We start from the raw sequence: 71,834 nt of genomic DNA, 5'->3' as shown, positions 1-71,834 counted from the left end.
TTTAGCCTGGCTGAGGATCTGAAGAGTGTAACTTGTGAAACTCAGGTCAGTAAGGATCACTAAAGACAGTTCAAAGACACCCCCCTGCTCTAATAGTCTGCAGGAGGCAATACAGATAATGGTTTATAAACAATAGTCAGGGGTTTATTTTGAGCAGCCAATGAACCTAAACACAGTACATGTTCAAGACTGCACAAATACACTCACAGAAATGAATGGGTGTTTATTGAAGGATCTGCCTCTTCACTCTTCCTCTTGACATGTGAACTTCCTGCTCCTCTTCACATCACCACCGTCTGTGTTAAGCAGCAGCTTTACCAAAAGCCAAAAATCAAACAAGGGAAGGTATCAGATTAGAGATATTTGATCAGTTTCCATGGTAAACTTACAAACAGAGTCCCTGTAGAGTGAAATACTCTACTGACTGCAGTTACTGGCAGGTTCTCAGGAAACACCAATAAAAGCCATTTTCCAATTACAGTAAGTCTTGTCACCACTCTTCTCGAGTACCCATGTGGCACTGGTTACAAGTCACCGCTGCTTCTTGGATCGAAGTCAACTACAGAAAGACAGAAGGGAGTTTTGGGCCTTTCTTGTTATTTGAGGATACAGTTATTTATATAGACAAAGCTGTGACAGTGTCTCACTGAAAACTTAAAGTGACCATACTATGCTCATTTTCTGGTTCATAATTTTGTTTTGGGTTTGTACCAGAATAGGTTTACATAGTTTAATTTTCAAAAAACACCATATTTTTCTCAGACTGCACATTGCGGCGGCACCTCTTTTCACCCTGTGTCTTGAACACTGTTTTAGCTACTGAGTGAGGCATCTCACTTCGATTTGATCTTTGTTGGGAGTTGCACATGGCAGTACCTAGGTAAGGACTACTAGCCAATCAGAAGCAGAATAGGGCGGGTCCTGACAAACAAGGTAGTGTGATCTGAAACAAAGTTGCTTCAGCCAGTAACTATGGCTTCGGTCCAGCTGTACATGTTGGAGCCTGAGTCTGATAACTAAACACATGCAGAACAACCCGAACCAGCTTCACAACCGAGACTGGAGAAAGATGTTTCAGAATGGTAAGTTATTCATTTGTAACAAATTTATCTCTCATAGGTAATGTTTTAACTGTGCACTGTCTCTGCATTACAGTAACAACTTTATGCCCATTGACTGCCTGGAAGGTATCCAACGTTATTTTACTTTCATATTTAGGTGTACTTGTGGAAACTGCTCAATTTGTAGATTATGACGTGTGTTACATAGTGATGTAGATATGTTACGGAAGTAAAGGCTGGACTACAATCAAGATGTTTTTAGGCAGTTCAGGAGCAGTGCTTTCTGTGGGAGAAGGTAACTCCCTTTGGGGTGATATATAACACAGTAAAGGAAAGGGAAAAAGCCAAAAAGCATAATATGACCACTTTAATGGAATAAAATTCAGTGAGAGCTATGGCATAGAGATATTTTTTTCTGTTTGTACACACCTCAGAAAACCAAGACTGGGACACAACACTTGGACACATTTTTGTCCTGATGATGGCACTAAGCCACCAAAGTTATTACAATTCATCCTATGGGGTACATAAATGCCTGTACCAAATTTCATCACAATCCATCCAATAGTTATATATAATATAATATTTCACTCTGGACAACCAAAAATGCCAACCTGCTGTTGGCAAAGATCAAAAGTCATCAGATCACCTAAGTCAGTATTATTTCTCTGGGGTCCATGAATGTATGTACCAAATGTCATGCCAATCCACTGAATAGACATTTAAGTCTGTTCCAAAGTGGTAGACAGCATTACCATCTATGCCATTAGCTTTGCTTAAAAAAATAAATAAATAAAAAGAATGACAGTCAAATGGGTTGCTACAACATATGGGGTGAACCTTTCTTATTGGGAATAAGATAAAGTGAATATGGAAATAGATTTTGTAACACTCACCTGAAACATCACATACATTTAGCACAAACAGTTGCTAAAATTTCCTGATGTTGGTGTGTGGACCCACGAGTATGTGGTCCAGTTTTACTCAGTTACCACAGGTCCAAGAATAATCATACTACTCTGTGAAGACAGTCCATTTTTCCATTTTGGACTGTATTTTCCACAGGCAAACTGCCCAACTGTCTCTGTGTGGGCTTTTTCGTACCTTTATTCATCCAGGGAAGTTAACTGATACATGCTCTTTTTCGCCAATCTAGCTCCATGTTCGTGTTACTCAGTTTTAGTGGGCAGCAACTTTGAGTGAACAACTCTTTCTGCAGAAATGATTCAAACTTCTTGTTCAAGTACAGCTCGCCAGTAGTTTTTGAGAAAGAGTGTTTCTTATTAAATTCTCCCTGACCAGCATTGCCAAACTTGTCTGGGGATTTGAAATAAATTCTGTAAGAAGCCTGCAACATTCAAGGTTTGATTCCTCATTTTTTTATCCTGTCTTTCAGAATAAACGTCATTTAATTCATTCCCTGGTCAAGAAGTGAAAATTGATTTTGTGGTCACTAGGGGGCAGCACAACAAGCTGTAAACACAACTTTGACATACTGTATTGTCACCTTATGAAGCTGATAACGTCTTAGCAAACAGTTATGTAGTTATACATCCAGCAGGTACAGAGCAACAGGTAGAGCACATTCATTTTTCACAGAGATTTTTTGCTAAAGATTGTCTGCTGTGGCTGAAAAGGAAGCTGATGACAGCTGTGAGAGTGAACCAAAACAGTTAAGTTGCCAGCCGTAAAAATCAAAACAATGAACTGAAAGAAAATGCTCCATAGAACTGATTGGAACTGCAGAGCTGGGTAATAATTATTTGTGGCTTAGACCCTTTTCAGATACACATAGTTGTTTGATTCCGCGTAAACATAAAAATATGATTATAGCAGCTTTAAAGGATAATCTTCGGGATTTTGGCCATCATTCTAATGTTTTTATCCCCTTCTAAATAAGTTTACATGAAACTTTGGCTTTGTTTAAAGCTTCCCCCTTGGAGTTTTTGACCTCTAGACTGCTACTGAGCTGTTTTTCTATGAGTGAGTGCCTGTTTTGTTTATCTTGTGCACGGGTGACGCAAAACACAGTCCTACCAATGGTGTCACACTATTCCTTTGATCAGAAGCTTGAAGTTACTGGTGACCGGAGCTCAATAGAGCTCTACGTAACTGTGTTACAGTCTTCCCTTCTATGTGCAATAGTGTAAAACAAGAGGCCTTGTTGTACACTCACACTTAAAGACATGACAGGCCCTCACAATCAGAAAATGAGCGACCTCCGCCTGCCACCAAGTGAGGGGGAGTAGGAGCGAGAGACAGAGGGAGGAGGAGAGGAATGTTAGATGGAGTGGAGCAGTTCAGTAGTCATGCTTACTTTACTCTGTAGGTTAATTACCATACTGACAGATTGATTACTGAGAGTGACAGAGGAGGGGGGTCTGGTCCCAGCTGTACTCCTTAACCTTCAAACAGTGTGTGTGTGTGTGTGTGAGTGTGAGTTGGTGTTTGTGAGAGAAAGTGAAACTGCAAATGGGAATTGGAGAGTGTATGAAGTTGTTATATGTAATAATAGATTGGGCGAGAGTATTTCCAGACCTCAGTGGATGTACATCATTGCCTGGTTGACTGCAAAATTTGTCTCTCTCTTTGTGTTTGCGTGTGTGTGTGTGTGTGTGTTGGACACCTGGAGCTTGAATAGAGTGTTTAGGGTGTCTGTATCCGTATACTTTTCAGTTCAAGGGTCGCTGCAAAGGTCCTTCATGTCACTGCAGTTGGAAAACAAACACAGCACAACAGACACACACACGCAATCATTTTCTTGTCAGCAGGATCTGGCACCGGTCATATGATTGTGTTAATTATCATTACCGCAGATACAACATACAAACTTCTTAAATGGTTACATAGACTCTGCCTAACCGACATAGGAAACACAAATTAGTACAAGAATACACAGCAATAAGCACAGTAATTACACACTTGGATTCAAACTGTGTTTTCAGATATTTACAGCTAACATGGTTGAATGAACAAGTCGCCTGACCTCACGCACTGAACCCAACACAGATGTGTGTGTTGACACTAGTTTCAACACAGCTGTTTCTTATTTAGTTTTAAACTTCATTTGGTTCCATGAAAGACACAAACACATCAAGTGAGTGACTACTGCAGGCGGTCCAAAACAGTCTGTGGTATGTCTATGTGTTTTGTATATGTATTAATGTGTACCTTAATGTATAAGAAATTAATAAATAAGATAAAACTGTCCGCACCCTAATTTAGAGCACAAGTGTGTTAAATCAAACTTTCACTTCTGCAGCATGCTGCCGTGCACAACCTCATTGACCTCATCCTCTGACACTACAGAAGGGCAGCGAGGCGAGGGATGAGCCAAGAGACGAAGAAGAAAGTGAAAAAAAAGGAGGCTGTCTATGTAGCTTAAGCGTTTTTTTTGGCTTCGTCTGTTAGGGATCAAAGCTGGCTCCTGCTATAAGAGCTCTCTCTCTCATAAGGAGGATTAGTACACAACAAATGCAGCTCCGACTCGGCCCTCGCTGTCTCCCCCCGCTGAAGGGAGGAGGAGGAGCACGTTCCCATGCCAGCAAAGGTGGGTACATTACAAGCATAAAGGAGGCCAAAAAGACACCTCATTTGGAAAAATATCCTGTAAAGTATTTTGGAAAGCGCTGCGTATAAGATCATGATATCCCCACACACAATCTCACACACACACAAACCATCCTTTTGATGCTGTGGTGGGTGAATATGTTGGGGGAAGACCTTGTTCAGCCAAGCTCAACTCCCGTCTGTCTGGCAGATAACCCAGCAGGTACGAGATGAAACACTGGAGAGTTCAACAAGTACGCTGTGACCACCCACTGTAGAGTTTGTGTGTTTCTTTGTGCTTGTGCTGTATGTGAGTTAATAATTGCTTTAGCCAGAAGTTAATTTGAAACTGCCAACACTTGAACTCCTTTATTTGACCGATGGTGAGAAATATCTACAGATATGTAATCTCCATTTGTTAAAATCGGACGATAAATAAAACTAATTCTTCAACATGATGCAGGCAGAGAAACAGTAGCAGTGGCAAACCCTGTCTTCATGCCTATATTAGGTCGTCCTATTTGATATCAAACTAAAATAGTCCTGCAGCTGTCTGCCCCACCTGGTGAGCACCCTCACCACACAGGTGACTCTGCCATCAACACCAGAACACACACTGTAACTGAGGTCGGCTTCTGTACAGTATTTGTAACTCTGTACAGTGTGTGTGTGTGTATGCACGGTGTGTACCCGTGAAGCACGCGGGACAGGAATGGCTGATGAATGCCACAAGTAGTTTTCATTAATAGTGCTGTTCAAGTGTTTTGACATTTCCATGCCCTGTGCCTCTCGACACGGTGTATCTGCCAAAACCTGCCTGGTCACACAGTCCTAACCTTGTCGGACCATGACAAGCACGCCATCACACTGACAGTCATCATAATAAACACAGGATGTGTGGTCAAAAGATGAGTCATGGGACCGATACTGCAGGGTGACAGTGTGATTCCCGCTGGTGCCAAGAAAACTAAATGTTATTGCATTCATGGCACCATGAGGGTGCTGGGACAGAAGATGTCTGGTACAGTACGTGGCAGAACACAATACAGAAAAATTATACACACTGACTTCAAATTTATGTATCATAATCGCTGTGATTTTCTCCTGTTGTTGTATTGCTCCAATTAGCAAATTATAAAGGTAAACATAAAGGAATAGTTAGACAGTTTGGGAAATGTATTTATTTGCTTTCTTGCCAAGAGTTAGATGAGAAGATCAATTCCTCTCTCATGTCTCTCCTTTAAATACGAAGTGGGAGCCAGGAGACAGTTAGCTTAGCTTAGCATAAAGACTGATAGTGGGTGGAAACAGCTAGTCTGGCTCTGTCCAAATGTAACAAAACCTAAGCACTCTAAAGCTCACTAATTAACATGTTATATCGCATTAGTTTAATCCGCACAAAAACCAAAGTGTAAAAATGGCAAGTTGTGGTTTTTACACTTTATGCTAAGCTAAGCTAACCGGCTTCTTGCTGGAGCTTCATATTAAGCGTACAGATATGAGAGTGGAATAGATCTTCTCAGTTAACTCTCTGCAAGAAAGCAAATAAGCGTATTTCCCAAAATGTTGAACTATTCTTTAAACAGACAATTATGTTGTCTGTTAAAAGAATGTTATACAATAAAATAACACAAAATTGCAACAATAACGATATAAACAATAAAACAACAAGTAGAAATACAGAAAATTAAATAGAGGCAAAAAAGTAAGTGATACTATGTAATAAAGCAAGAACAGTATAACAACATTAAGATGATAGAAAATCATTTTTATAAATATAGGGGCTCATATAGGCTTATAGTTTTAATTTAAATACTGCATGTGTTGAATCTAACTATGCAAAATGAAAATAAACAAACTTAAGCACGCAAACACCAGACTGAAGGCAGCAAACCAACTTTGTGTGTTCACAAACCTCAGCACACTATAACAGTGCTGTTTGGGGGTTACCAGGTTTGTAGTTGTGCCGGGTCAACACACATTTATTTCTAAAGTGACAAGCAGAGGGGCTGACATGTTCAGAGCTGTTTCACTTTGTTTCCTTTTTATACACAAACAACATCCTACTGTCATCACTCCATCCTTCAAATACCAAAGGGCCCCCTTAAGAGTACGGTCTCAGCGTTGGCCTCTAGTCAGGCCCCATGATTTCTCCTGGAAAGCATGTTCCCAAGGAGGGAACTTTTACTCAATGCAAGCTCAGAGATTTTCTCCATTTTTTTCTGTAGGCAGCCTCACATACAGAATAACAGAACATACCCAAATAGACTCTGCTGATCTTGCTGTCATTACCACATTCTCAAACTGAAAGTTTTCCTTCATTGAAAGGTGCCTTCAGAAGGACAATGCCCCCCCCCCCAATGTCTTGTGACATTAGGATTGCATTACACTCTGACTGACATCGCAACACACCCTGCCTGATTTTATTTTACAGCTGGTAGTTAATCTCTCACCCTGTAAACCTGCCGGTCTGTGTCAGTGTGTGTTAGTGGGAGTTTTCTCACAGGTTATCACTCTCACAGCTGTTTTTTCTTGTTCTCTGGCTGTAATTTAAGCTACTCTGCGATGATAATGGATTTAACAGGTTCCTTTTAACAGCACTCTGACCAGATGTGCTCAGCAGCCTCGGGATAGACTGCTAATTATCACGTTGTCTTCATTTCGTTTAAGGTGGCCCTCCATTTTTTAACCAGGTAAGGCTCACCTGGAGGCCCTTGCCACACCTCTTTGTTACCCTTAACTTTCCTGTCATATACAGTACCTCACCTGACAGTTCTTATCCTTCCCTCATGTATTGTATGGTAGCATAGCCTCACGCCTCCTCTGATCCTCTCCGAACTCTTTTCTTCACAACTCATCCGCCCTGAAAACTCCAACCTTAAGACTCCACCCAACAGCACACCGATGTGCTGATAATCTTGTTTTCAAATACCTTAGATTCCTCATTCCTTTTACAAAAAAGCCTTCTGTACTAAAATCAATTACTTCAAGCCTCCAGTTACAGTACAGCATCAGTTATCTAGTTTAGTTGTAGCAACACTCTCTTGTAGTCAAGTATTTATATTCCACCTGAGGAACTTACAATCAAAGTGTAAAAAAAATCAAGTTGTGTTTTTAGGGGGGGTTATGTGCCGGACTATTTCTTGGATGGGTGCAGTGACTTCAGGTCTCATCCTTACGAACAAGGGTGAGAATAGAGTTCTTGCATTCACTTTATGAAGCATCTCAACCTATATGGCCACAAAGCCAGCATTTCTACGCTCTTAACCTTTCCCAGATGTGCGAGTCAACAAGGAGAAGAGGGTGTGGACGAAGAAGGTGCAGCAGTAAGATGGGAAAATAGTGCTGGGAAAAAAAAGAAAGTGGAGCAGTGGGAGAAGGAGCATATAGCGGGGTGAGTAAGGAGGGGAAAGAGGCTGTCACTGCCTCCAGGGGTGAGGCAGGGGGCCAGACGTAAGAGAGATGGGGGTCTCTACTGTCTGGGTGGTGGGACCACAGGGAATGACAGGGAATTATTAGGACGAGCATCTGACAGGAAATAAATACAGCGTGGGCAGAATCGCCGAGAGGCAGCCAGCCAGACATTGTTGAAAACTACAATAAACTGTGTAGTATGGGTTAAGAAAACTTTTCATAGTGTACTACACCGGAGAATTCATGACCTTTGCTACTCAGACTGAAAGTAAATAATTTGTTTCTTCCAGAGGACATCATACAAATACTCTCATTTGAGATGTTCCTGTTGGTTTCTTCATTTTAGTCATGAACTGCACTCTTGACTTTACCCAATTTAATAAAAACTGGTAATTAGAGATCATTCTTGTAGCAAAAAACCTAAATTAAATTAGTGCCAGGACAAACAAATTGCTTCATTAATCTTGTTTGTTGAGGTTGTTGGGATGTCACTGTGTGGGTTATGTTACTTCATGTTGTGTCTGGATTTGTTGTGATGTGTTGATTAACAGATGGAGCAGCATGGACAACTGGATACCTCAGTAGCTCCACTGGTCAAGGGTCATCCATCCTCTCTGTCATTTGTATGAGGATATTTGAGAGGAAAAGAATGAAAGGCATGGAGAGTACAAAGTCAGAAGAGAGCGGTGACTTTGAAGAATCCTCTTTGTATATGTCATTGTCAAGAGTTTTCAGCCAAAGTGGACTCGGGACCCCTAAGCAACACAAACAGCTGGAACACTCCACAGCACTGCTTCTGACACAGTCACGGAACAACATGAAAGAACATTTTTCTCATTCTGCTTAAGACATGACTTATGTGGCATCCTTTTCAGTTTGCGGCTTATTTTTCAGACACAAAGTTGGCTTGGTTCCCAGCAATTCTCAGTGTAACAATTAGTAAGGATAACGGCAAGAAAATGTGACCAACAATCACAGAAAAATGGTAGTTTCAAACAGGGCAACTGAAACATTATCCGGTTGTGTTCACAATTTAACTGGCTTGAATGTCTGGACATAAAAATTTAAATCTCTTTGTAGCTTCGGGATAACTAGATGTGTTGCCTTGATGTGGTTTTGACATCCCCGAATGACTCCACAATAATGAAAGCAAATGACTGTAGTAATGCTTGCTGGCCAGGAGATCAGGATATCGCTCATTCAATTTGTAATACTTCCTGACCACTAAACACACAGACAGCAGAGGCCTTCTAAGAGCTGTGTGTGAAAAGTAAATCAAAAGAAATGGATGTTCGAGAGAATTCTTTAAAGTTAAGACAAGGTATGAGTTAATTTAAGACAAATGCAACTTAGTTGTGTTGGATCAAATATTTATTGAACTAGAATCTTCTGCCTCCAATGTTTTGTTTTAGAAGCTACTTTCCTAGGAGGTGCTTGGATGTCTAAAGAAAGTTGAATCCAAGTCACTGGACTGTTGTTTTGATTGAAGAGTTTTCACTGTTTATCCTAAGACTAGCCTGGTTCCAGACCTCTAAATTGCTGCTAAGATCTCCAATTTCATCAGTGATTCAAATAGGTCAGTTGTTGTGCTTATTGACTGCTGTTTCACTAGCTGGAGAAGCAACCGCCAATCAAAGCTTTGTAAGCAAGATTAAAAATGAGAACGTCATGTTTCTGTGCCAGAGCCACAAAAATGGTTACAGAGAAACTGACAAAAAATGGTGACAAGCCTGAATGTGATTGATGCAGCGATGCAAGTTGTTACAAGTGACTTACAGAAATAACAATTCTTAACAGTGGTGGAATGTAACTAAGAACATTTACTCAAGTACTGTACTTAAGTACAAATTTGAGGTACTAGTACTTTACTTGAGTACTTCCATTTTATGCAGCGTTATACTTCTACTACATCTCAGAGGGAAATATTGTACTTTCTACTCCACTACATTTGTCTGACAGCTTTAGTTACTTTTCAAATTGCATACCCTTCCTGTCCAATGAAAACCATGTATTTCCAAGTTTGGTGATTCTGAATTTGAATTCTCCTACTTCTTAAGCTAAATAAACTATTAACCTTGGATCATCTGGAAAATGCATCGTCACAAAGCTGAAAACAGGGCTGTTTTTCTGAGCTCATGAAAAGTTGACTTTTTAAAGATACATGGTTCTCACAGGACAGCAATGTTACAAACATGATGATTTTATAGAATATGATGCATTGCTGTAGATTAACATACTAAACAGTATATAAAGTAGTAGTAGTTGTATATAATAGTAAAACACTAACAGCGACCATTTTTCTGCAGAATGAGTACTTTTACTTTTGATACATTTCTTTTCTGGACCAAAGTGGTGGCCATCCCTAGAGCCATGCTGCTAGTGTGGCTAAAAACATGGTAACCATTAAAAAATGATGCTACATCAAAGATTTCCCCTAGCAACAAAGCAATACTTTGGTTCCTCAAAAACCACCAATATAATAATAAACAAATCCAAAATCAGTTTTGACAATGTCATTAAGATGCAGAATACAAACTTGACGCATGACTGCACATTTATTATACTGTACATGTGTTTTGGGAAAAGAACAGAGTTCTTCAATTTAAGGGGGTCATGCAGTCACTGCTGTGCAACAGGCATGAAGTTAGAGCAACATCCGTGAAAAGTAGATTTTCCGATCTATGCCATACAGACAAAATGAGTGAGCATGTAATGCAAACTAGTATTTGCAAGAGCTAAAGGGAGCGTGTGTCTATTCATCAACATTATCTTTAGCTATCTAAAAAGTAATATTATTCTGTATGTTTTTTTTAAGTGTGACCACCATGCTCCTATGAAAAATAGGTAATTTAATTTCCAGCAGGGCCCCAATCCACATACTCTGCTTGGAGCGTATCCACCAGGATCCCCTGCCAGGATGTAAAGATCACAGACCAACCCATGCTCTCTGTTGGGAACACCGCACAGCTCTTGCTCTGGATACATGTCTTTAATAATGCCATTTATGTATTTATTGTACCTGTAGAGGATGACAAAGATAATTTTATATTCATGTTTAAAGGCTGGTTCTGAAGGCTGAACCCCTGGACATAAGCCCTGAGGTCCCTCTAAACCTTTACTGCGTCCCAAACCTTTTTAATGTGGTTACAACATAAACATTGTTCTGTATGTCTTAATAAGTCAGTGGGGATATACGTTATTGTGATTTTCATAATCCTTCAGTTCACTGCTGGGATCCAGCCATATCACAAGAATGAGGTAAGAAAATTATACCCCTGTGTGGGTCGAAATATAACTGTGGTTGTAGTGCATCCAATAGGCCGTTGTATGAGCTATATAAACATATTACAAGGATTTTGGCTATTGTAAAACTTCAAACTGATAAAGTAAGCTGTTCTGTGTCAGTGTGTCTGAAGGAAATGTATTTGAAGATAACACAAACATTGCTAACAAACACTCCTTTCAAAAGGTAAACCCCTGGGTTCTCTGGTTTGATTGGCAGTCACTGTGATTGCAATCTGGCAGAAGTCCCGGAGAAATGTTCAGAGACCAGTTTCATATACTGTATATGGTCGGGTTCGAGGTTGTCTGTGTCTTGTTCAACAGAATTAGCGCCTGGACAGACAGCTTTCCTTTGAATTCTCTGCAGAATTGTGTAGCAACATATTAAAAGAAAATTCTGGTTTATTTCAACTTGGTATATTTCCCATAAATGTGGCTATTGTGGCTCTATGGGTCGTGCTAACCTTGCACTTGTCAGCTCCGTGCAAAACAAGCACGAGCCTCCTACAGCTTTCCAAGTAAACATGATTTTTGTTCTTGCCGGGCAACCTTACCACCATACATATTTATCTGTGCACGCCGATTTGTTTACATGTGTGAGGCTGACTTTCACTGCGGTTGTACTGTCTTCTAAGAAAACTCAAAAAGATAAATGCAATGGAGGATTATTGCGTGGGTTATTATGAGGACAATCGTGAGTCATTTCACTTTGATGGTCAACAGGCGAGGAGCTAAATCAAAAAGAAGAGGAGACATGAAGAATGGAGGCAGAGGCAGAATGGCAACAGGAGGAAAAATTTAGCAGAGAGTGATGCCAGACTTGGAAAATAGATGTGTCCATGGATGGGAGCAATCCCAGCTGCATAACTACAACAAATGAATTTGCAGCACTTATCAACATTTTCATCCTGCAGTTTCACCCCCCCAAAATCAACAGGAAGAAAAGGCCGAGGCCAGCTGGACCAAACGCTCAGCTCTCCGTACGGTAAGAAAAAGCCATTACAACACGTGAGAGATTACAAAATGTGTGACCCACCAGCAATAAACACTAGCATCTGGTTATACATTTTCCCGGACCCACAATGATGTGAAATTACAACTGTAGCTGACATTTAGTTACAATTGTGTTGAATAATTAGCCCCAGGTAAAAAAAATAAATATAAAAAAAAGAGTGTGACATCTCAGAGTAGCATTTCGGTCAACTTGCAGTTACCCACAACTGGAGTATCTATCATCCAGATCGGGAACTTCTTCTTCTCTAGCATGAACACACGTAAATGGAAAGCTATCCATAGCCTCACACGTAAATAAACTGATGTGTAAGTTGCTCCGGATGTAGATCCATATGCAGTTAGCTGTTCCAGGCGACTACATTCTGTTTTTACTTTTGGTCAGACTCAGAGAAAAGATTGAAAAAGAAAACATGTTTATTTGTAAAGCTGTAGGAGGATGTTTCACCCATGTGTCTACAATGGAAATGGCGAGTGCAAAGGTAGCACAAGCCATAGAGCCACAATAGCCACATTTATGGGGAATATACCAGATTGAAATGAACCATCATTATCCTTTAAGACATTGAATATAGCCTGTCAAATATTATAGTGGTTCAGAATGTGGCCAAAGGCAGATGTTTTACATCTGGGCTCTTATTCATTAACACTAGGAGGACAAATCACTGGTGAAGTAAGGTCAGTTAAAGTATTTTTAATTTATAGACCAATGTGATTGTGACAATGCCTGCCTCAAAGGGCTTCATAAAATAAAAAGATAAAAGAGGTCATGGTCATGTTTGTCTGAATACAAACAAAAACAATAAAAGCCACAATCAACTATATATCATATATAGACTTGCAAATTAAAATATTAAATACAAGTTTGAGGAGTTACAATCCCACCAGATCAGTTTTCAAATGATAGAATACAAGTTCAAAATGATACCAGTTATTGATATGCAAAATGAAGAAAATGTCATATGTACCACCTGAGACCTGTTAGAATAGTAAAACAACTTTTCATATAAGATATGGTGCTGTTGGGAAATGAAAATGCCCAGATATTTGCAATTAAAAACAGTAAAGGCCACCAAAGATACTGTAGAGCCTTCACTTACTTATAATAGTTAGAAATATTTTGACAGTGCATGAGTTTAATGGACTATCCTATTACTAGTGGCATGCAAACTCTATACCTCCTGTCAGTGAATGTTCTGTTGCCTCAGGCTAAGCAGATATTACTTCAGGGAAACGAATCTCATTCAGCAGGCAGGTAATACTGTCTGTGTCCTCAGAGACTATTGTCTGCTATCTGGATTTGAACAGCGGTGTTCACAGCCCAGAGCGCAACAGTTTAACATGATTTTCTGGATGATGACAAAGGTATGTCTTCCTTGTAAGTGTGGCCTATTGTGCTGAAGATATAGTATATCTGTTTCACATTACTGTACCTCCCTAGGTTTACCCTGCAACTCATTCAACATACAGCTCCAATAATCAGAACCACATTTCTGCTGCAGGGAGGGAGCTTTTAGGACTGGGATATGAGGTCCAGGTAGTGATCATACTGTCAAATTGCAGTAGATGATTATTCTATGCTGGTTAAAACGTCTCCTGGACCAAGCATAGGCAATAAGTGCAAAGCAGGGTTAATCATAAACGCTATATAGTTTTCTGTCTGTCTTTAAAGGAATCGTTTCATATTTTGGGTGATATCTTGTTTGTTTAACCTGCACAAAAACAAAAGTGTAAAAACAACAATTTGCCATTTTACAGGGGGGTTATGTTCTTGGCATGGACCAGTAACTTCTTGGAGTTAATATATATATATATATATGTATATATCATGTAAATTAGTGATTAGTGTTATAAGGTGGATTTTTTTTTACCTTTTGAAGGAGTTTAGTTAGGCTGTTTCCCTGTTTCCAGTCTTGGTGCTAAGGTAAGCTTCATATTTACCGTACAGACATGAGCGTGGACTCACTATTCCCATCTAACTCTCAGCAAGAAAGTGAATGAGTGTAATGCTGAACTATTCCTTTTGTTAAGGTTTACATCTTTTTGTCATTTCTAAGCTTAGATTAGGCAAATCAAACATATATTTTTGAATCATTTAACCAACTTATTCTGATATTTTTGCCAAGAAAACTATATGAAATAGACCCATTATCAAGGAAGTCCACAGGGATGTAAACTTAAGAAATCAACACTTTTACAAAAGCTTTTACATACTAGTGTCTAGTTACTGCTATTAAGTAGCATGGCTTTTGTTCGGCTTTCATTTAATTTTTGGCTCTGCATGGAGCACAGACACAAGTTATTTTTTTAACTTTCAAAGAGATCCTCCTCAGATCAAATAACTGCAGATTTGCTGAGGATCAGTTGTAGATGAGCTCTAGTAGTGATTGAATCATACAGAACACTTACAAAAACAAAACATAGATCTCCTTAACTTCTAACAGGTGGAGTGATCAATGCAAAAAGAGTTCCTCAATCAGTATCATGGAAAATGTACTACAGATATGTGCACTGTTGTGTAGGGAGTGAAGCCCTGACGTGATCCAGATGCAGCCAAAGAGCAATTTTTAGTAAAAGCCTTCTTGAACACAGAACATGAGGTCAGCCTGAGATTATATTATCCCAACAGGCTATCATTCAAACCAGGAAACACTGATTCAATGCAAAAACAACAGTAATATTTTGCCATTATTTTTTTATTTAGCAGTTTCTATTTGCTCTGAGGTGTCGGTCAGTCACTCGGTTGGTTGATCCACCACTTTGGTTCAGACTGAAATAATAACTATTGGATGGATTTCCATGTAATTTTGTACAGTCATGATCCCCAGATGATGAATCCTACTGACGGTGGTGATCCCCTGACTTTTCCTCTAGCGCCACCATGAGGGTTTACATTTGTGGTTTTGAGTTAAATGTCTCAACAGCCATTGGATGGATTGCCATGAAATTTGGTACACACATTCATGTCCCCCTCATGATGCAGTGTAGTAATTTAGGCGATCCCTTGAATTTTTTTTAATGCCACCATCAGGTCAACATTTCCATTTGCCTGACACTTTGTTTTATGACCAATTATATCGGCAAAACTAACAACATTCCCATCGGCCTTAGCTGTACTTTGTGGTTAGTTCTAAAATCCTAGCATGCTAACATGCTAAACTAAGATGGTAAACATTATAACAGCTAAACATCAGCATGTTAGCATACACTATGTACAGGTTTGCATACTGATGTTAGCATTTCACTCAAAGCAATGTTGTGCCTAAGTATAGCCTCTCAGAACTGCTATCATGGCTGTAGACTCTAGTTTGTGTGATTAAGTCCAGGTTTTCCAGAAGTGATATCACTCTTATTTTCATAAGAAGCTCACAGCCAGGACTCTTTGTTCATATCCATATGAATTACATTAGTTATAGTGAAAAGATTAACCTGATTATCCTTGCTAGAAAAACACCCAGGTAGAAATCTCCCATCTCCCAATCTCCCAAACAGCTGTGGGGTCAAAAACATGAAAGAGCACATGACACACTGATCAAATATAGGGGACATGAGGGACCAGAGTCTTTGATGCTTTTGGATTTTATTTTTTTCCTGTACGAGCATATTGGGAGACTCTGACACCAGGGTGTTTATCAGACATAAAAAGACTTAAGTTGAGAGAGCTTTATGTTTGTTCTTCCCGATACTTCACTGTGTTTCTGTTTCCTCGCTGTTCACGCTTCTCTTTAATCCTTTTCTTTCTTTCCACCATCACAGCCTGTGAAGGTCCCTTGTGAGCTCCCGATGCTTGGGATCATTGTGCTTTCCACAACAAAGAGAAAACATCCCACATTTGAAAATGGGCTCTTGCCAGTTGGACAGGTTTTTTAAACAAGCATTTCAGCAGGGGATAGGAAGTTTGCTCTTCTGAATCTCAGAAGCCAACAGCGTAGGTTGAGGGTGAAACGTGTTATCCAATCAGATCTAATTAGATTTTCACAATGTTTTACACAGTTGATACCTTTCATCTAAGCTGTCTGATGCAAGTCCTCTGTGTCTATTTACAGATCTTGAGTGCTGTGTGAGATCCAGAAGATTTCTTTTATCATCACTGCGCTGCTTGCGTGAACTGCAGGGGATTTATTAATCATAACACTGACTTGTTTCTTTTCCAAGTTTTCCCCTTAGACAGTATTTCTTGCTTGTCTTTCCTTAATGGGAATAACTTTACTATTTCTAAGTCAGCCAGATGTTTAACACTGAGCCTTTTTTAAGACCAAATAAATACAACTACCACAAAAAATTAAAAGGTGAAAATAGGTTTATTTACTTGGTTTGGCTTTCACTTCTTCATTGCCAAAAAGAGAATATAGCAGATAATCCATCATAAAATACCATATAGAAAAGTTGTGATAGTACTCAAGTCTATAGCACAACCATCTTTGACACCTTTGCTATGTCTCAAATGGATTAGCGTTAAATCAAGTCAGCAACAAAAGAACCAAGGTGGCAGCACGCCGGACGCATTGGACGATTTGGTCTGCAGAAGCAGTGCCAGTAGAAAAACCCACAGAGCAATCCAACACTAATAACAAATATACAGCATATGGTAAAATAGCCAGATTTATTTCAGAAATTTGAAACATCTGGAGGACAGTATGGAAACTTGTGATCCAAAGGCCTCCATCCAAAGCTCATTTACAACACCTAAGAAGATGTGGGTGTTGTGGCTAAAAGTCATAAATGAGTGATCTACAGCAGAATGACCAACAAAAATCCCCTAGTGATCATCACTTCGAGGCAGTCCAAGGTATATAAGCTTTGTCTCAAATTTAGAGCTGAATATGGTGTAATATTGGTTTACTGCATGCAGTGCAGATAACAAAAAATGGTGACACACACTCACACTCACTTTCTTTAGACCCCCTGTCTACACCGTAGATGCATTCATCTGAATTTAGTCATGTTTTATCAAAGCAGGCAATTTTTTTAGCCATTAAAGCGAGATTATGTAACTTTTGAACAAAGAAATAAAGCAATCTTCCTCTGACAAATTAAAAGTTGAATTCATAAGTAATAAAACACACCTTTGCTCAATTCAGTACACTCCGGGGTTTTGCTACTTCAGCTTTACTTGTTGTATGACCAGTAGCTCATGATGACTAATGTTATAGCGATATAGCCGGTCGCAAACTTTAAGTGAACGATGGGAGCCGCCTCCCGTCTGAGAGCCGATTTCACGACCCACAACCAATATTTCAATGTATTGCAGATAAATAATCTTGCATATTTATTTCTTGCAACAAATAAGAACGTAACTTAGGCAGTGACCAGCAGGAGTGGTACTAAAATGAAGAGCCGAAAGAGCCTGAGCTTGATCTCAGTCAGGCTGCTTAATGATGATGTCTTTACAGCAACTGACTCAAGAGAATTTTGGGAAATGAGGGTAAATTCAATGTGCAGTTATCCTGTAATTGCCACTTGTTGCCACTTTGGCTGCAAAAGTGACATAGTCTCACTTTAAAGCAAGACTCAGTGAGTGCAGTTAATGTGATTTATAGATGCAAATTTCCTGAAAACTGAAACATAACACCTGTTAACTTGTAACATTTGACCATATTGCATGTTGCATATAGTACTCAGGTAAAATGTACAAACATGTAGTTTTTAAATGTCTTTTTTGGTGTGAATGGAAAGAATTAAACATGTGAGTGTGCTTCCACTTGATGACAAAGCAGTTCTTTGGAAAAAGCAGCTCTTCCTTTCTGACTGTTCTTAGTCCTGTTTGCCAGCGATGGAATTTTACTAGAGAGTTTGCCTTGTGCTTGACTGCCCAGTCCTTATACATACGAGTGAATGGGAGATGGAAGGACTTCAGGTTTGCTTCTTTTCAGCGTCCACTCTTTTGTTGCATCATGTCTCTTTGTGTTGAGAAAATGTCTCCTAATTAAGCCTGATGCATAAAGACTGGAGAAACTCTTGACTGATTGCCGTTCACTGTACTACTCCTTCTCACCGTGGCAAGGCAGACCGGACACACACACACACACACACACACACACACACACACACACACACACACACACACACACACAAACAAACACACACACACACAAAGTAAAGTTTTTAGATTCTCATTCAGGGGGTAGAATGTATTGGACATGGTGTTAAAAATGCAACAAAAAAGAGGGTAGTAAAAATAAGAAAAAAAGACGGTCTCAAGTTGTTTGAATGAATGACCCCCAACTGGGAAAGGAAGAGAACAAGGGACAAAGATCATGTACCCCATCAGGGAGCCCACATAACATGTCTCTGTGGTGGAAGTGGGGATTTCTTAGGTCTGAAAACACATTGCAAGTCATTAACTGTCTCTGTTTTTATTCCAGTTGGAGATTGGGGACATTTAATTCCTTCATTAGTAATGTTCCATTTATATTTGTGGAACAGGATAATCTGCCCTTTTAGACATATACCTTGTAAAAACTGTGTCTAGTGTCCTTGATAACATCCAGATGAATGTATTTTATTGTTTAATCCTCAAGGTCTCTCAGTGAGTGGCTGCTGCAGGGCAACTGTCTACAGAAGGTGGGAGGCAGTCAAACAACGTCAGTCGAGCGAAGCTGCACCTGACAATCACCACTGCCCCCTGCTGGGCTCCACCTGTCTATAATTTAACCTGCTTTCTGTGCATTCTATAGGATTCAATACACTCACCCAGTTTCAGTCACCATAGGAGTCAGAGAAAAGGAGACAGACTAATGAGGGAGAAGAAAATGCTGAAGTGACCTCATGTAACACAGGGTTTCTTTACAAGCCAGATGTGGTTCACATAAAGGAAGGGTATAGAGCAGTCAGATATCTACTGCTCTCACTTTCTCTCTTCTGTGAGAGAAAATATCATCATATGTTGAACTTGAAGAAGGTTGCCTCACACAATTTGTGACATTTTGACAACCTAAGTGTCACTATCCACTGGTGAATCCAGTATAAAAATGTCCTCAAAGGACCATTATTTCAATAAAACATTTAAAACACAAACTTTAAAATATACTATAAACCCCATTGTGTATTTTGGTTTCTAAAGATCGTAAGCAGTACAGGTAAACCAGTGCACATTTTGCTGAAAAAAGTATGTTAATTTATGCAATGTAGATAAATGAGGCAAAATTAAAGTAAACTGACAGATTTCACAATGGAGTTTGACGTGAATTTTCACCCATACAAAGAAGGAAAGAATGGCACATATTGAGGCCACGCTTAGATAAGCATGACGGTGATGAAATGCGCAGTGGTGAAAAAGGCATGAGACTTCGCAGACCAGAGTTACATGAATTGGAAATGTCAACAAAACTCATTCTTCTTGGAGATTAATAGACAAAAATAACTCCAGTATGAAGTGGCTAGAAGTAGTTAGGGTCAACGTCAGCCAAAAATCTTGGGTTTGTTTAACTACAAACAGTTTACGCTAAAGCATGGCAACACATCTCACAACTAAAAAATTAAAAAGAAAGCCAAAACTATAATATGTTTGGGTCAAACTGTCAAGTCAGAGCAGGCCTTTCCCACAGAAATGATACGACTGTTATAACAGACTAACATAACTGTCTTAAAACTGCTCTAATGAATAGATTTAAATTGGTGATGGATCAAATGATGTGTAATGTGAAAGGGTTCGCTCATAGTGATTATCACACAGATAATTATCACCTGCAATCTGCAGTTTCCCTCAGCTCTATGGAGCTTTTCAGCATTCAGCTCGTGTTTTTGTTTTACACCTGTGACGTTGTGACACGGCACTGATCAGTATCGTTTTCAGTCACAGCCAGCAGCTTTTTACAGCAAAAAATCTCTAATAAACCAATTGTACCCTTCTCATCCAGCACCAAATATATAGACAATGTTAGAATCTAGCTGGTGAACATAGTGGAACATTTCACAGCTAAAGAACCAGATATTTCCCTCAGGAGTTGATGGAGACCAAAAGAGAGCTAAAAGGAGAATGAATATTTGACTTAGATTCATCAGGTGGACACAAACACAACACCAAATGAATGCTAATATTGCTCCGTGTCTGCTCGATGTGTAAATATGCCACTGTTTGCTAACAACTTAGGCCATATCGACTTTATTAGGTGGTCTTATGTCAATGTTTTGTTAACAGCTTGTTGTGCTCCTCCCAAGCGGCCAAAAAAACAATTAATACATGTCTTGAATTGAAATTGACGCATATATTGTAAGCTAGATATCAAACGGGATGAAAAGTTAGTAATTCCAGCAAGTTAAAAAAAAGTAAAATTAATATCCTTTAATATAAATGGTCACTTCATGAGTCACATGACCACATGTAGACAGCCTTTTAGTAAAAGGGACTGCAGTTGGCTGGAAACCATCTGGTCTATGTGAGAATGCCGCTGCAGGCGTCATGGCAACATGCACAAGGAGGAAGTTAAGAGCAGAGGCAGCCATTGTGGGAAACTGATCTGGGTAGGGCTGCACAAATCAGCACAACAGGAGATAGCCATGTATCAAATTAAAACATCCTTCAGAGTTTATGTGAATCACTGTTTACATTTTTTGCTGTTGTTGTTCCTACAGGTGAAACATGATTCTTTTATCTAAAACAGATGGAGTGAAAAGAATTCCAGGTCAGAGTTCTGGTTGTCTCCTCATTCTCCACAGGCACTCCCCACCCCCTGCTTTAATTGACTTCCTTGGTCCTAGCCACTGGGGGTGACCCTTTAAAAGGTCAGACAAACACAACTCAACCGAAGGAGGAGACTGGACCTCAGGAGGTGCAGCACCAGTTCCAAACTAAAACAAAAACAGCATCCCGGCAAGAAGAAAAATGCAAAGGGAGAGTACCAAATGTTTTCAAACATTTGAAGAGGACCACTCAGGAGCCAAGGAGCTATTGTATCACAGGCAATGCAACCTGCATGAAAATTGCACTAAGGACTGCTCGTCATACATAAAGTGTGTGTATGAGAAAGACAGATGCAGGTGAGCATGTGTGTTTATGTGCGTACGTGTATTTCCGGGCAGGCTGAGTATGTGTGTGAGAGAGAGGATAGAGGCTGGCACTCTCAGAGGGCCAAGTGGAGGAGAAACGGGGATAAGAACCTCTTCAAAGAGCAGTGAATTTGTTGAAGAAGCCAGTGCCATTTAGCACGTACACCCAAATAAGTGCGGGAAGGGTAGTGAGTGAGAGGGCTGAGAAACAGAAGAGGTGAGGGTGCTCATTGATGCTTGGATGAATGAAGATTCATGTCACTTGTGAGAAAGCTTTACCCAACATCAGAGCAATAAACGTGCACTAAATATCACTTTTAACCTTGAGCTCCGCTCCCTGGTCGATGAAACTTGCATCTCTGTTTCCAGTTGTCTGCTTTGGCAAGCTTCTTCCTTCTCGCCTCATTTTACAAGCAGCAGGGGCCTTTAACCAAACTCATGCCCTTGAAATAGGCTAATTGTGTTCAGTTGACTTCCTTGGATGCAACAGCCCTTACAAGTTAATCACCCAGGAAAGCCTCTTAGTGACAGCTCTGCCTTAATTGCATACCAGACTGTGCCCATCAATTTGGATGGCAGCAAATCCACACATTCCATCTGCATGGGAATGAGAAATTCTGTCGAAAACTTTCGGTTCTCACTGAGAGAAATCATCATCTAAGGAAGCACTCAGCAGAGAGAAGCATTAGAAAGCTACGCCACACCAGTCAGATTGTGTAATTCAGTGATTTTGATTAAAGATACAACCCCAAATTCAACTTCTCAGATCCCACTGTGTTGCTGTTATGACCCTCTTGCTGGTCTTTTTCTGTTTAGGCTCTTCAGCAGAAGCAATCACCAGGGGCCCTTCAGTCTTCACCAAAACATTAAAGGCAAAACAAACGGACCAGTGTGACAATAAAAGGGGAATGCAGCGGGGTGGGTTGGATTTGTTTTTGTGCGATGTGACCGTGCCCACCCATCTTCACCCCAGTCTCAGCTCTTCTGCTCGTTCCATGCTGCGTTTTAGCAGTTTATCCTTGGAAGCGGGGGTGAAAACGCTAACCTTTTCCACACAGCAATAACTTCCAACCATGACATCAAACCAACATTGCTTCAGTGTCCCTCAGCGCTTGCTGTGAAAATGTCAGACAAGCTCTTTTCATCTGAGGGAAATCCTATCTGATGTACTCTCCCCCCTCTTCCTCAGCTGAGGCGCCTGTTTGTTCAGGACCATGTTTCATTTGAATATCAAAGCCTGTGAGGAGGTGGCCAGACACTTTAAATACCATTTTTTGGGCTTCTCTCAAGGAATGTGACTACTTAAGTGTCCTTGACGAAGGGACCTGATCACTGAAACAATGCTTCCTTTGTGGCGGCATGGTGACGGTAATCTCTGTCTATGTACTCTCTGCTCCGTAGACGAACACAGAAGGCCATTTGCATCTCAGTGTGCAGCTCTTTTAGGCCCCACAGTATAGATGGCATTTGAGAAATTGTTCACATTTTTGGCCATGAAACCAAACAACCATGATGATGAACAAGCTCCCGATGTGTCCTTTTTGCATTTACCATGTTGCATTCACAATTAAGTATGCTAAACCAAATGTTGAAGAGAAACACAAGAGTCAATGTTTTGTTCTGGCACAACTGCAGCTACTAACATGGTGTCTGGAAAGTTGTTTCGAGAACAACTTAATTGTCTATTATGTGTCACATTAAAGTTCTTCTTTACATTACCACAAAAGTAACTCCTGAACTGCCTGAAAACAGCTCAATTGTAGTCCAGCCTTTACTTCCGTAATGTATCTACTTCACTATGTAACACACGTTATAATGCACCAATTGAGCAGTTTCCACAAGTACACCTAAATATGAAATTTAAATAATGTTAGATACCCTCCAGGCAGTCAATGGGCATAAAGTTGTTACTGTGATGTAGAGACAGTGCACAGTTAAAACGTTACCTATGAGAGATAAATTAGTTACAAATTAATAACTTACTGCTCTGAAACGTCTTGCTGCAATCTCGGTTGTGAAGTTGGTTTGGGTTGTTGGAACATGTACGGCTGAACCGAAGCCATGGTTACCGGCTGAAGCGGCTTTGTTTTGGATCACACTACCTAGCTCGTCAGGACCCGGCCTACTGCTGCCTACAGCTTCTGATTGGCTAGTAGTCCCTACCTAGGTACTAAGACGGTGTAGTCCCTCATTCGTCCAGGAGTGTTCTATCATAGAAAAGGTTTCAGTCGTAGTCATCTGGACACTGTTTTCAGAATCAAGACGTTTCGGCTCCCATCCGGAAGTCATTCTCAATTGTGAAAAAATGGGACGGGAACTAGAAATTTAAGCTACTCTGTGTTACATAATAGCTACCTAGTTACTGCTCATGTGCAACTCCCAACAAAGATAGAATAGAGGTGAGATGCCTCACTTGGTAGTTAAAACAGAGTGTTCGGGACACACACAAAGAGTTGGTGCAGCAATGTGCAGTATGAGAAAAAATAAGGTGCTTTTTGAAAATCAAACCATGTAAACCTATACTGGTACAACCCCAAAATAATATTATGAACCTGAAAATGAGCATAATATGACCACTTTAAGAATTTCTATCCAAAATGCATCATGGGTATCCTTGAGGTCTAACAAACGTGCTGAGTGCATGTCCTTCCTCATAAAACATTTGTGATTTTTGAATACTTAAAAACTTGCATTGTTTACATCTATGTTTACTAGCTTGCGGTCTTCTTCCTTGCCTTTGTTGGTGCATTGCTATGTTTCATTGGGTGTTACAGCCTCCATCAGTGGAATAACGTGAAAGCCTTGGCAGGAATGTGTATTGCTTCATCCCAACCAATTCTCATTCCCAGGTCGTCAAATACTGACGTTTTGTCAAGAACCTTGGCATTTCATATAGACGCACAAGGTACCCTTTAGCTTTCAATTAACTACAATGTAAAACCATCCGCCGTATATTCACTACAATATTAATCTAACTGCGGTTCTATAAGACACTGTGAGCATCAGTCCCATTGGACAACCGAGGAATCAATGGGCTTCATCACGAAATCACCTTAATCACCAGATACATCGTTGGAAAGGTCACGACTTGGAGAGTAAGATATCTCAGTATGAAGATTCTACATGGCTCCTGCTTTAAAATACTGACCTTTGAACAAAAGAGGCTATAGACACAGCACCAACTGTTGTAGAGAGCTATTGACTTCAGCTATCATGTGAGCATATTCAACAACTGGGGCTGCCGTCAAATAAGATAAATTTCATTGATCCCACGCCGGGGAAATTCCCTTGTTACAGCATTCAACATGTACAGGAAAAGGTTGATAGATAAAAAATACACATAAAATAAAAATGAATTAGAAATACAGAATAGAAAATAAGAGCTATAAACACTATATACACCTGTCATTTATACAGATATATGGGATGGATAATTGCACAGAATACTTGCACATGGTCACATGGTGTGTAGCATGATATATATATATATATATGTATATATATATATATATATATATATATATATATATATATATACAGTGGTGTGAAAAAGTGTTTGCCCCCTTCCTGATTTCTTATTTTTTTGCATGTTTGTCACACTTAAATATGTCAGATCAAACAAATTTAAATATCAGTCAAAAATAACACAAGTAAACATAAAATGCAGTTTTTAAATAAAGGTTGTTATTATTAATGGAAAACAAAATCTAAACCTCCAAAGGTTAGTTAAGGTCAGTGTTCATGACTCCACCATAAGAAAGAGACTGGGCAAAAAAACAGCCCCAGACCATCACACTACCACCACCATATTTTACAGTTGGTATGATGTTCTTTTTCTGAAATGCTGTGTTACTTTTATGCCTGATGTAATGGGACACACACCTTCCAAAAAGTTCAACTTTTGTCTCGTCAGTCCACAGAGTATTTTCCCAAAAGTCTTGGGGATCATCAAGATGTTTTCAGGCAATAATGTTCTTTTTGCTCAGCAGAGGTTTTCGTCTTGGAACTTTGCCATTCAGGCCATTTTTGCCCAGTTTCTTTCTTATGGTGGAATCATGAACACTGACCTTAACTGAGGCAAGTGAGGCCTGCAGTTATTTGGATGTTGTTGTGGGGTCTTTCAATGGTTGAAGAAGAACAAAAGGAAGACTTTGAGCGGCCTAGTCAAAGTCCTGACCTGAATCCTATTGAGATGCTGTGACATGACCTTAAAAAGGCAGTTCATGCTCGAAAACCCTCCAATGTGGCTGAATTACAACAATTCTGCAAAGATGAGTGGGCCAAAATTCCTCCACAGCGCTGTAAAAGACTCATTGCAAGTTATCGCAAATGCTTGATTGCAGTTGTTGCTGCTAAGGGTGGCCCAACCAGTTATTAGGTTTAGGGGGCAATCACTATTTCACACAGGGCCATGTAGGTTTGGATTTTGTTTTCGCTTAATAATAACAACCTTCATTTAAAAACTGCATTTTATGTTTACTTGTGTTATCTATCTGACTAATATTTAAATTTGTTTGATGAAACATTTAAGTGTGACAAACATGCAAAAAAATAAGAAATCAGGAAGGGGGCAAACACTTTTTCACACCGCTGTATATATTGCCTTGAGAGATGGATGAATTGCACAGTACCGAATCAAAGTTTGATTCGGTACAGTCAGATGGCTGAAAGGAATACTCTATATTTTTGAATAGTCTTTCATGCTTTTAGGTTGTAGAAAGTCCTCTTTATGATTAGATGTTATTTTGTATGAAGGGTTTGCAAAAAAAGTAATGTTTTCTACATGGAGAACAAAACGCTGTAGAATGGTTCAACCAGACTGACAATTGACAAGGGCAGAAAAAGACAAAGATCCCTCTGAGCAACAGTTAAATAAGAATATAAGAAAGCAGCAGGCCTTGGTTAAAGAAATTAGAAGCTCAGCATTAAAATTTGTCCAGATTTCAATAGGAACAGGTTTAAACCTATTCAATCTAACCACTGAGTAGAAAAGCCCAAAGAAAAATGGGTTCCAAAAGAATTAAAGTCCAATCAAAACAATGATTAAGGGTCACTTATGCTTTTCTGGACTGGAAAACAAATAAAAAATCAAAGAGTATTTTAGGCAAAGAATGATTACGACAGTATTCTCCCCTGTCATGCAACACTCTGGGGACATTGACTAAACAGAAGTTTTATTCTTTTAAGTATTCTAAAACTCTTTCAAATGTAAATAATACATTTGGTGTATAACTATACAGTTTTTTTTAATCTATGTTAAATAGCCATTATTGAAAGAAAGAAGAAAAACATCAGTATAACAGGTAATTCCAAACTTTTGAACGGTAGTGTATATATACATAATAGATATATATGAAGAACAGTTGCACAATATAAATATTATATAATATTATATCGATATCATACAGACGCTTAAGGGTACCGTGTGCGTCTGTATGAGATGCCAAGGGGCGTGACAAAATGTCGGTATATGACAACCTGGGAATGAGGACGGGTTGGTCACGTGCATACTTTCGCTCATTCATGTGCATCCTCGTGCGCGTGCATGATACAAACAAAACAGAGCTACAATTGTAAAAACATTGCTCTATAGCTCTACTAGTGGTCAAAAGAAAGAAGGCAACCAACATACATAAAGACATAAAACACCATAAAAAAGAATTAAATAGAAAAATTACACAAAGGCACTAAAACTCCACAGGCTACCTTTACTTCCAAAAGGTCTACTTTCTATCATCAATTTGTCATTTGTTGTGTTAATTTGACCTTTCTCAGAGGAGGAACCCATAAATTATGGGTAAATGGTATATTCATAGAGAGAATGTTGCATGCTCATGGACAACTGAATGTTTCATATTAATATTTTTGTTATTTTGTTTGGAAAATTGAGACCTACCCTGAGGACAAAAAGGAAACCTGTTTGCACAAAGATAATAATATTAAGGTACCACACCAAACAAGTTCCGAAAATGTATTTTACTGTATCTAAGAAGGGACTTCTGTAAGCAGATCTATTGTTGAAGCCTGCCTTGGCTTTCTTGATGCTTTCTTTATGCAAACAGATGAAGCCACGAGATAAATCCTGCAAAACAGCAAACAAAAACATGACAACTGAACAACAGCATAGTGTTCTCATGATAACACTATCAAACATCAAGTCTTTATCTGCTCTTAGTCTCTTTATCTGGGCATGAATAATCTACCTGTATCTTCTATTTTCTGCAACAAAAGTTTGGCATGTTCCTACACTGCTCGTCTAGTGCCTCTCATACTTTAATCTCATGAGCGAGGTATGAATAGAGGTATGAACTCTGAGATACTTTTCAACATGCTATATCTTCATTGCTTTCCCCCCTTGTGTTTAATTTCATTTGATATTGTGCTGCAGTTTGTTTTGTGGGTAACTGTAAATTAATTAGATTTAGATCTTGGCTCATAATGCGTTGTCCTTTGAGGCAAAGCTTTTGATAAAGGATCATAAAGCCTAGCTACATTTATATTTATCTAGACTTGAAAAGTAATTTCCTCTTGGCCATGCAACCATTTTCATCAAGCCAGTTCATTAAACTCAAGCACATGTCATACATGGACATGGGGGCAATTTAAGCTGATTTGTTTACTTGTGTAACCTACTTTCTGTTGGAATGTGTCTTATATTGGTCTTCGCCACCATCGATGTAATAAGAAGTTTTCACCGAGGGTGTCGCTGTTTTCCTTCTCGCGAGAGTACCAGACAGGAAGAGACAAAGGCGAAGGTCAAGAATTAAACATGGCAGCTCGCAGTATATTGAGGTCTGTGTGGACCTCATTTGCGGGCTTAAAATTAGGTGCCACAGGTACCAACGTGAAGGTTCAACAGACGATAAATGTTCCCCAGTTACCGGCTTTAACCATTCAGAGCCGAGGGATCCGCCAAGGTGAGACTCCTCCGCAAACGTTAAGATTTTAGTCCATCAGTGTCAGAAGAGCTAACGTTAGCTACTGTAGCATGTTAACGTGAAGACACTGACAGTAATTATAGGCATCTCCGCACAGTTATATCTTTTAAAGACCTGCGTACAACATGCACCTCGCCTTATTGCAAATGCAACAACAAATATGAAACTGGAACATTAATTTCAGTAAATAGCTGTTTCCCAGAATCCATGCGTCCACTGAATCACTCCTTCCCTCTTGTTATCTTTTTATTTAGTGTGTTGTGAACACAAAAATTGTTACTGTGAACAAGGGCAATAAGAGTCACATTGAAATACACACATATCAAAAGAGTGTGTTAGTTTCATGTTTTGTTTTATTCCTCCTCCTGACTTTACATGTGCTGAAATTGGTGGTTTATGTATCCAAGTATTTCTACACTTTTGTACAGAATGTGATTTTATTTCACAGTAAACAAATATATATGTGGCGTTCTCAGCTCAATAAAGATATTAAAAGGTACTAATTGTAGCCTCACCTAACCACATTTGAGTCAAGATCACTGTATGTAAACACCATTTGCTGTCAGTTGTGATTTAGCTAGAGGTGGAGACTCAAGCTGTATTATATTTACTGGCTGTCAAACTAATTGTAACTAATAATTATATCACTTGGCACCATAATTGCTTAAAATGTCTTTCAAATATTAGGAAAGCAGTAAAGAAAAATGGTCTATCATCACACAATGTGTGTTTTACAGTGGTGGAGAAGCAAGAGGAGAAAACAACAATGGTACGTAAAACCAGGCTGTGATGTGAAACTGATAATGATATTGTACATGCATTCTATCTTTCTGTAGTGTTTGAGCCCTTACTTTGTGATTCGCACCCAGTGTTTTGATTTGATTTAATAAGACAAGCACCATTTGATGTTTTCTATGCATCATGACAACTGTCAAAAACAGAAAACATCAAAAAGTATTAATTGAGGCATTTGAATGAATTCTGAACTAGTGATGAGCAGAAACACACCTACATGATGTATTTCTCAAACTCCTGATTGCTTTGTCTTGTATTGTATGACATCAGGCTATTTTCTAAAGAAACAAATTAAAAGCCCAATAGAGAAAACTCTGCTGCTTTCTTATAGCACCCTTAATAACACCCTTTATGTAATATCAGAAATTAGGTATTGTTGAGTCTGAATGTTTAAATGAAAAATAAATGGATAAATGCTGCAATACATAAAATTCAACAGTGATCCATCATAAAAATAAAAATAGTTTATATACGCAGTTGGTGTTGGGATAGATGATTACAGTAGCTATGTATCTATTAGAGGAACAACTGTTCTGTTAAAGGATAGGAGTGGCAGGTATAAACTCCAATTAACATTCCCATTGTGGAACATATTATAACATCTACATATCTGTAGAGTGTATCTTAACTGTAATTTTTTATCTATATTACAGAGAAGAGAGAAATGTGCTCGCGATGATCTTATATCCAATTTTATACAGTGTTACCATTTTAAAGGTGTCAGTTTAGGGTTAAGATTACATCATTCAAAATGACGAGTGCAACACAGAGAAAAGAAGCGTACATTTCACCTTGTTTTCCAAGGCTCTGTCAGATGTGAGGAGATGCAACAAGGGCAACTCCTTTGACGTGCATTCACACACCTCTATGTCCAACAGTTAGACAGATTAGTGGGAGAGAGGGACTCATAATAAAAAAAAAACACTTTCTCTTACTGCACATGTAAATATTCAGTCAACCTAACAAGGAACCTACCACAGATTCTTCTTCTTCTTCTTCTTCTTCTTCTTATTATTATTATTATTATACTAACTGTAATCATGTTAATCGTCTGTCAGATTGAGGGACAAATACTGGATGTTCCAGCAGGACCACAGCCTCCAAACCCCACAGCCAAGTGTCCTATCTACAGATGGAACCTGCAGCACAAATACAACTACACGGTAAATGCAGCCACAGGCATGTAATGACCAAATGGTCTTAGACATTATGGAAAGTGTATCAGGTGTTTTAAAATACCTGGTTTTGTGTTCAACCCCCTCCAGGATGTCCTGTTGCTCAGTCAGTTCATCAGGTCAGATGGAGGGTTGTTGCCCAGGAGGATCACAGGTCTCTGTCCAGAGGAACATCGCAAGATTGCCATCTGTGTGCAGATGGCCCAAAGAGCAGGTCAGTGCCTGACCCTTGTTTGACACTGGGTGCCTTAAGTTACAATGATTGCAAGATATATGCAAATTCCAAAAACCATTGAGTGTTGTAGAAGCAAATAAAGACATATACAGACTTAGGTATTGAAGCTGAAACTGTCAGGATGGTAAGAAGTTGTTCCAGCTGAGCCAAAAAACACATATTTTTTGCGGACCAAAGTACTGAAGCTGAAGTTTGCCTGTTAGGGCTGCAATTAACAATCATTCAGTTATTTTTCTGATTGATATAAAACAGAAATGCAACTAATCCTCACATTTGAGAAGCTAGAATCAGCAAATGTTTGGCGTTTTTGCTTGAGAAATGACTTAAATGCTAAATCAGTGATCACATTTGTTGACAACTTCCTTTCAATTGATTAAATGACTAATAGTTTCAACACATTGTTCACTAGTTCCTTGTTGAATATTGTGAATCTTAACATTCCAGTAGCATCCAGCAAATGTTTCCTTTTACACCTTTTTGGACCTGCTTTACTGATGATTGGCTGTGAATCTCTGACATGTTTAAATTAAGTACATACACATTATTTTTGGTTTTCTCTGTGTTCAAGGACTGCTGCCTGACCACAAACCCAAACTTCCAGAGGGCCACGTCCCAAAGAGGCCCAAGCCACAACTTAACAGGTAATGTATACATGTGTGTTTCTCACCATTATTTATCACATGTCAGCACCAGTCCCAGTGCAACTAATAAATATAGTTTTATCTTCCACATCTGCTGCTTATTATACAGATACCTGACTCGTTGGTCCATTGACTCAGTGAAACCGATCTATAAAACTGGACTGAAGTGGTGTAAGAAGCGCATGTCTGTTGGCCACCCAGCACTGAAGAACAATGTGCATTACGGCGTCAAGCCCCTTTACATACAACACTGAAGGACAGAAAGCCTGACAACTCAGTACAGCAACTAGACAAGAGTGGGTGGGTCCTACAAAGATGCAGTTCCAAGTGGATTTACTTTTGTCATACTGCCCTGGGAAAAGGCCTAAAAGCTTCATCTGTATTTATTCTCCCTTTTGTTTATTAAGCTGCGTCACATGTTTTAATGAATCATGCTCAGCCCCACCCAGGACCATCTATTTTGTCTCTGTTGGTTTTCAAAATGCCCTTGAAGTGAACTCTCTGACAACTTAATGTGAGCATCGACTGGGTCAGTGTTACACTTTCAAAGTAGGTGGTATGTTGACTCTGTATACTCAAGGCAACACAGATGTGCAAATAAAATGTTCTCAACTTGTGTTTACTGTATAGGAATAGCTTTTGTGCACGAGAACTAAATGGAACAAAAAGCTTGTAGACACAAACTGCACGACTGTATCTCTTTATTTGTTTTAAGATAAGACAAACATAAAATCCAGCAACCTGTTGCATTTAATACATTTTGAAGGTTGATGTGAACAACAGAGAAAAGAGGATTTGTAGCTTGAAATAGGTGTAAGATATTTTTACAGCATAAAGGGAAGGTCCAAATTCTTGGTCCCATCGCCGATGTAGATGTGTCCATGCTGTGGCGTCATTGGCACATGGTAGAAGGTCAGGCCAAGCCACAACAGGCTGCGAAGCACGCACACTGTGCTAGCATATTCAAACTGAAGACTCCATGATCCTACACACAAACAAAGACGACTTGTTGTAAACAAATGATGTTAAATGCAGGAAGCTGCCACGTCATGTTCTCTGACTGCGCTGTTGAGCTGACTAGAAATAGAGGCTGCAGTAATCTTTGTAACTCAGTCCAAGAAGATTATACTGTTCATATGCTAGAGGCAGCCAGGGGATACTCCCAATAACTCTACCCTTTTTGTGCCTTTAATATCTACAGTCTTACATGTTTATCAATATGTTTGGGTGTGGCCATGAACCCAAGACCCAGGGAATTGAGAACAAGAGCTGGATCTACTACAGTGCAAAGATTAAAGCCCTTTCGATTATTTTACACAAAAGGGAGACGATTCTAATAAATTAGACAGTTGTTGCACCACTTTTTTGTCTGAACTTATCTGGTAAAGTATGATTTAACTAAATGTAAAAATGACTTAAAGATTGGTATGTAATATGTAACATGTGGTGTCCAGGTTATAACTGTACTGCTGTGAGAAACCTAAAGCCATAAATCAGGAGCTGTAAAAAGTTTCTGCAGGATTGTTGTGGAAAAGAGGGGCAGCCCAACTCGGGGTCTCAGAGGAAAGCCCCTGTCTTTTGGTGGAGATACATCACACCGCATTTTCCCCACAGTCCAGTTTAAAACACATTATTAACTCCTTCTCCTTTTTTAGCAAATGCATGTAATCTGCTGTTAGGACGGCTGCAGTGAGTGTGGCACTGAGACAGCTGTGTAATGTCTGCTGCAGTGATCACCCTGCCGACATCCGTATCAACTCAAAGAACACACACAAACATATACACATGTGGAAGCCCTCTTAAATCAGACATCTGTTGCATGTTTGCTCATGGGAGCTAAACATTTTTCTTTCTTTCACACACACACGCGCACACACACACACACTTACTCACTGTATCTACATTCACTATGGCCTGGACTACATCCAGCTAAGCAACCAGCTTCAAATCTTACTAGACACGACTAAATTCACAATATTCTTTTCACAGTATTTAAGTTTTCTTATTGTTTGCCCCCTGGGTTTGATTTTTCCAACATATGTAATGCTGTTCAAAAGCTTAAATGTCTGAGCATCCCACCAGAATTTGAACACACAAACCTGAAAGACTTATCATTTCATGTTTTCAGCTACATTACCATGCTATGATATATTTGACAAAAAAAATTAAAGGCAAACTCAAGAAAGGCAATCTCAAGAAAGCAAGTCTCCGCAAGTTCATTGTCATACTGCACAATTTTTTTAGGTTGAAATATCTACAACACGTGTTTGCTCTGGATAGTAATTGGCAGTAGTTATTTGTCACAAATTAGCTAAAACAGCCTAAAACATAGATATTATTTTAGTTATAGTTTGATTTTGTACAGGCGTGAGCAATCCCATTAATCATTTGACATCAGTTTCGTTTCTGGTGTTCCTCTTCCCATGTACTGGTTTCTGTTCAATGTTTTTTTTTTTTTTGTCTTACTAAGTTTCATGGGGAAATGATGACAATAGAATTATTTGTAACTTTCCTAAGAAGAACTTGAGGCTAGACTCACAGTGGGTGGGCGGTGAATCTAAGAGCCCAGGTATTTCTAATCCAACAGTAGTCGTCTGGTTATCAGACCACTGTATGCAAAAACTCAATGGGCAAAGTTAAAGGGAAATTCTTCCAACATATTCCCAGAAAACCTATTCCATCTGGCAGGTAGGTTGACATCAGAAGTTTAAGGAATTTATTTAATCAGTTTAGCCTTGCTTAACCGACCATTTTACTGTTGTTTCCACTTGGAAGAAACCCCTCTTGACTTTCAGTCAGTTGAATCCCCATAATGATTTGTGCTAAATTCACACCTCATTTAGTTGTAATGTAGCATGCTAGTTGGAACACAATAAATGATAAAAAACCTAATGTACCACTGGCATTGTAAAGGCCTCAATAACACTTGCACATGCTCAAAATAGCTGTGCGATAATTCCAGATCATAGGATGACCTTTTTCTGCACTGGTTTGATATACTGCATTTTTCTTTACAAAACCTTTTAGAGCTGAAGCTGAAGATGTGTTCATGTACTTCAATACAAATCTTGTAAGATGATGTTTTGAATTTTTTGTATGTGATGAAACGACCGGTGACATGTTATAATGTGGGGTAGACTGAGCTCTGTGGTTTCACCTTTAGTAATGTCATCACTCAGTACATCCAGGAAGTCAATAGCTGGGTTCAAATCACCCATTTCCAGGATGGATTTCTTCTTCAGATTCTTTGGTTTTCTGAAGTGAAGGAAGTTGTCAAGCTTCCCTGCTTCTGAGTGAGACAGACCTGAGGAACAGTGCACATTGGTATGTAATTCAAACTTAATCGCAACAATGATGATGCAGTTATACAGTGAAATTATGTCAAAATGTACATAGGCATGCATATATATGCCTATGTATTTATTTTTCCTAAAGCAGGACTAGCCAGTTAGTTTTGATAAGACTTGTGAAATACTTCCTAAAAATTTGGTTATCATATTGGTCCAATTAAAATACCACATTTTAACCATGCTTTATGAAACATCTCAGGGTAATGCTCCACAGTGAGACGCAGGCACACACACCATGTGGCAGAGTGATCTATATTTACCCACAAAGCTGCGGTTGATCTGGACAAGGCCATGTGGACTCTTGACGAAGGCGCCACGCGGTACCACAGACACTTCCTCATCGATCTGATGAACCGTCACTGCCAGCCTGCTCTCCTCATTGACTTTGATCTGAAACCAAAAAAAGTCCATCACTAAGCTGGAATGTCATGACTGTACAGATAGTGTGGGTATCAGCCGGAAAAAAATCACTGAAAAACCTCAGCTTTGAAATTTAAGCTGCAATTCTCTTTTGCACTAATTCCCCATGAATAAAAACACTTGTTTGTTGCAGAGATAGCTGACCTGAGATATTGTGAGCCTAACTATATCTGTAGAAAAAAGTAGGACATTGTCTCTTCTGCAGTTTGTCTTCTTTTTTTAAACTGTATGCTTAATTTTGGTCCCATATCCATCCTTGCTTTGGCTTCAGTCATAGTTCTGCTGCATAATGCTGTGCTAAAATATTTTTCTTTGGATAACAGTAGATGGATGGATTTCTATTTATTAACTACCTACAGGATCATTTAACACTTTCTTTTGCTCTGATGCAGTCGCCCACTACTGAATACTATAATGACACTTGTTCCATGTGACTTGGAAGCACTTGTTCTTGAGTTTATCTGACAGCTCAATATTTTCACGATGTTCGATTCTACACAGTATTGATTATACATACCACTACCTCCTCCTCTATAACGTCATCCCTCTCTCCTCGCCTGCGGATCTCAAGATGCTCATACACATAGGAGGGGTCTCCTTTGAAGCGACCCTTTGCAGCTTTGGACACTTCCTCGATCATTGAGTCTGTGGCAGGGGGGAGCAGGAACCAGTCCATGCAGTTGAAGCTGGAGATAACGACACACAAACAGGTATTTCACACTGTCAGGGGCAGACATAAAGTAGCTAACGTTGAGGCTATCTTACCTATAGAGATTCTTTTTATCCTGCATCTCATCTTCTCCTCTCCCCTGAGCGATAAAATAATCCTCCTTTAATCCCAATATTTTGCCCCAAAACAACACTCGATGGAATTTGTAGTTTTTCTTCAGGATCACCAAGGAAGTCTGCAGAGCGGCTCTTTGCTCAACATTTAAAGTATGTCCGCTACCGGCAACGAGTTCCAAAGAATAGTATAACGAATTTGAGTCCATTGTTTATGTAATAAAATACTTTACAGCGTAGATATAAGTTACCTTAACGTTATCTGCTGTTTAAAAATACTTGCTAGCTAACATAACATCTAACCAAAGCCTTCTGGTCCGAACGCTAGTTTGGTTGCTAACAAACCTTGTTGCGCTGGTTGTCATAGCAACGCTCCAGTTTTTTTGTTTTTTTTTTCGTTTCTCTTTTTTTCTTTGGCAAATAACTTATTTTGAGTGTGTCTTGCCGTCGCTAAATATCACAGCTAAAATAAAACGGAAAAAACTCAATTGTTAACGTCTCATTTTTTGTATGTTTGTTTGTGGTGTTTATACAAAACCAGACCACGCGCGAGTCTGGTCTGACGTCATGCCCCACCTTTTCAAGTGTGTGCCTGCAAAAATAAGCAGTCCACGGTAGAGCAGACAGAGTACATAAATATTAAAATGGCTGTATTTAGTTTAATGTGTCGCTAGGAGAGAAAGTAATGGAAGCTTTCTGTCTCATCCCATTGACTACTGGTAAGGTATAAAGAAGAAGAAGAAAGAAGAAACCTTATTAATCCCTCTAGGGGAAATTCATTATTTTTTACCTAAAACCCTAAACTGCTGGTGCTTAGGTACAAACATTATTCATTTCACTTAGCTAAAACAGTCTGTAAAGTCAAAAATGTGTGTCACTGTTATGAATACTAAAATCACAACACAATTTCTTGATATTGCCTCAGCCATCTCTCCCACTGACCTAATGCTTAATAATATCAGAAAATTTAAACCAACCTCAGGAAAATGGCCCTTTTTACAGCAGACAGCAGCAGGAAAAGCACAGGTGTAACTAATAGCATTAATGAAGGCTCCATTCCATTTTTAAGTGTCCCAGTAAGCCACGACAATGAGGATACATGCATAAAATACATAAAAGCAGGGGACACCTAAATGGAATGCAGCCATAATTAATGTCGTACTGTAATAAGGCAAATGTTTGCCACAAAAATGGTCTATTAAACACATGAAACATTGACACTCAGCATACAATACAGTGCAGTATATTACCTGTCTCTTAAAATGGATTTTCCAAATGATATGAAAAACCTGTGTGAAAAATTGCTGTACCACAGTCGTCATTTTGATGTAGTTTGTGGAATAATCTTGTGTCTTTCCTCTTTCTTACAGCCAGAAAGTCACATTTTAAGGCTCTTGTGAGGTGATTGTGGGCTCTGTGTGCAGCCTTCAAGCACTCTCTCTCTTTCACCCATGAAGCCCATAGAGAAGGAAGCATGCAGAGGAAAGGAAGGACCAACGAGTCTGGCAGTTTTTTGCCCTTTGCACAGCTGGCAGGATGGATGCTTAGATCCGTCCAACATGACTGCATGGCATATGGGAATAGGAGTGAATAGTGCTAGGAAATCATTTTAGAGTGCATTTCCTATGTACACACAATCATTGTGTGTGTTTGTCGGTGTATTAGGGAATAGAAAGCATGAGAGTGTGGGTGTTCACCTGAGTAGGTAACAAACAGATACCTGTATAATTAGAGATGAGATAGAGGTAAATTTATTAAGTTGTGCCTTGGCCATAATTTAAGGTAACGTACCGGCTCGTGACATGAACTCAAAGCATTAGGCACGCTGTGTTCTTTTGGGCTTACTGCAATTTCATGAATAGCATTTAGGCACAGTGTGTGTATGTGTGTGCTTCTGTTTTAGGGCTGAGGCTATAGAAGTGATTTGGCTGTAAGCGAAATAGCATATCTATCATATCATATATGTTAGCAATAACATAATCTAGCATGTAGAGGAGGAAGGAGGGGATAGGTGTTAGTGTGTGCTTGGTTTTTTTTCCATTGTGTTGAATATTTGCAGTTAGTTGTTTTATCTGTATTTCACAGTCAATTCTGTTTGCTTTTCAAGGGTGACGTAGCAAAGAGTTTTTATTTTGATAGTGGAATGCCTCTGTCTGAACTGCTTGTGATGTGACTTACTTTAATCCCTTTCTGGCAAAGTTGGGGGTTTTAAGCCTTAATATCTTAAGAAGTGGTCAGGTGTTTGTGAAAAGTATTGCCAAACGTTGGTAATTGTGAGTGTGACACCTCTGTTTGCTTTCTCTCTCACTGCTGGTGAAGAGAGAGGTTTTTTTTTTTTGCTTAAACATTCGTTCATAAATTCCCAGTATTTCATTCATTTTCTCTTTCCCATGCAGTCAAAAGCTCCTTTCATTCACAAATTTCATTCAGATCTGATCCAACCAAAGAGTTTTCATCTTCCACTAGCTCTAGCATCTTGATTCCGAAGGTGAATCCTCTCCTATCTCCATGAACTGGCATTTTATTAAGACACTTTAATGTACTCAAACTACCAAAACCTTTAGTTCTTTATAAATATTGTTATTTATTACCAGTTGCTCATAGTGGTTATGGAACGTTCCAAATTCAATACATTCAATACAAGTGCTCTATACTGTATATGCAGGCAGGCTGAGTAGAGCTGAGATCACTGGTTCCTCTGAGCAGCGTATAGAGCAAATCCTGTTTAAAAGACACTAAATGAAGATCGGTTGTTTGGTTTATCCTGGCTCAGATCCAGCAGTCTTAGCCAGTATAAGCAGTGTGAAGTTGGCTTAAGTTACACTTAGAAAAACATGACTGGATACCGTCCAACAAATGATTTTGGACAGTCTGCCAGTGTTGGGCTAATCTTGTGCATGGTGATCCTATTTTGGTCCCTCACCTTGCCTGACAGTCTTGTCTTCCACTTTACATGCACAACAGCAAAACAGTGTTCTCATTTATGCTGGATGACTGTTTTATCACCCTTGTCTTCGTTCTTAACCTCATGTCCCCACCACTTCAAGTTATAACACCTTACAATTTTCCTGAAATCAAATGTTTTTGATACTATTTATGGGTGGCATTTCTTCTGCAATTATATTTGTAATAAACTCTCTATAAAGTAGTTTTCATTTTTAGTGGCGGAGTCCGCCATTCAAAATGCCTTCACATACAGGTGACTCACAGGAAATGATGCATGTATGTAATCCGGTGTTACTGTTTGTAATTTTATCTAATTGATATTAGCCTCACTGTTTACTGTTCACTCACCTAACGCCCTGTGTTGTATAAGGTTACTGCTAATGCAAATCCAACATTTCCTACTGCTGCTGCGTTCAACCTGCCAAGTTAATGTGATGCAGCAGCAAGTAGGAAATGTGGTTTGGTCGTTTATTGTAAATCCAGGGCCTGTGAATGCAATTTGAATCCAGTTTGGGAGTGGCGGTCTTCGCCACTAACAATGAAAACTACTATCTAAAAAGGTAATTAGAGAATGTAAACAAATTGAATGGCAATTGAAGAGAAAATGCAGACCACTCAAAAATCGGGTTTGATTTCATGAAAACCTTAAGGGTTGTAGGAACCCATTGCAGGCAGTTTCTATCAAGAACATCAATGTGAAACTAAACACAAGCAGGTTACAATAATTCCTAATGTCTATTCATTCCCATGGTTGCCTATTCCCATGCCACACACTACATTTCCAGGGCTCTGTGTGTTGGCTGTAATTGTCCAAACAAAAGGGCCTCGGTCTGGAGTCACATGCTTCATCAGCAGCGTTGATTTCAGCTGTCTGGCCCTCTGCCCTTCTGGCTAATGTAGTCCACCAACAGAAAAGGGAGGGAGAGTGGGGTGACTTTTCTACAGAGTACCCCACACAGAAGAGAGCACACAAGGACAGCCCCTCACCAACCCACCCACTCATTCACACAGACAAACACACTTTGAGGTTGTGGCTCAGGATGGCACCTCATTAGCGTTGGCAGTCTAGGTGGAAGTTTTGGAGTTGGAGTGACACACACATACACACCACTCCACTTCTGTTTCCCAATTGGCTGGGAAGGAAGTAATACTTGGAATGAAGCAGTCTGTTTCTGTCCTGGTCCCGCTGCTCTGGGAAACTCACCTCCCAGGCGACCAGCGTTGCCACGGCACTAATCCTGACGGACAAAAGATGGGAGTGCCACAGAGCACGATGCTGCCAGACGCTCTCATTGGTTGGCACCATCCCACGCGATGCTGTGATTGGCCGGTGTCGTGTTTATATACAAATTGGAGCAGTCAGAGGTCATGACCATCGATCTTGGTGGTGACATGAAGGAAACCTGACCCCAAAACCTCAGAACTCTAAATGGGTTTAATTCCTATTTGATACACACACACACACACACACACACACACACACACACACACACACACACACACACACACACACACACACACACACACACACACACACACACAGCAGCTCTTTCTTAAGTTCAGTGGCCTGGGAGTGCAGAATTAAGTGAATACCGAGAGAGAGGGAGTGAAGTGAGCTAAATAATAGTGTCTGTGGTATACAAAAGCACTGATGACAACAATAGCAAGAATGCATTCAGGGCACTGAGTTCAGTGGGTTGCACACCTACACACAAACACAGTCACAGAGGTTTTGGATTAACGCTGGCTAAATATTTTGATCTGGAGAAGGGCATGTTGTGTAAACTAGTAATACTTACTGGCTGAATCACTGCTGTTTCATTTGACCTGGGGAGCCAGCAAACTGCTCGAAACCAGTATTTTTTTATAATAGATTCATCTAATATCCATACTTTCTCCCTTTCAGTTTAGATTACATTAGAAATAGACTGATAAATTGGCCAATATTAGCTTGTTGCAGATATATCTGTATCAGTGTATATGTCAGGGGCAGACATAAATAAGTATTTCCAGTACAGAAATGCCAAACGTTTGAGATCATTTAGAAACAGTGTCTCATTAATATTTTGTCTAAAATGTTCTGCTTATATATCTTCGTCACAGCTCTGTAAAGGAATAGTTAAGCTAACTAAGATTAGCTTAGCTTAGCACAAACACTAGAAGCAGGGGGAAACAATTAGCCCATTTCAGTCTGAAGATAACAAAATCCACCTACCAGCACCTCTAAAGTTTACAAATCTACAAAAATCTTGTTTTTTTAAAATGTACAAAAATCAAAGTGTAAAAATGACACATTGTGGTTTTACAGTAGTTTATAACAGCCTAAGCTAAGCTATCTGTATCCCAGCTGTAGCTTAATATTTAGCGTACATGCATGAGAGTGGTATCAATCTTCTCACCAGGAAAGCAAATAATAAAAATAAATATTCTGGTCTGTAAATTTTCTAATAATTTCCAAGACACTTCCTCAAAAGAACTTTGTAATTTGGTACAAATTATAGGCAAACTAGAGACAGTGTTCAGTTGTTTCATACATAATAATATTGACATGCCCACATTCACACCCCTCACCTGCTCCAACATCAAACAACCACCTACTGAAAAACCCTCCATCACAGGATTAAATGACTACAGGTCCGTCGCCCTGACATCTGTAGTCATGAAGACCTTTGAAAGACTGGTGTTGACCCACCTGAAAGACATCATAGGATCCCTGCTGGACCCCCTGCAGTTTGCCTAGTGGGCTAACAGGTTGTTGGATGACGCAGTCAACATGGGACTGCACTATGCTTCCTCCGCCAGCTCAGGAAGTTCAACCTGCCTCAAGAGCTGCTGATCCAGTTCTACTCTGCAATAATCCAGTTCTCTGCACATCCATCACTGTCTGGTTTGGCAAACAACCAAATAACCTGACACAATTTCAGTTTCTACCCACAGGCCATCACTCTGATGAACAGTTAACAGCAGTCACATAGTGTCAGGAACAATCTCTGTGCAATAACCCCTGACAGAAACATCCACTGTACCTGTAAATGTATTTCATTGTTTAATGTAAACATTATCACTTTTTCAACCTACACACACTGTACATACTGTCATATCCGCCTATCTCATGTATATAAAGCAACCTGTTACATTAATCATTAATTTCAGCACCATTTGCACACTGTATCATTGCACTAATTGTCTTACTGTTTACAAATGCCACTGTTTCTTTTTGTACTGTGTACTTAAAATATATATATATCTATATTGCACAGAGTAGCTTCTATTTTATTTCATTATTGGTCAAGTTATTACATTATTGCATTTGTTACATTTTAAATCAAGCTAAGTGCAAACTGTATTACATTATCAGGAAATTATTACATTATTGGGTGCTAAAGGGACTAAAAGGTCAGGATAACTCTGGTGCTTTGATCTTCACCATTCTTTCTTTAACTTTAACAGGTGTATTGTACCTTTGCGCAACACTAAATATCAAAAATATATGTCTGTGTGACCATCTGAGTGAGGTGTTTGAACATGAGATGCCACAAGCTGCTCCCAGTTAGCATGTAATTGGATTAAACTTCAGATCAGACTTTCACACACCCATTACTTGAAGCCCAGTACCATATGGCTATGAGCCAGTGACTTTGTGGTGTGTTTAACATCTGGTCAAAGTGTGGTGTGTGTTTTTGGAAAGCTGTACACTATAGTTCTGGCTGCTGCTGCTGGACAGAGTTGCTTCCCAGGCTCCTGCTCCACCGAGCTTGCAGAAGACAGTCTTCGCAAGCAGCAAGTGCATTAAACACACATTTCATACACGCAACACACAGTATATCAGGTGTCTAATATCAAACACTCATCTCTTTCCCAGATCTTCCTTGGCGCCACATGAGAATATCTGCAAGTTATTAGTGCCTCCACATCCTGACCCTGCACAGCTTTCCCATGTGATTTAATTTGTTGAGATATGTCTGTTCAAATCTGTCTTCAAGTCTCTTTGCATGGGAGTCATGCAGTGTATGTTTGTGTGATTATTACATTTTCATCAAAAACAGGCCATATTGTGGGTTTTATTATCAGCATACTGGAGATCATTTAGCAACAGTGTCTTTATTGCTTAATCACACACACGCACAATGAAATAATACTTGAGAAAGAGCAAACAAGTGTGAGATTGTTTTGTAATGCTTAATCTTTGTCCGACATTAGGGCTAAAGCACAGTCAATAACCTTTGTGCACTCAGATCTTACAAAATTTATATTGCTATGAAAAAAGTTTTAAAGTGTTTTTTCAAAGTCTCTGTAAACTATCTTTAAACTTTGTGTGTAAATATGCAGTTATTAGCAGCAGCTAAAGTGTGATTGGTTTTAAAGTTTCTTTACTACATTGTGACTTTTATGTACATAGATAGTCTGTGTGTAAGGCCTGTAAGTAAAAGTGTGCACATATTTAAGGCAACTAATTAACCTCAGAGGAAAGTGTGTCAGATGCTTGAGCCAGGAAGTACTCTTCTGTTAAGCTATTAGGAACCACTTCAGCAGTGACTGTTCCTGATTTTTGTTGTTTATTTCAAGAACTATTGTGAAGCTCCATTAGGGTACACTGATCCTTGTCCAATAGTCCAAACCCCTCTTTTCACCATAGCTAATAACCTAGATATATTGTTAGCTTAGCACTTCATTACCCATATTTAACAACTGTGCTAATCACTTCAGCACGCTAAAAGCCCTCAAATGACAATAAAGGTCTTTCTCAGCTGAGGCAGGTACCGTGGTGAGAAAGGGGAAAAGGGCAGGGAAAAGAGGAAGCCAAAGGAAAGTGAACAGAAAGGGAGACAATAGTGAAAGATCAGGTGAGGAGGTGGAGCTACTGGAATTGTTGCCCAGTAAACTGGCTCATACCAATGTCGGAATAAGTTAGAAATCCTCAATGCAACACTGTGCATTTGTCCTCTTTAACTGCTGCATGAATATTTAAGAGGTTAAGCTACCCCACTGCAGCTCAACAGTGCCACCTAATGACAAGACACACACACAAGTTGTTTAATATTGAAATTTAAATCATATACAAAGCTAAGGCTTAGACATTTCATCTTTTTAACTTCAACACTCTTATTACCAACCACTGTACACTTACAAGTTTGCCTTTCGTATTTAGTTCCATGTTAAAATGCAAATTTTAAAAAAGCTGCAAAAACACAACTTCAATGTACACTGAATACAAATAAACCTTGACATATTTAATGAAAATAGTGTCTAACCATTGTCATCATCATCATAGTAAACCTTTGGTTGCAAAACTCCTTCAAAACTGATACAAATGTTTGTTCTCTTGTCTAATTACAAAAGTAAAAACATTTATCTCTTTTTAGTAAACACATGACAGGCCTCTCTTGGTACAGAAAGTGCATAGTTAACATTAGGCAGTAAGTTATTCCCTTGGCCGGTGTTGTCCTCTGGCATCAAAAAAGGCACTGTGAAGGAATTGAAACTGGATAAAAACAGCAAGCTCTGCTTGTCCACCTCTTTGGCAGCAGTGATGCTGGCTTGATTATCTTGTTCTGGTAATACTTTTGGCATGTACAAGAAATTAATTCCAGTATTTTTCACAAATATTATGGCATGTTTGAAATGGCAGGTTTATCAGAGAGGTCTCGTACAGAAAAATACAACAATAACTGTGCTTTATGATGGATAAGATTGAAACAGATGCAGGTTTCTCATGGATGTTTGTGCTATGCTCATCAAGTGCAAATAATGATACAAATAACAAATAAATTCCTATTTACCTTTTTTCCTGCAGAAAGCAATTTCAATTCAACACACTGTCCTCCCTGCTACTTTTAACTCATATATTTCCAAAAGCAGAAGCTAAGGAAGTTGGACGGCACAGCGTCAGAAATTCATTGCACCTTATTCTCTTGTACCATCTGGAGATTTTCTTGGCTGTCTCTGACTGAGCAGTAGGATGGAGGTGAATTTAAACTGACTTCATTCAATGCTGAAATCATTGTGAAGGAAGCAGATTTACGAACAGTAGTCGTGGGGATCCTGACTCCAGAGTTTTGACTCAGTGTTGAAATACACTGATTCAGCAATCTGACATGCTTTCCTCCACTGGGCTGTGGCAGTAGGCCGGGCTGCCCTCTGTAGAGCCATAAGACCGCTTAGGTTTAGACTCCTGTGGGGCGCTGGCAGGTGATTTGGGATTAAGCATTCTGGGAAGGTACACCTGTAAATATACAATAAAAAAGAGATGAATACTGAAAACAAACAAAAGGGCTCTTAAGGGTGTTTCTCAATATTCATTTTTGTGTTTTCTTTTATCCTCCCTGATGTGTGATGCAATGCTGCATGTAATGGCCAATGTATGACTTTGATACCAAAAATGTTGGGAAATTAGGGAAAGATAAAGCTCCTGGAAATGTATGAGGCAAACTAGGACGTTTCAATATAAACTTGGCCTAGTAAAGCCCAAAGTTCACTGCAAGAACAACTCATCATGAACAATCAGGTCTTTAGGGTTTTTACTTTGTTAATGAATAACAAACCAAGATGATGACAAATAGGGTTATAGAATATACAGCAAAGTTCAGGAAAGTTAACTTAAGATCCAGTCTGTCCTAAATACATCTGATCTTTATTTGTGCTGTGGAATTTGTTATGGAACAAGTACAGTACCGTGGTGTTTTCTTCCACTTCTTCTGCTGTATCCTCATCCTCCTCTTTCACCTGTGCAAAAGAACACAAACAATATGAGGGCTCAGTGTGAAGGATGACAAAGAAGTGACAGTATATGAACACACAAGCAAACACTCACCTCATAGTTGTGTGGACTGAGGTACTTGAAAAGGCCAAAGCAGGTGTAGCTGACGCAGATGACGACGGTGATACACAGGACCACCAGTGTGAACAGAGATGTGAAAGTCCAGAAACCTGAAATGCGACACACGCACCCACACACATATAGTTTAAATAATGGCATAGAGATTTTACTTATTATGGGGCTGCATGCAACACCTACATGTAATTACATGTATATAGTAAGGGTGGAAAACGTTCACAGATCTTTCAGTTTGATCTATACTTCACTTGTAGAATCATAGTTTGGGAGCTTTGAACGTTCAGAGAAACCTGTTGTCTGAGGTTTTGCATTTTTTTAGAAGTTTACCTTGAATATGAATATTTTAGGCATGAGCTCAGTTTAAAAACTGTACCATCTGACAAATGTATGCGTCACATTTGATAAAAAACAAACAAAAAAACTGCTGTTTTCGGGAACTGAGGCTGTAATCTTAACACAAATTCTGTGCATGTAAAATTTTGTAAATGTACACAGTATGACCACATACAACGTCCATCCACATTTTGTCTTAAGGCCAAAAAATCAGGTTCTTAACATCACTAGCTGTGGTCAAACACTAGTACTTAATCGCCGTTAGTGAATCTCAGGTCACTTTACTGATGATGACTTTTTCCAGGTTTAGCACACGGTTGTTTCTAACCTGTTCTGAGAACAGAAAAGAAGTAAAGCCATATTAGGCAGATGATGGGCGCAGCCAGAGCTTGACTGACAGCTTCCAGGTGGACCTGGCGGTCTAGGCGAGCGGGCAGGTAGACAAAGTACAGGTTGTGTTTGTCCACCAGGTGCTTCAGCATCATGTACAGGAAACCTGTAGACACACAGACATTAAAAACTCCACCATGGAAGTGACTGGAAATATGTTGTATGTATAGAAGCGCGTATGGGACACTGAGGCAAATGCTGACAGACTGAAGTAATCAAGAGAATGTCAAATAGATCTACTGATATACCGTACGTGTGTGTGAGTGCATGCTTGTGTACAGCCCTCCTAACTACTCACCAAAAGGCGTGATAATAGGACATATGATGCTGTAAGCCATAATGACAGTGAACACACATAGTCTCCAGCCATACATGGCTCCATATTCGAACTCATAGGCCTGGTTCTGTAACAGAAATCAAAAAGGTAGTTGACTTGTAAATGTTGAGGTGAGGCTGAGAATAAAGCAAACTACAAACTAAATTTCACTGACTTGAGTTTACAGGAAAAGAGAGCATAGTAGAAATCTGTCTAGTCACAAAATACATGGCTCATTGGCTAGAGCACTTGATATATTTCTATTACACATTGTCAATGTGTTTACAGGCATGTTTACACTTTTTACATATCCTGCATAGTCTGGAACACATTCTAAAAGTGGTAGCCATTTATAAAACAATAAAGTTGACAAAGGACCCTTAAAAACATGAGAACAGTATCAAGACATTTATTTAAAAAAAAAAAAAACTAAATATTTTTACAAAGTAATGGTTCCAAAACATGTATTATCGCTAAAACATTGCTAAATAAGAATATATAACTCAGCAGGACTCAATTCAATGCACAAGTGGGCCCTGGTGCTCTGTTCCAGATATAGATACAAAATACACCAATGACTTTTAGCTGTAGCATTCTTTTAATGGACAATGACATTACAAACCTGTTTGACATATTTCCTTTCAGCAGCAGAGTGAGCAAACGCCATACGCATGGTGTAAAGCAGTAACCCTGGCAACCGCAGCAACTCCATCCCAGAGCCCACCAGGGCTGCTGTGATCACATAGTTGACAAAAAACGCCCCTTGGTCAGGTAAGAACACACACCTGGTGTAAGGAAGGAATAGAAAACAAAAAGACAAAAGAAAAGAAGACTATGAAGTCGAACCAATGAGGAAAAGTCCATTGTTATAAAAACCAACTTACCGCATGTGTTTCAACAAACACTTTTAACTTGAGAAAAAAATTATAGAATTTGAATTACAACCAAACATTGTAAAATATGAAACTAGATTACAAAACAATGCAGTCTTGAGTGACTGCAACAATAGTGTGTCAAACATTGCAACTTGAATACAGCTCAACCTGTATGACGTGAGTTTACAGTAAAACTGACGCAGCCTGGAAATCCCATTTTCTCTCTTTATAATGTACTTATTATCAACGTGAGAACACCATACAATAATCTGAAAATCCTTTATTCAAATTAATTAGTTAATTGGTAGTAAAAGAGGTATTACTTACTCAAACCTCAGTTTCCCATCTGAGAGAAACTCTTTATCAAACAGCCAGCGGAAAAACACTGCAAGACTAATGGAGAAAAACAAAAAAAGATTGCAAAGAGTTAGGCAAGATTCTCCCTGAATCCACAAAATGCATCTATTAGCCTGGGAGGAATCCCTTTCAGCCAACTGACATTCACTTTTATATTTGGTATTTTACTGTATATACATACTAACAAGTGTTAAAGTGTGTAAGTTATCCGTTTATTACTGTATCTGACATAGGCTGATTGCTATAGCAAACTACAACTAAATTATTACTGCAAATAAATAATTAACCTAGATGCTAGGCAAACTGTTGCTTATTCAAACTGATGGTAACGCAAACTACCTGGTGAGTCCTAGCGAGGGGAGGATAAGCACCATGAAGAGCAGGAAGAAGTACAGCTTCCGCATCATGCTCAGCTGCTCACTGGACCTGAGACACAGACGGCCCTGGATCAAAACATTTTCCTCTGCTAAGAGAAACTAATCACTGCCTTTCTAATGTGTGTTTGTGTGTGTGTAATACCTGCTCCAGTGTGCCTCTCCTAGTGTAGAATAGTAGACTAAGGTGGGCAGCAATGCTGAGAAGGACCACAGCAGGAGAGTGGGGAAGAACTGACTGATGATAGGGCTCTAGGGTGAAAAACAAAACAAACTGTAGATTTATAGCTTTGAAAGCAGAATTCTGACAAGTATGTGTGTCTGCGTGTGCAAGTCTCACATTGAGATATTGGATAGGCTTAGTCACGTTGAACTTGTCTATGGTGTTGATAATAATGGTGGGAGTCGTGAGGAAGGTGAGCAGGAAGAAAAGGAAGAAGTTGAGCATCATATAGCGCATGAACCAGCGAAAACCCCGCACTGAGAGATTGTCCCTGTAGGATGGGGAAAATAGGAAAAACAGAAGCAACGCGACAGTTACACACAAAGAGCCAATGCAAAGTAGAGAAAACATAACAGTGTAGGGTACACTCTGATTCCTCCCACACAGATATGGCTGAAATCAATATTCACAATATTACCAAGAATATTTTCATGCAACCAGTATTGCCATATTGCAAGATCATATGTCAAATAGCCTAACTGCATTACGCATTACACCAAAAAAGGCACTGTGAAGAAATCTAAATTGGACAAAAAAACTAAAACCTCAGAAACTAATTTGGTTTGATTACAACTCAATTGAGATCATGCATTTGGCCTTCAGACTTTTGTAAAACAATAACACCATATGATTCCACTAAAAGTCAGTTAATGATAATATTGAATTATTGCCCAGCCTTATTGGCACCAGTATTATAAATACCAAGTCATATGATCTGCATGGAGCACATACTGTGTGAAGAGTTGGTGTTTCAGACCTTACCAATACACGTTTTTGGGATGGGGTGCAAAGCTGACCCTCCACCTGTTCACTTTCAGAGTTTCACAGTTGGATGAAGGTTGGGGCACCCGCCCACAACAGCAGTTTGTCCCCCCACACTCGAGTGCATTGAAGTCTTTCAGAATGCTGAAGTGAGTAAATGACAGCTGTTAGTTACACACATTAACCAGCTTTCAACAATAACAGCTACCCAAAGGCCTGCCTCCAGTAAAGGGCATGTGGTGACAATAAAATCCAGAGAGCACTGTCCTGATCAGGCCAGAGCCTAAAAATACTAACAGAGAAACAAGCATAGTCAGCTGACATGATACTGCTGCTTCTATGCTGCCAGACAACTACTCATGGCAGAAACATTGGCACATACTGTATGCCAACCAATCATTCCTGCTATTTACTTCGCCTGTACATATAATGCAGACACATGTACTGACAGAAAGAGACTTTAAATTGGTACTCACTACTTGGCCATAGCCTTGGTCTGCAAGGTGACGAAGGCAATCCCCAGGGGGCGCTGTGGCACCAGTTCTACCTGCTTCCTCACCTCTCCCAGCAGGTCTTTTTCTTTAGTACTGTAGTACTCTATGGCATCAACCTGAAAACACACACACACACACACACACACATACACACATAGATTAAATGCTTTACTTGAAACCACCTTTATTTAAATCTTGGTGTAAAATAGTTCACATTCTTGCTTTATTCACTGCCACTGTAAATGAATAAAACTGATACAACCTTTTTCATTTTATTACAAGATTTAGAGCTTTGCAGTCATAACAAGTACTTTTCTTAACCTGAATTGTAACATACATGATAAAAACTAAAAGAAGCTATCTTATCATCTGGTTTATCTCACCTTCTGTGAGCAGCAACAGAGGTTACCACACAAACAGGGGTTAATCAGCTCAGGTTTCCCTGTGCTCTCTAGGACATGCTCATAGTAGCGCAGGTTTTTTCCAGCTCGCATCCTGGGGTGAAGAAAACAAACAAACACAAACAAGTTTGTTTAACTTAGTAGAAATAAAGCAAAAGAAAATATCCCTAAACATTTTAAACACGTGTTTCTAAGCCTGGAATATGCTTCACGTGCTGGTGCCTACGACCATTTCCTCTGCAGATGTGCGTACGCCATCTGAAACCATTTAAAATATTGAAGAGTAAGAGTGAGACTGAACCATGCAGTACATTTATGGGCCATAAAACTAAAATAATGAGCTATAAGAGACTAAAAAGCTCACTAGAGCTGCTGAGTTAGGTGACAATTCTCTCTGTGGGTTTGTCACTGCACACACCAATTTCAACTGCACATAGAAATTAGATACCTTGTTAAAATGAAAATTATTTATCAGTAGCACAGACCAAAAAACAATTATCAACAATGAATCATGCACAAATGGTGGCTCTATAGGCCATGAGCTGACAAAATATGACTTTGTGGGCACAGCACGCTCACTTGCACACGCTGGCATGTACTCATGGCACACAGGGCAATAATCACATGATTTCTTACCTTTCCTTATCAAGGTGCATGAGCTTGGCCACGTCATAGCCCAGGGTCACAGCACACACTTGACAGGAAGGGTACGCCTCTCTATACAAAAACAGCACTGACATTGAGGAATGGAGCAGGTGGCCACTATTTATGGTAACATGCAAGTACACTGCATCAAGACCAAAATTCATTTTTTACAGAATATAAAACAGAAAACTTTACAATTTAGTCAAAAACTCACGTGAAATGGGTCTTTAGAGCTTCCTCTGTTGCAGTTTTAGGGACTGAACACACAAACAAAGTGTTTCTGGTCTACAAACAGAAAGGCAGATCAGTGAGGTATCAGCGCAGGTGAGTGAAACTCAGCATCTACTTAATATAATTAAACACTGTAATCTGGCCAGGCTTTCATTATGTGCTTAGCTCCTCATAGACAGGTGCAATCCAATGTAAAATAAATAGAGAGAGTAAAACAAGTAATGTGGACACAGTTCAAATGTATACATTTGTGGGAGACATTCAGACCAAGTGCGGATGCTTATAACTTTAATGACATAAAATTTTGTAGTCTAGTAGACATAGACTCACTGTCTCTCTGCGCATGCTTTTGATTTGTGATGTGTGATGTCGCAGCAAAACAACTGTCAGGGTCAGGTACAGAACTGCAAACACTGTATGCAGCCATAACAGGTTGTTTCTTGAAGCAAAAATTATAGACACCAAGAAGCATTTGGTCATGACCAAACCACAAAACTGCAATACAAACTTTTGTTTATATAGCAACATTTTTTGTCATACAATAGTTACCCCTTTTGTAGATTCCCAATAGTTGTCCTTCCAAAACTCCATGGCTCATTACCTGAAAGAAATAATCAGCAAGAAAACATACATACTGTAAGTAGAAATGCAAATACGACAAGACAAGAAACATAAACAGAAAATGATCAGAATACGAGCAACCTAACCCTGGATTTCACTAAAACGTGTGACCAATTGGTCAAAATCACCTATGAAAAAAAGTACACACTTCTGGGACAAGTCACTGATTATGAAGTGGACCGTGCAGCTCCTGATTTTTTGATTGCTTGCATCACATTTGAAGCCATCATAAAACACACCGGACCTATAATCTGTACTTAAAATAGCTTAAAAAATAAGTAAGTAAACTGTAATTTTAGCCATTAACAGATACTGGTTGTCATCATCATTGCACACTTTTGTAATGCTGGACTGTAATCACTGTAAAGCCATAAAGTCTCTTGTAGTTTTTTGCTTAAAATACAGAGAAACAGTGCAAAACCCACCCAGCAGGTCTCCAGTCAGGTTGATAGGCAATATGATTGAGAGGGAGGTGACAGTTATGACCAACAGCAAGACGATCAGATGGCGCTGGAAGGACAGGTAGTGAACAGCATCCATGCCACATCTGGCTTTTATTTTTTCCTCACTGAAACACACACACACACACACACACTGATTAGAAGGAACCAACACATGGCTTGAATACACAGCATGATAAAATAGCTTTTGGTTGGGCCACAAGTTGAGAAACAAAGACCAGCAAAACAAGCTACAGTCACTCACTCCATTCTGAGGATGTACGGCAGCCAAGAGCAGCATCCCTAAACAGAAAGAGAAGTATTTTGATTACACTAACATACAATCAAGATATTAGTTATATTAATCTCTTAATATTATAAATATAACAATAATGTCTCATCTTGATGAGTAGGGCTATTCTTTTATGCTATATGAATACTGATTTTGGTGCTGAAACTGATGACAAAGATTTTCTTTTACATACCAAGTCATTCTCAGGGTCATCCACACTGGATGACATGCGTCTATAGCGACGGTGTGTTGACTCAGTGAACCTAATACACAAAGTGTCAGTGTCAAGGATTAAATCAAATTGACTGGAAAAAAACAAAAACAAACCAAAAAGATTAATCTGGTCAGTATTTCACATCTGATGTCTGAGGCAATATTTTACTGGTATGGCTTGTCATGGTAACAACAAAATTTGAAAGTGTGTGAGATCACGAACTGACCCTTTGTTGTCTGAAACTAATGCCAGACGCCCATAGTCCCAGAACTTCCTCCTGATAATAGAGAAGACAATCAGCAACATCTGTAGGTGGCATGAGAAAAAGGACCAATCAGCTTTCACCTTATAACACAAAGTAAAACATATATTGATGCCTTGACTCAAATAAAGCAATGGTTGGTTGGTAAAAAAAAAAAAAAAAAGAAATTTACAAGTAAGTGTATTGCTTAATATTGCATGATGGGAAAAACATTCTTGTGCAATTTATACAGTAAAAGAAACAAAGAAAATATAAAGCATTTTGGTAAGGATTTTCTCTTGCCTATAAGGACAGGAAAGAAAGAACATAACTATGCCCTAAAGATTTCCAATCTTCTCTCACTTGATAACATCACAGGCAGACAGACGGACACATACCAGAAAGACAAGGAAATCGAGCAGTAGCACAACTGGCACTCCTCCAAAGTCCTTTCTGGAGAGTACGGTGCTCTGTGTGGAGCTGAAGCAGCTACTGTTGTCCAGGCCATAGGGAGAGGTACCATTTGTGACCAGCAGGGGCCACTGCTCCCACCACATGGAAGACATCACTGACGTGGACCCAGCAGTTTGTCTGCAGAGATTGAAGTGGTACAGTATAGCCAAAGCTGCTCCCAAAGTGACAGTCCTAAGCAAGTAACAGTTATTTTCATTATCAGTAATTATTTTATTATTAATCTGTCGAATTAATTGTTAAGTTGATAAAATGTCTGAAAATATTGAAAACTGTAGGTCACAGTTTCCCAGAGCCCAAGGTAATTTCTTCAAATTGCTTGTTTTGGCCAACCAGCAGTACAAAAACCTAACAAATTCCATTTTAAATAATATAAGATAAAGAAAAGGAGCAAATCATTACATATAAGAAGCTGGCATTTGACATTTTTGCTACATTAATAAATATCGTAAAAAAAAAATGCAATATTGAGAACCTAGAGCCATTTTTAAATTGTGTGCCATAATGAAGAGGAGAGTAAACACCGAGGGGTACTGTCTGTGCAGGAGAAACGTGAAGGCAATACATCAGGGGTCTCAAACTATGTGCAGCATTCACTGAGCACACCTTCAACCATGGGGTGTAGTGTTTTCTTTGAATTACAACCTGCAATACGTCATATTTTAACAGCACAACAAAGTAGGACCACAACTACCAAATAATGTCATTAATTAATCAGTTAATACATAAATTATTGTTTTGATTGATCAATTAATTAAGGCAGTAAAATGTCAGTAAATAGTGAATGTTTCCCAGAATCCAGGTTAATGTCTTCAACTACAAAAGACATTGACACATTTGAGAAGCTGTAACCAACAAATATTGGACATTTTTGTTCAAGAAATTACTTAAATGATTAATCAATTATCCAAATTTTCTGTCAATCCACTAATTGGTTAATCAGCTAATCATCCTCTGTATTGTATTTCCATATCTGTAGTGTATTGTAGTTTTATGATACTGAAAGCTGTATATTTTAATTACACTGTACATGTAAAAGCCCAACTAGGGACAAGAGTTGAAAATTAGCAATAGTTTCATGCTCTGTACTGGAACTATGTTAAATTGCATCATCCCTATCAAATAAAATTCAAAATAATCAATAATTTCTGCTCTACACAGTAGACTTGTTGGCCTATCAGGGGTGAACAACAATGTGCCGTGGGAGAACCAAGACGCTGCAGCTTTTCTAAGCTAAACAACTTTTCATTCCTGCAACTAAAGATTAAATCAGAGGACGTTATTAGCATACTTCAAACCAGCTAGGTGGAACTGTGAAAATCAGCTGCTAATGTCTTTGGTTGAAGTGAAAGCCTACATGCTCTTGGTTCCAGTGGTGGGAGAAGATTCAGAACTTTTACTTAAGCAGCAAAATTACACTGTAGAAATAATCTGTTACAAGTGAGAGTCCAGTTCTAAAGCTTAAGCAAGTAATGGTATGTTAAGTATATATTATGTTACTCATTTATTTTATTTATTGTTGTTATTTATTTATTATGTTATTTATTACTCATTATGCAGCAGAATGGCCTCTCTCTGGTGTTATTTTATCATATATTATATATCATTGGATTATTTTTACACATGCATTACTGTGTGAGCAGCATTTTGTAGCTGGCGAAGCTAATGCTAGAATTAACTACATTATATATTGTTGGGTAGTTTATTCTATAACAATGCACTGTATTTTATAAACTGACCACCTGTTTTGTATGTAGAATCTGAATCTTCAAAAGTACCTAGTAAATGTAGAGGAGTAAAAAGCACAATGTTTACATCTGAACTGAGCAGTACAAAGCAACATAAATATTCTGAAAGACATGGGCAACATCATAATTACTGCTGTGGGACTGAACCAGGAATTTTGAGATTTTGTCATGCTGAACCATGTGGTTTCAGTACAGGAGTCCATATCAAATCCCACCCTGAAATATGTGGTTCATAGATGAGTCACGCGGGGGCGGTTATAAATCATAATGTATGATACAGGTTAACCAGTGGTGGAAGTATTCAGATTCTTTACTTATGTAAAAGTGCTAATACCACAATATTTGTCTGTTGACCCTGACATTAAAACTAACGAGTAGCAAAAATTACAACTCAGCAGACTGCTGTGTTTGTTCTTAGTTTGACTGCGGGCATTTCTCTCCGAATTACAAATTGAAACCTCCCCAGCAGCTGTTTGCACACTGTGACAAGCGTTAGGTGTTGTGACAGGCTACTTAATAGACTCACCAAAATTAAAGTTAAACAAAAGCTTACTGAGTTGCGTTAAACAGGCTAATTAAAGCAACAGTTACGTGAGAGCTACCGTGTACACAAGTTGCACGAACAGTTTGCTGATGCTAATGAGGTACACCAAAGTTTGCTCACCTCCTCAACGGTCTGCGTATGTAACTTTACAACCACTAACTCGATTTAGACTACTTATCTGGAAAGCGAACAAATCGCGTTTCCGGGTTGCCTTCGCAGGTCTAGAGGAATGTAGACAGTCCTGCCTGTATGTCTTTTATCCTGCCGAGAAGGAAACTTCTTTCTACTGTAAATATTCGAAAAATGACTTAAGTCCGTCTCCGCTCGTCCTTCCCCTTCATGTTCCGCGTATGCGCAGACGCTGCAGACCAAACTAGCTGTCTCGTGCTAAGAACGCACGGTTCCAATCAATCCTCGAGCCTCTGCTCCACACAGAAAAACAGCAGGAACCTCCCACTGTCTACCCTTGTGCCAGTTAGTGCAACTAAGAAGATTGGATAGGCCTGTATGTTGTTTATGGCCTTAGTTTCTTTCCACTGCATAATTTGTGGCTTGTTATGGCTTATACTGGGGCAGGATCAGCAAAGAGAAAAAGAAAAGAATTTACCGGAAGAACAACAAAAAAAGCTAAAAGGGACAGTGATAGAGCATGAGCGAAAAAACGAGTCAACCTCGGTCAGTCATTCAACAGACAGAGAGAATTGTGGGATTTAATAGGATTCAAACCCGATCCTGAATTGGCCCTCTTCCTCCTAGACAAGTATGTAATATGTTTATTTTATTTATGAAATACATTGCGAGATGTGGAATGGAGGTTTAGGTCACAGTGGACATTATTGTAATACAACTGGCTTATAACGTAACATTTTATGCCTTGCTACCGAGATTTATCTTACTGTTGGCTTATTATTATGAAGACATAACATTACGAGGGAATGTTGGTAACTTTAACTTTCTCAACAAAATGACTATTACCGAGCAACCGAATCTGTTAGTGGTAGGCTTACATGTATCCTAGGTGTATGAACGGCACTAAAACAAAGTTTACTTTGTTTCATCATCGTCATACTGTTATTGATCTTACATAGCCACAAATAGATTACATTAACAGATTACATTACCTCATTGCTATGTATCCTGCAAAAAGCTGTTTTAAAAAAAATTGGAAAAAAAGTATTTTTTTCTCTCACTTCCAAAACAAATACATGTGCTAGCAGCCAGATCAAGATCTTGACGACACAAGGCGGTGGAAACACTACCGCTTTTGTCCACAGGGGCTGCCATAATCAACACAAAGTGAAAGTTCCGTGTAGTTGCTTTCAGTGGAAAATTTTGTTTTAAGTCATCTCATAAGTTTTGAAAATGTAAAACTAGGTTAACTGGACTTGAGATAACAAGTTCAGTAAAAATGAAGGTATTAAGTTGAATCAAGACAGTTCAGTCATATTGACAAACATTACAGTCAGATTTGCTTTCATTTTGCATTGTCTCAGTTTAAAGAGTCCGTTTTGACACAAAAAACACATTGCTGAGTTAGAACACTGACAACATGCCATGCTACTCCAAGCAACTTTGTTAAATTACACGGGTAGGGACTGAATTTGATACTAACTTTAATTATGATTAGCATTGTTTTTATTATTATGAATAGACATATTATATTACCATGTAGTAAAGACACACAACAAGTTTCCATCACAAATGATTTATTAAAACATTGTTTCGGAGATATTAGTCGTAGAGATGTATGCATTTTTTGAATAGAATGGGACTATATGGCACTCAGCCTGTGGTGGTCAAAACATCAAAAAATACATTTGAAAAACTCAATAGCAGTGACTCTTTCCAGAAATCATGACCTGGCTACTCAAGATAATCCACAGATTTATGAGCAGTTTCATGTAGGAACTATTTTCTTTCTACCTTCTGCTCACAACAAGGTCTGTGGATTATCTTGAGTAACTGAGTGCCGTATAGTCCCATAATATAAAAACAAATGCAGACATCTCTACAGCCGATATCTCCAAAACTCGGCAACTCACACCAAAATAATCTACATGGATAAATAGCACTACAGGTAAGAGGAAAAATATGTATTTTTGATTTTGGGGTGAACTGTCTCTTTAAACTAATGGTTCCTGGAATAATGTGTTTAATAACCAACCATATTCCTACCTAAAATTGATCTCTGCACTGGACAAAATATTTAGCATTGACCTTTATACTTAACCAGCAATGTTTTTTTGAAGAAGAAAAGATGATTCAAATAAATGTCATAAAAATGTCATAGAAAGCATTAACTTTAACTTTCTTATCCATGTAGACACTCATATTTGATGGTTTAAAACAAATTATGAGTAAACTGTTTGCGTTCCTTGAAAATCATTGCTTTTTTTCATGTTTTGCAAGAACCTTATAATTCTAAGCAGAAAGCGAGTTCTTAGGATTAGAAGGTTCTATCTTCATTTGACATGTTCTAAAAAAAACATTTACAAATTTCATAGGATTTTGATATTGTACATTTAGAATACAATTAGGGTGTGTCATCATCATGTATGAAAGAGATAATATATATATATATATATAATTTTTGCTATTTGGAATGCAAAAACTTTGAAGCTCAATATCTCAGCCAAATAATTAAAACATTTAATTTGATATGTCTAACCTTCTTCTGAATCATTGTCTTACAGAGGAATAACCTAATTTTAGTACCAGGAAGAAAGACAATATTTTTTTCATCCCACACACATTTCTTTTAGTGACACCTCATGACAAAGATGGGCAAAATGATAAGTAATATTTTAAGTTCAAGCAGTTTGTTGACAGCTCTCAGTCTTCTGCAACCACACTGGAGATATCTACACAACTTTGAGAAATTTGAGAGGAGATTTTGGAAATCAGAGATACTTGGAAGCAGATTTGAGCTGACTAAAAGAACAAAAGAAGATGAAACATTTCTTTAGTTTCTATATCTTTGCCTCAGTTTTACAAGACCAGGTTTTTAGTACCACCGGTTTTGATGAAGCCACAGCTCCAGGTGACATTATTATTGGGGGATTGTTCCCAATACATGAAAGTGTTAATGTTACCATTGAAGAAGATGGCAGTGATACAAGGATCTGTAACAGGTACATTTTTTTTACCTTGTAAAGTGTGTGTGTTGTGTTGCGTTGTGTGAATGTGTGTGTTGAAGTATGTGTATGTAATATGTGTGATTGCATCACACAGGTTCAGCCTGGCTTGGCTGGTCCAGTCTCTGATAATGGTGCAGGCAGTGGAGGACATAAATAAGAAGCAGGAGTTGGGGAACCTAACCCTTGGATATCGTATACTGGACTCCTGCTCTGACGTTACCACTGCACTCAAAACCACCATGTCCTTCAGGAAAAACTGTGAGTAGTCTCAGGACCAGAAATGATTTAGAAATCTGTCCTGACTGAAACCCACCAGGAACTGTACTGTAAAAACTTACAAACACAGTTTTTTGTTGTTGGGATAATTTCTTGCCTTGAAGAGTGGCCTCGTAAAACTATTTTATGCTCTTTTATTTTCCTGTTGCGTTAATTTGTATCAGATAACAGTCGTTCTCTCTCAAATGACCTTACCCACTGCTGCTCCTATTATACCCAGCTAACACTCATTTTAAATTAACTAAACAATTACATTTTAAATAAACACAAATGGAAAATAAAAGTACATATATATTTTCTCAAAATGTTTCTATAACAACATGCATTGTAATGATCCTGGTCATTGCAAAGCCATAACCATTATAGATACTGCGCTGTCACTTTCTGGTAAGAAGTATACAACATTGACATATCAAATTACATTTATTGGACATAACACTGGAATTTATATCTTTAAACCTTTGTTTCACTGACATAGAAATTAAAGTTGTAATGGGCATCTCTGCAAATATACTCTACCTCAAAAACACAAGGAAGTTGCACCACATTAATAGTTTTGTCAGTTTTCGTCTTATTGTTATAAATAATCTAAAATAAAATATTAAGTAAATATTTAAGTCTATTTAGTTTATAAAGTCTCAGTATGTGCATTTGTGCCACTAAGTCTGACTTTTTTCTGACAGTGTAGACTTTGTCTTGTTGCTTATGATCACCTTTGAACTATAGGAACCTTGATTGGAAATCAGTCATGCTCTACTGTAATGTAAAAATGAATAAAACTATATTTGTATTTAAATATTAGAATACACAGTAATGGAAGTGATGAAATTATCAGTAATGGCTATAGTAATGATTTGGGGGAATCATTCATAAGAATCAAAATTCATAAGATTTATAGAAATAATGATACATATAGTATAATATATTTTTTATACATATATATGTTTATCATATTCTATTATATATTACCAGATAACAGGATGGATGGTGCCGAGCAGCCCTCCCCACCTGTGTTGGCTGTCGTCGGTGGTTACCACTCAGAGATATCCGCAGCGGTTACGAGGGAACTCAACCTGGAGTACATCCCTCAGGTATGACGGAGCTTAAAGACCATCTCTTGATTTAAGTAAAGCTGACACATTTTGGATGATAGAATTTCCATTCATAAACCTCAGAACTAAGATCTAAAATACAGAAAATTCTTGTCAGAAAATCAAAAATTGGTTCAGCAATATTAACGGAATAGTTCTACATTTGGGAAATACGCCTATTAGCTTTCTTGCCGATCAAAATGATAAAAATTAAGCTTAGCTTAGCAGAAAGACTGGAAATAAGGGAAACAAAAATCTGTCCAAAAACTGATGTGTAAAAACTAAATAATTTACGGGGAGTTATGTGCTGTAACTATGTCTTGGCCAGTAAGTGACTTCTGCCAGCCAAGTGATAGACCCGCACATAACCCCCGTAAAACTTGTTGTTTTTACACTTTTTGTGCAGATTACCCAAATAAGATTTTTTTTCTTTTGGACAGAGCCAGGCTAGCCGTGTCCCCCCACTTCTAGTCTTTATGCTAAGCTAACCAGCTTCTTGCGTTAGCTTCATATTTACCATACCGACATGAAAGTGGCATCAATCTTCTTGTCTAACTCCTTCCTTTAAACAAATATCAAGTATGAATGCAGACAAAAGTTTTCATATCACTACTGTATATTTCTCTAGTGTAATTGGTGCTTTGTAATATTCCCACAGATAAGTTACGGTTCCACCTCTAGTCTACTGAGTGATAAAACCCGTTTTCCAAGCTTTATGAGGACCGTACCAAAAGACGATCACCAAGTGCATGCCATCATCACTTTCCTAAAAGGCCACCAATGGACCTGGGTCGGTGTAGTGACAACTGATGGTGACTACGGTCACTATGCAGTTGTACGCCTCCAGCAGCTTGCAAAAGACCACAACATCTGCTTTGCCTTCATCTCTATTCTTCCAGATGGTCTGGGTGACAACTCACTCATGAACAGCACCGAAGCTACAGTCAAAAACATTATTGAAAATGTAAATGTCAAGGTCATTGTGTCCTTTGCCAAACCTTACCATATGAAGAATCTCTTTAGAAGTCTTCTCAAGCATTCTCAAGGCAGGGGGAAAGTTTGGGTGGCCAGTGATAATTGGTCACAATCAGCAAATGTACTGGGAAACTGGACTTTGAGTGACGTAGGTACAATCTATGGGACCACGCTTAAATCTGGAAACACAACCAGATTTAAGCAGTATCTCAGTAATCTTGAGGTAAACCCTGATCACCACAAGAACAACACATTCTTGTCTGATTTTCTAAAGAAACAACAAGTGAAAAGAGACGGGCATGTAATGCCCAATGACACAATCACTGAGGTATTAATGAAGATGATATATCCATATGCTGTGTTCAGTGTTGAGTTGGCAGTTCGAGCTATTGCTCAGGCTGTTGCAGACCTCTGCGTCAACAGGGACTGTAAGACAAGCCAGAGATTACAGCCCTTGGAGGTGATTACACACACACACTCACACACACACACACACACACACAGACACACATACACACCGATATGTGCATGAGGAAAACACAAAATATGAAAGCAGCTGTAATCAATATTTTTATATTAATAATGGAGTTACTACTTGTATGTGAAAGGGGTCCCTTGTAGCAAATCCACAGAAAACTATCGCCTGACTCTGCAGTCCCTCTCAGCTCTATGGAGCATTATAGTCACTTTCATTCTTGTGGTTTTCTGGCCCGCAACTGTACTATTTTGATTCACTAGCATCATTTTCAGCCACAGCAGGCAGTTGCTGTCAGCAGAAAAACTCTAAAAACCCACTGTGCACTACCTGTCCAGCATCAAACGACACACAGGCAAAGCCAGTGACTAGCGAGTGAACCAACTGGAGCATTTAGCAGCTAAAACACAGATATTTCCCTCAGGAGTTGGTGGATAGAAAAATTGAGCTAAAATGAGAATGCATATTGGACTTACATTCACCACATGGCCAGAAACATGACTCCCAACAGAATGCTTATGTTGTTCCTTATCTGCTGGATGTATAAATAGACCACTATTTGTTAAGAAGTTCGCCATATAAACTTTATAAGATGATAATATGTCAGTCTTGTGCTTACGTTGCTCCTAAGTGCATGGCCAAAAAATCTGTTATTGGAGATTTAACATAAAATGCTTGAAAGTCACGTAAAAATGAAATGAGAGTCACAAATTCACACCGTTTTCATCACTTTGCACTTTCAGTTACGAGGAGCCTTAAAGAAAGCAACGTTCCACATGGATGGGAAAAACTATTCATTCAACAACAATGGTGACCTCAACACAGGATATGATGTCATCCGGTGGAGGCAGACCCCACCACATCACGACATTGTAGCTCATTATAGTATAAAAAGCAAGAATTTCTCACAAAAAACATATCAAGATTTCCTACATGTCACAGTAAGGATTTTCCTTCCTCTGATGAGTTATTTTACTCTTTTATCATTTATTTATCACACATATTTCTATTCTATGTATCCTCCTTCTCTACAGTTCACATTAGCGGCGTGACTTTATGGATGGCAATGTCAGTTGGTCCACCACATTGGCATACACTTAAATATCTCAGCAATTGCCATGACGTTTTGTATAGACATTAATAGTCCCCAAAGGATGTTGTAACTGACTTTGGTGATCTCCTGACTTTAACTCTAGCACCTTGAAGAGGTTGACATTTCAGGTTTTTGGTGAAATGTCTTGACAACTATTGAGTTGATTGTCATGAAACTTGCCACAGACATTCATGCCCCCCGAAGGATGAATTATAATAACTTTGGTGATCTCCTGACTCTTGCCATCATCAGGTCAAAATTTCACTTTGTCCAACACTTTTGTGAATGACCAATTACTTGCAAAACTAATGACATTCCCATAAATCTCAGCTGCACTTTGTGTTTAGTGCTAATTAGCAAATGTTGGCATGCTAACATCAACATGTTAACATTGCCATTGTGACCATGTTAGCATACTGATCTTAGTGCTCAGCTCTGTTTAAGTACAGCCTCACAAAGCCGCTAGCGTGGCTGTAGACTCTTGTTTTGTCTTGTTTAGTGTATCACCAAAGCTTTAGTTGTGATGTTCTTCCTATTTCTCAAAGGCTGTACTGTATATGAATGAAGTCTACCAAAAAGTGCATGATGAGGATGCTTTCTCTTCTCAGGGAGATGTGATTTCCAGGTGCTCAAACAGCTGTGCTCCAGGCTTCTGGAAGCAGTCAATGAAGGGCCAGCCCGTTTGCTGCCATGAATGCTACCCCTGTCCTGAGGACCACTTTTCCAACACCAGCGGTTAGTACCAGACTAAAGTAAACAACAATAACATTGATGACCTATATAATGCAATAAAAAACAAAATAATAACTCTACAAGACAACTCTGCAGATATGAGGCATATCACCGTGTCAACTATCAGGAATAAGGTAGAACCAACTTGAAGATTATAATGAGCATTCGTCCTGTTTGCAGATTCCATAATGTGTCATCAGTGTAATACTGAGACCCAATACTCCTCCATGGGAAGTAACAAGTGTCTCGACAAGAAACCTGTCTACCTGAAATGGAATGATAAGTATCATGACACACTGCTGGCATTTACTGCTCTAGGGGCACTGCTTACCCTTGCTGTTGGGATCATCTTCTTTGCACGCTGGAATACCCCTGTGGTGCGTTCATCTGTGGGCCCCATCTGCGTCCTCCTCCTCTTCTCTCTCTTGAGCACATTTGTGAGTGTGGTACTATTTGGTGGTGAACCCGAGCAGAGGCAGTGCCAAGCACGACAGGTACTGTTTGGCCTGAGCTTCACCTTATGTGTCTCCTGCATCATGGTCAAGTCCTTTAAGATCATCTTGGCCTTTGAGTTTGACCCCAGAATTAAGAGTGTCCTGAAGAAGCTCTACAAACCTTACATCATTATTGCAGTGTGCTTGTCAGGTCAAGTGCTCATATGTGCCCTGTGGCTTGCACTCAAGTCTCCAAAGCCCAAATGGGAGAAACTGAAAAACAAAGAGGAGCGTCTGCTGATTTGCAATGAGATGTCATTTCCTGCATTTGGAGCCATGTTAAGCTATATTGGTGTTTTGGCTCTTATCTGCTTTGGTGTTGCTTTCAAGGGTAGAAATCTGCCTCAAAGTTACAATGATGCAAAGTTCATCACCTTTGCTATGCTGATTTACTTCATCTCCTGGATCATCTTTGGCCCAGTTTATGTCAGCGTCACAGGCCAGTACCTCCCAGCAGTGGAGATGGTCGTCATCCTCATCTCAGCCTACGGCATCCTGTTTTGTCAGTTCTTCACAAAGTGTTACATTATTCTGTTCAAGAAAGAAGCAAACACAGAGGAAGCTTTCTGCCAGGATGTTAGAAATTATTCCTCGCATAATAATGCATAATGCTCTGAAATGATCTTTGACCCTGCTTTAGATGTGAAGTCCCCAATGTCAAATCCACTGATCAAAGTCCATCCATGAGCTCTGGTCTGTCATCATGCTCTCTTTCTCCAGTCTCGAACCCACAGCTCACTAGGCTGCAGAACGACCACAATGTCAATAAGAGATATATAAGGAGATATTCTAGCTTTCCAGGATCACTACCAGTGTGATTCACAGTAGTTAAAAAAAAATCTATTATAATGTTTAAAACTGAAGCAAAAAATGTAATGGTTCAAATATTATTAGGTCCGCCACTAACATTTTAATTATTGAGTAATGAGCTTAATATTTTCTAAATTAATTGTTTTGTTTATAAAATGTCAGAAAATATATTTAAAAAATCTATATAATTTACCAAAGCCTAATGTGTACCCTGTAATAATTGCATTACCATTTAAAATTATATGTTTATCTGTGTTTCTGTTATGTTTTTGTATCCATTTAAATAGACAGTATATGATGGTTGACAATAATCTTTCTAGAGGTTAAAATCCTTTCACACAAACCTTAGTCAGGCAAAGAATTATTAGTCTTAATAAACTGTAATAATAAACTGTTCTTGAAGTCAAGCAAATCTTCAAGTCTCAAAAACTATGAAATGATTAATACACTGCAGCTCTCTGAAATTTGTATTTTCTCGTGTCTCATACCATAATTACCTTGTGAAGGCGGAAAAAGTGAATGGAAAGTTCTGACTGATCTGTTATCTGTTATCAGTCAGAACTGCTATCTTGTGTTCACAACAAAATGCTTTTGTTTGGCGTATATTTTAGTCTGTAAAAATGAAACTGATAATGACTCATGGTGCTGGACAAGCAATTCAAAAAATGTTCTTTCCTTGTTTTGCAATTTTGTTGCGTTTCATTGCCTTGTACTTGTACATGTATAATGACAATAAAGTTTAATCTAATCTAATCAATTCTGAAAAATACAGGGAGAAGCTGCTTTTCTGCATCTACTTGTCTCAACATGTCATTAGGGGAAAACCCTGTTTGATTTTTGAGTTCCTTGTAGGGAGAAAAGAGAAGAAAAGGAACTGTGGCATGTTTTATAAGACAATGGCATTAAAAGCTAAACATCAAAAGGTGCAATGGAACTGATCATTTTACATTATGTGAGCCTTTGGACAAATTATTTCACACAAGTCTCATTGTTATGATGTTGATACGGTGTGCACAAACCACACCCAGATCCTCCTCTGCAGACATTCCTCTCAATGGATTCACCCAAAGAAGTTACACTGACTGTCGTAAATAGAAACCAAAGCAGATCAGTGTGTCTTCAGCAACTTTCAGTGCACTGAAGAGGAGCTATAACATGCTCTTTGTGACTTCTCCCATCTCATCTGATCAGCCATTGGTCGATGCTGTGCCTCTCTGAGATTTGAACAAGACTTAGCATAACATCAGACATAGCGGAGAGAATCTGAATTGTTCCACATTTGAGACATCATAGAAGAGGTGTTGTAGTGGTTTGTAGGACAGAGCATTGCTAACCAATGTCACGGGCTCCTATCAGATGTGCCAGTGGTCAAATTAACAAATCCAATGCAATTAGTCATTCAATTTACTGTACGATTCCGCGGTTGCTCTGAGTATGTCTCTCTCCCACCATCCCTCTCTCTTTTTTCTCTGGTTTTCCATTATGGGATTTTCTATTTATCTGTTGTGGTCTTGACTGTTCATTTCTGCTTCCCATGTCTTGCTGTGTCTATTTGTGTGTGTTTCTTGTCTCTGTGTGAATGTGTACACACAGTGATGTCCGTGTTGTCAGTGTGTATACACTAGCATCAATCTACCTGTGTGTGTGTGTGTGTGTGTGTGACTGTGTGTGTGTGTGTGTGTAGTGACTGTTCATGCTTCACTGTGGGACGCGTTGATTAGCGCTCACTGCGGCTCAGCTCCCAGCTGTCCTTGCGGCTGGCTGCTGATTGAAACCAATCAGGCTTGCGATGGCCCCATCGCGGTGACCCCTCACCCCTCCCACCCCCGGCCTAATCACCTGCTGATTGGCCCACGCAGGCCCCCTCCCGTTGGCACGGAAGGTTAATTTGACCGGTGGATGAAGGCTCCAGGAGGGAATAGGAACGTGCGCTGGGTGATATTGCATGGATATAGCCCACCTGTCAATCACAGCCACTTAAAGGGGAGCAGCGAGGGAAACACTGACAACCAAGGAGGAAGAGAGAAGGAAAGGTAATAAGGAATGGTGACAAACAAAATTTTGGCAGCAGTTTATCTTTGGTAGGAGCTTTAATTTTTTTCACATTGAAAAATCCTCACTCAAGGTCCACTTACTTGCTTTTTCCAGCGCATTTTGTGGTCTTCCTCAGCAAATAGAGTGTTCTCGGTAAACAGTATACACCGTATTTACGTTGTAGGAGTAGTCTGAAATTATAATAACTGAGCAAACACATCTGCTCAGGAAGAGCAGGATGCGGTTGAAAAGACTGGAAAAGGCTTGTATGTGCAGTTAACATTGGAAATTATTATTTCAAGAATGAACTTTCATGCTCAGGTTTGTTTTTGTTTACAATCTGTTGATATCTTTTGTGTTTCCTTCCCCTTACTTTACTCCTCTATCATTTTTACACAAAGGATGACTTAAATCATCTATAGTTTTTGTTAGATATTTGGAAATTGTTACATAAAAATGAACTAGTATAATTCAGAATCAGAAATACTTTATTGATCCCTGAGGGGAAACTCTTTTGTTACAGCTGCTCACTATCACGTCAGTGCACACAGGAATAGAAGTACTAAGCAAAAAATATAATACACTATAATACAGGCAAGATAAATTAAGTACCAAGTGGGTATAAGTATAAAATTAAAACAAGTGTAAAGTACAAAGTGGATTAAGTAGATTTGAAAAGGAAACAATCACCGCAAAACTATAATCTTGTGAAAACATTGCATAAGTCAAGTTATGCTCAACTTCTCGATTTTGATGTAGGTTGGTTTTTAGGTTTATTTCAGACTTCTACAATATATATACTCCTATCCAATACAACAGCTCTGCCATGAATTCTATTTTTACGAAGCTTATAAAAGCTGAACATTATTATCTTTGTAAAGGCAGAGCAATGGCAGAGCTGTTGTATTGGATCACATTAGATTGCATAAGTGTACCTAATATGAGTTTATATTCGAGCTTAAAGGTTAATTCTTCACCGTTAATTCTTGATCCACTTACTAGTCTTCTTCCGGAGCATCTTGTGGCAGTTCATCAGCAGATGGAGTTTGCTCAGTTGTCATCAGGAGTGATTGGGCTGAAAAGCTAAACGAAATCTAGTAAGTGGACCATGAGTTAAGACTTCTTTTTGTCAATATGTAGAAATTGTCTTCCGCAGCACAGCACCGATGTGTAAGTTTTGGAAAGTGGTGCACTTTGCAGTATTACAATTTACAGCTAAAATGTTTGTGTGTGTAATCAACCAAAGATACTTCCTCTCACCATCAACATTTTGACAACGACGCACCCCTTCCCCCACGCTGGTCTAACTCTCTCCTTAGCCATGTGAGTCCGAAAATTTCACCTTATCCCTGTGCACTGGTGTGTGCGTGTGTGTGTGTGTGTGTGTGTGCAGTTTGTGGCAGGTTCCTTTCCCTCCTAGTCTCTGGTGGGCAGAATAATGTTGCCAGATTACCATATCATTACCATATCATTTCCATGTCATTATCATACTTCTGCCTGCGATATGTGTCTGTGGGTGTGCATGCACACATGTGTGCGCGTGTCTGAACTTTGCATCAGATCTTCAACTGTTTCTCTTTGTGTTGCTCACAAACACACGTTCACAGACAGACGCACACACGGACAAATACACACACAATCCCCCATAGGAATACACACATCCCTGTGACAAGCTCCCTCTGTTTTTCACTGTCATAGACTCTATCTCTCTATCTCTGACCCACACCCACGTAAACACATCATAATTCTCAATAATCTGCCATTCATGATCCTTGTTTGCTTATTTGTTTGTGTTAATCTAAATGCCAATTAAAGTTAACCTGTTAGTGGAATGGCAACAATAGCTAACAGTGATTTTACAAAAAGAGGGGGACCTGTTTTGTTGACCTGTAATAGCAAGAACTTGTCATTTTTGCTGGCTTAGTAATATAACTCTATGTCACTAAACTAACTTCCCATTTGACTGTTATTGGAGTTGAAACTATTAATTAGTCCATTAAATGATTGATTGACAGAAAATTAATCAGGAACAATTTCAGTAACCGATTAAAGTAATTTTTTTTATGCAAAAATGCCAAAAACTAATTGATTCTGGTTTCTCAAATATGAATATTTGCTGGTTTCCCTAGTCCTCTATTATTGTAGATATCGCTGGATTTTGAAATGTTGGTCGGACAAAACAGGCGATTTAAAAACGTCAACTTGGGCTTAGAGAAATTGTGATTGTGATGATTGTGATGGGCATTTTTCACTATTTTTGACATTTTATGGAGATGATTATCGGCTAAAAGAGAAAATCATTGAAACATTAATTGATAAATGGAAAGAATTGGACCATCATTTGGATTTAGACTGCATGAAGATTAGATTCCACTTTTAAATCATGTTAACTTAATTTTCACGATTATTAGGTCCATACTAATAGCTAATAATAGCTAATAGCTACTTGGTTCTGCATTTAAAAAATCTGTGATTTATTGAGATGTCTTGATAATCCATCACATCTTTCTTTATCTTGCCTGTCTATCAACTGAACCAGACACCATGCATCCCCCTTTTCCTCAAAGTCATCCATGGGGGTGTTGGAGCGCTGAACTCACTACTACTAACAGATTTTGGATAAATGACAGCCTAACATCTTTTGTACACAGTCAGAAATGCTGCAGTAATGACGAACAGCATGCCCTCCCCTGTAATACAGTCAGTCAGCCATTCTGGCTCTAATTCTCACCCCACAAAGTCAGCCATTTTGGGGTCTGCAGCTGCCAGAAAAAGCCCATTTAGTGAGGGGAGCATGTTTGGGGTCGTGCCCTTGTTTACATGGGGAGCCAGAGCTGATGGTTTTAAAATGGCGTCCAGATGGTGACAGAGGCTTGATTGCGGCAGAGGGGGCTCCTGTCTCCCGCCCACTCCTGCTGTCCAGCTATTTAAGCTAAAGCTGCATCTCTCTATCTGCTCCCTCTACCTCCTATCATCAAGCTACTACTCCTGTTTTATCACTCCCTCCTCTGTCCAACACTGCTCAGAGCCATTGTTGTGTGTTTCCTCTGTGGATGGGACTCTAGACTTGCCTTTATATTACTCTGTTATCGCCCCCTTTTCCTCTGTGTGTCCCCCTCTGTTTCCCTCCTTTGCCCTTTTTTTTGCTTCTCACTGATTTACACTTTTGCTCTCTCTTACTCAAACACACCACAGCCACAAATCCACACACTCGCCTGCAGGTGATGCATGGCAGCAGTGTGTGTACATTGTCTGTGTGATGGATTGGACGACCCGTTGTTAAATTACAGTGTTGCCGCCACTGCCGCCGCCCCCCACCCCTGAAAGCACAAGCTTAAATAAAAGCGTGCTGTATTAAGAAAAGAGAGATACATAGTTTGATGAAGGGAGACAGAGGAAGAGATGAAGCAAAGGAGAGCAGGGTGAGTGGGGTGTCAGTCTCAAGCTTTGTATCTCTGTGTATTCAAGGTCTTCTTGATCACTCCAGAAAGGAAAAAAGAGAAAGACAGAGGAGACAAGGAAGTGATAGAAAGCTGAGAATATGATGGAAGGGGGAGAAGGGGATTGAGGTGAAAGATGCAAGGAGAGGGGAGGAGAGGGGAGGGAAGCTACTGTGCATTGGAGGAAAGGGGGGAGGGGGGAACAAGAGGGCGGGCCACAGTAGATACAGATGTTGTGATTGTGTTTGTGTCAGTGTGAAATATGATTAGTGTTCTCTCTCATTAGGGAGCTGATCACCCTCGTGCCTCCAATACACACACACACACACACACACACACACACACAGTTACAGTGGGAAAGCAAAGCCGCAAAATGGCTAAGCACGAGTGTGTTATGATGTGTCGAGTGTGACCTGCGTGTGTGTTTGCAAGTCTGCATTTTGCACATTTTGACTTGTGAACAGGCTCGTCTGCATTTGTGCCAATGTGTCTGCGTGCATGTGATTTCTTACATTGGTGTGTTTGTGTGTGTGTGTGTGTGTGTGCGCACGCCGACATGTGTAGCTACGTTCTCTCCCCCGCCGTGGTTGATGGTAAGTGATTCCACAGGCTGTTGGCAGAGCTCCAGCTCAGAGAGGAGAGATGGGGAGGGAGAGAGAGAGAGAGAGAGAGAGACAGAGAAAGAGACAGAGAAAGAGAGAGAGAGAGAGAGAGAGAGAGGTGAAGGGAGAGGAGAGAAACAAGCAAACAGAAGAGAAAGAGATGGAGAGAGAGAGGCAGCGGCTGTGTAATTAGTAGCAGGTTTTCGCAGCCCTCTGCTTCAGTTTAATTAAAAACTGAAAGAGAAAAGAGAAAACTAGGAAGGAGAGGGAGTCTGCAAGAGCGAAAGGGAGTTTTGCATAGTTATTTTGTTTTTGCCAGGGGCAGGTGCGAGGCTGGCACCGGGAAAGATGCCCAATTGCTCCAGGCGTCTCCCACTAGGCTTTGGGAAGAATAGTTAAAGGGATGAACTCCACCAACAGTTTGATTCATCTAGAAAGCGAATTAAAAGTGAATATTTTGTCTTTCTCTCATACTGAATGATACACATGACGGCTTTTATCTTGTGTAGTGATAATGATGAGACCGATGAGTGTTAATGAAGGTGATGATGTGAGAGGCCTTTTTTTTATCCTGCAGTTGTGTATTGGGGCGATGATGACTCAGCGATATCGGCAGCAGTCGAGGTGCTGATGAAGAGTTCTCTCTGTCTTCACTAACCCAGGGCTATGGATCCATATTGCTGAGCACGCTCTTTCTCTGCCACTGCAAACTCCTTCCTTTGTCTCTTTACTCCACCTCAATCTTATCGCCAACTTTGTTGCTGTCATTCGTCTCGGCTTGTTGGGGATCACGGCCCTGTTTTTCTGTTTCTCAATTTCTATTTGTCTTTTGCTTCCCTGCTCTGTCCCACTGTGTCTTTCCATTATCTTTCTCCCTCTGGGCTGCCACATATATGAGCTTCCACTATCAGGACACACTGTTTTCTTACTTTCACACAATCTTCACCTTAATGAAACACAGAAAAAGAAGCTGCTGTAGTGTTGATTTCCCAGCCACATGCTGACGAGGAAAATCCTTACTCCAGATTTTTCAGAACCACCTTTTTTATTCCCTTAAACCTGCAGTAATTGATTTTATGGCCACTTGGGGGCAGCGCAACAAGCTTTTTAAGCAAGCTTTTATAGTGAACTTGTTAGCAAACCGTTGCCTATTTACACATCTAACAGACACCGGGCAACATTAGCATTCATTTGGAGTTGTGTTTCTGGCCACCTGATGAATGTAAGTCCACTACTCACTCTCCTTTTATCTCTGTTTTTGGCCTCCACCAACTCGTGAG

The 71,834-nt window shown here is 39.3% G+C and overlaps 4 protein-coding genes across 10 annotated transcripts; 2 read left to right on the top strand and 2 right to left on the bottom strand.

The window, feature by feature from the left end:
• Positions 1–28,026: 28,026 nt before the first annotated feature.
• Positions 28,027–31,706, top strand: mrps18a (mitochondrial ribosomal protein S18A). The gene is made up of 6 exons (XM_044169701.1): positions 28,027–28,222; positions 28,981–29,012; positions 30,097–30,201; positions 30,304–30,427; positions 31,017–31,089; positions 31,199–31,706. The coding sequence occupies exons 1-6, from the start codon at positions 28,075–28,077 to the stop codon at positions 31,341–31,343; spliced, it is 627 nt and encodes a 208-aa protein (XP_044025636.1). The 5' UTR covers positions 28,027–28,074; the 3' UTR covers positions 31,344–31,706.
• A 67-nt stretch (positions 31,707–31,773) lies between these two features.
• Positions 31,774–36,134, bottom strand: rsph9 (radial spoke head component 9). Of its 3 annotated transcripts, none has more exons than XM_044169699.1 (5): positions 35,625–36,134; positions 35,380–35,545; positions 34,700–34,829; positions 34,247–34,393; positions 31,774–32,074 (listed from the first exon to the last, which is right to left on the bottom strand). In XM_044169699.1, exons 1-5 carry the CDS (start codon positions 35,849–35,851, stop codon positions 31,914–31,916), a joined length of 831 nt encoding a protein of 276 aa, XP_044025634.1. In that variant the 5' UTR covers positions 35,852–36,134; the 3' UTR covers positions 31,774–31,913. The 3 variants fall into 3 exon arrangements, with proteins under 3 accessions (XP_044025634.1, XP_044025635.1, XP_044025633.1); XM_044169700.1 differs by having other exon boundaries at positions 35,383–35,545; XM_044169698.1 differs by having other exon boundaries at positions 35,377–35,545; positions 35,625–36,127.
• Positions 36,135–43,618: 7,484 nt separating this feature from the next.
• On the bottom strand, positions 43,619–56,658 carry tmem63a (transmembrane protein 63A). Of its 4 annotated transcripts, XM_044169463.1 has the most exons (24): positions 55,516–55,738; positions 54,846–54,881; positions 53,031–53,223; positions 52,618–52,697; positions 52,371–52,440; positions 52,151–52,188; positions 51,871–52,013; positions 51,374–51,425; positions 51,155–51,263; positions 50,808–50,878; positions 50,585–50,665; positions 49,931–50,042; positions 49,530–49,663; positions 49,054–49,197; positions 48,409–48,562; positions 48,214–48,320; positions 48,034–48,120; positions 47,665–47,730; positions 47,085–47,247; positions 46,445–46,550; positions 46,085–46,252; positions 45,400–45,515; positions 45,261–45,311; positions 43,619–44,811 (listed from the first exon to the last, which is right to left on the bottom strand). In XM_044169463.1, exons 3-24 carry the CDS (start codon positions 53,196–53,198, stop codon positions 44,671–44,673), a joined length of 2,361 nt encoding a protein of 786 aa, XP_044025398.1. In that variant the 5' UTR covers positions 53,199–53,223; positions 54,846–54,881; positions 55,516–55,738; the 3' UTR covers positions 43,619–44,670. The 4 variants fall into 4 exon arrangements, with proteins under 4 accessions (XP_044025398.1, XP_044025396.1, XP_044025397.1 ...); XM_044169461.1 differs by lacking the exons at positions 54,846–54,881; positions 55,516–55,738 and adding an exon at positions 56,517–56,658; XM_044169462.1 differs by lacking the exon at positions 54,846–54,881 and having other exon boundaries at positions 55,516–55,737.
• Positions 55,840–65,400, top strand: LOC122863209 (G-protein coupled receptor family C group 6 member A-like). Of its 2 annotated transcripts, none has more exons than XM_044169460.1 (7): positions 55,840–56,155; positions 58,627–58,790; positions 59,781–59,899; positions 60,558–61,334; positions 62,093–62,290; positions 63,051–63,177; positions 63,355–65,400. In XM_044169460.1, exons 2-7 carry the CDS (start codon positions 58,661–58,663, stop codon positions 64,275–64,277), a joined length of 2,274 nt encoding a protein of 757 aa, XP_044025395.1. In that variant the 5' UTR covers positions 55,840–56,155; positions 58,627–58,660; the 3' UTR covers positions 64,278–65,400. The 2 variants fall into 2 exon arrangements, with proteins under 2 accessions (XP_044025395.1, XP_044025394.1); XM_044169459.1 differs by lacking the exon at positions 55,840–56,155 and adding an exon at positions 57,987–58,526.
• The last annotated feature ends 6,434 nt before the right edge of the window (positions 65,401–71,834 follow it).

The sequence above is a fragment of the Siniperca chuatsi genome, linkage group LG16 (assembly GCF_020085105.1).
Source record: "Siniperca chuatsi isolate FFG_IHB_CAS linkage group LG16, ASM2008510v1, whole genome shotgun sequence".
Lineage (NCBI taxonomy): Eukaryota > Metazoa > Chordata > Actinopteri > Centrarchiformes > Sinipercidae > Siniperca > Siniperca chuatsi.
The sequence above is the reverse complement of the archived record's forward strand: the minus strand, read 5'-3'. Positions and strand labels throughout refer to the sequence as shown.

Coding starts and splice junctions, on each gene's coding strand:
- tmem63a (XM_044169461.1), bottom strand. Junction 47,248..47,664: donor GATGGGAAACTGAGGTTTGA/GTAAGTAATACC, acceptor TCCTTACACCAG/GTGTGTGTTCTTACCTGACC. Junction 44,812..45,260: donor AAGTGGAAGAAAACACCACG/GTACTGTACTTG, acceptor GTATATTTACAG/GTGTACCTTCCCAGAATGCT.
- LOC122863209 (XM_044169459.1), top strand. CDS start 58,345: ATGAAACATTTCTTTAGTTTCTATATCTTTGCCTCAGTTTTACAAGAC. Junction 58,527..58,626: donor GATACAAGGATCTGTAACAG/GTACATTTTTTT, acceptor TGCATCACACAG/GTTCAGCCTGGCTTGGCTGG. Junction 62,291..63,050: donor AAGATTTCCTACATGTCACA/GTAAGGATTTTC, acceptor TTCTCTTCTCAG/GGAGATGTGATTTCCAGGTG.
- mrps18a (XM_044169701.1), top strand. CDS start 28,075: ATGGCAGCTCGCAGTATATTGAGGTCTGTGTGGACCTCATTTGCGGGC. Junction 29,013..30,096: donor AAGAGGAGAAAACAACAATG/GTACGTAAAACC, acceptor ATCGTCTGTCAG/ATTGAGGGACAAATACTGGA. Junction 30,428..31,016: donor GCAGATGGCCCAAAGAGCAG/GTCAGTGCCTGA, acceptor TCTGTGTTCAAG/GACTGCTGCCTGACCACAAA.
- rsph9 (XM_044169698.1), bottom strand. CDS start 35,851: ATGGACTCAAATTCGTTATACTATTCTTTGGAACTCGTTGCCGGTAGC. Junction 35,546..35,624: donor GATAAAAAGAATCTCTATAG/GTAAGATAGCCT, acceptor CGTTATCTCCAG/CTTCAACTGCATGGACTGGT. Junction 34,394..34,699: donor GATCAACCGCAGCTTTGTGG/GTAAATATAGAT, acceptor ACTGTTCCTCAG/GTCTGTCTCACTCAGAAGCA.